At 29.7% G+C, this 70188-nt stretch overlaps 1 long non-coding RNA gene across 9 annotated transcripts; it reads left to right on the top strand.

Annotated features, from left to right (window-relative positions):
- Nucleotides 1–11494: 11494 nt before the first annotated feature.
- LOC111297293 (uncharacterized) lies at nt 11495–69186 on the top strand. 9 transcript variants are annotated; one of them, XR_016325864.1, is made up of 8 exons: nt 11495–11886; nt 12043–12088; nt 12181–12346; nt 12793–12851; nt 13305–13412; nt 54481–54538; nt 55195–55266; nt 68068–69186. It is a non-coding gene; the product is annotated as an uncharacterized LOC111297293 (long non-coding RNA). The 9 variants fall into 9 exon arrangements; XR_002691085.2 differs by lacking the exon at nt 68068–69186 and having other exon boundaries at nt 11498–11886; nt 12040–12088; nt 55195–55625; XR_016325865.1 differs by lacking the exons at nt 55195–55266; nt 68068–69186 and adding an exon at nt 62320–62795 and having other exon boundaries at nt 11499–11886.
- Nucleotides 69187–70188: the final 1002 nt, after the last annotated feature.

The following is a 70188-nucleotide window of genomic DNA, read 5'->3' as shown; positions in this document are numbered from 1 at the left end:
AGTTTACTTTTCTTACCTTTATTTTACATGCATTTTAAAATTCTTTCAGTAAAAGTTCAAGTTCTTTAAGATTTATTATCATTTCATGTAATTTTCATTGAATTTCAAAACTATTTGGCTAATTTTGCATCTAACCTAGTTGATGTTTTTCTATTGGATCTCATTCAATTCTTTCGAGTTTCAATCCAAAATTTTTTTTGTGTATTTGTGATTCATGTTTACATTCGTGATTCATGTTTACATTCGTGATTCATGTTTCTTTAAGTCTGGAAAAGATCACAATCAAATTCATTCTATAATTTTCTACAAAATTCTAGAAAGTTTTGGTTAGATTTAGTAGCATAGTTGAAGCTTAAGTGAGTGATAGCACTTAAAGATTCTTCTCTCCTAGCTAGGCAATCGGTTCACTCTTTTCTTACTTTGCCCTTCTTATTTCATGTGTTTTCTTTCTTGGATTCATTTGCCCACCCTTAATTTCATGTTTTTCAATTCTATTTGGTTGAATTTTACTTAACTTTTCTGTTTTTGTTCTTCATTGCATGCAATTTTAGATTAAGTGCATTGAGCTTGATTTTTTATTGTTTATTGCAATATTTTTGTTGATTTAGATAGTAATCTTGTAGATCTAGTTTACTTTAGCTAAGTTCTAGTTTATTTGATCTATTAAAGTCTATATCTAAATTTTTCTCTTAAATTTTAGTTTTTCTAGATTTAAAAATTTTGTTCAAGTTTGAATTATTATTATTGATTTGATGATTTTGATCCTTTAACATACACTTTAGTTGTGTTTTGATCTTTGTTTACTTACTATTCATGCAATTTAGAAGTTGTTTGGATCAAGTTTTAGGAAGTTTCTATATCTAATTTCATTTAGAAGTTAAAAGGTAGTTAATTCAGTTACTAGTTAATTGTTTTCGGTTATCACTTGCAAGGTATTGTTTAGTTGTTAATTGAGCTTGCTATTTTTGGTTTCTTGGTTTAGATTTTCATTCAGAACATGTTAGATTCAATTCAAGGTACTTTAGCTACTGTATTGATAAAATTTTCAAGAATGCTTATTTTACATTTAGTGAACTTGTTTTTCGGTTATTTGCATTACTAGCTTTTTGTTTTCTATTATTGTTGCTACTAGCTTACTCTTGTATACTTGTTTTGATTAAATCAACTTTAAATTGGGTGTGATGATAATAGGTACTTAGCTTGAACTTCTTAACTACTTTTTATGGGTTTAGATCACTGTTATTACTTGTAAAATTTGTCCGCTTGCAAGAAATGTTGCAATCAATTTCTTGGCATCATTGTTGGGAATTAGGTTTCAAGAGTTCTTAGGTTAATATCATGCTTCAACATGCTCATATATAGATTAATTCACCCTTTAGTGTATATAACCTTAGCTTAGCCTAGATTAGAGTACATGCTTCTCTCTTTATTTTACATAGCTTTAGTATAGATAGATTAATGTAGATAGTTGTGATATATATAGCTATTATGTTTTTGCTTAGGTTTTGTTTTCCTTTTCATATGGGAATCAAATCTTTATGAGGTAATCGAGCATCATGAGGACCATGCTAGATCTTTTTTTTCTAATGATTACTTAGTGCAATGACCATGTGCTGAAAACAAAGCCAAAAGAGAGTCAACCCTTAAAGCTTTATCTAAAAAAGTAAACTCTTTAGCAATACAAATAAATGCCATTAAAGCTAAGAGTGATCCTAAACCTAGTCTTGTCCATAAATTCCAAAGCCAATACGAAAATTGTAAAATGCATGGTAGAGACTACCATAGTGTTGGTGTCCATATGATCAACAATCCCAATCTCACTTAAACACCTATACTACTTAAGGTTGTGAGGGTTATCCTAAGCATATGTGGGATACTAGTTTGAGGCATTCTTTTAGTTCACCATCTAAATAGACCCCAACTTATCCTACCAAGCATTCATTTTCACAATACCCTCTACCACCCTAATATTATCCACCATTACCACAAGTCCCTTAAGTTCGATATTATGTTCCACCATAAAAATATTTTTCTTTATCATAACACAATTCATCTTTACATCATTGTCCATCAACATAATATTCACCACCATCTCCTCCATAAGGAAAGAAACCATCTTTTAAAGAAATGCTCAATGAATGGCTAAGCAAAAATCTGCAAAGACCAACAAGAGGTATTCTATAAGAATTTTGACTCATTTAGTCAAAATGAACATACCATAAATACCTACCCTCAAGATTTCATGCCTAGACTATAAAGTAAAAATCTAGTTAGGTAAATTATTATAGGAGGGAAACTTTGATATGGTTTGATGATAATGAAGAGCCCATTATGTTGAAGAAGCTATATTTTGTAAGAGTTGTAAAGGAAGATATAGTGAAGGTTGAAGATAAGCTTATGGCTAGGAAAGTTGATGATAATGGATCATTTAGGAAAGTTAAGGAACATGATATCATTTAAGAAGAAGTTAAACTTGATATTCCACTCATACCATTTTTTGAATTACATGAAGATCAATTACTCGATTAATTAGAGATGGATGAGGTAGATAAATATGTTGATAAAGTAAGTTTATTAGATAGATCACTTACGCCCTTAGAAACATTCATTCTTGAATCTATTATTGAGCTTAAGAATGTAGAGGAACTCACTAGCAAATAACTTACTTGTCTAGTACCTTATCCATTCTGTGATCTTATACTTGAAGCTATAGACACCATATTCTTAAAGCTTTCTTAAGATAGACCATACATGGAAAAAAAGTGCATGATAAAGATTTTGGTAAGGATGGATCAATTCCCTACCTTGATCTCATAAAGATTTTAGCAATGATCTTGATCAACAAGAAAGTGAGCCTCATAATACACCCATGCCATTTTTCTTAGTTCTTTAAAAATCCATTGTATGATGATTTAGAAATACATGGGGTTGAAAACCCACTTTTGATACCATTAATGAGCATAGTGAAAATGTTAAAGATGAAATAGAAAAAATTTTGAAAGAAATACCAAAAGTTGACAATGCAAAAGATCTGGATGATGATGATATAGAAGGATTCTCTACTTGCTTAAAAATTTTCCCAACCTCTAATTCTTAGCTTGATACTTTTGACTGCTTATCTTTTATGCACACTTGACTTACGCCATTCATGGAGGAATTTTTTATTTTAGAACCTAAACCTATATTTTCCAAGATGTTACCTAAATCATTGGTAGTGAAGCCAATGACCACCTCTATTAGTTCATATTGCAATATGCTTAGAATATTCATAGAAGTGGTACACAATTCTACCCTTGAGCACTAGGGTAGTTTAGAGATTATCATTATATAATTGGTGCTAAGGAAAACAATAAAGTGCATAGATGTAAGAAAAAAATATGGTGTGACTTTCTAACTCTAATGAATGTCAAGCATTTGACTTTAAATGAGTGCTTCTTGGGAGGCAACCTAAATTATCCATTTCATGTTTTGTTCGTTTGCTTATTTTTTATTTTGCTTATATTTTCTTGTACATATTGATGTTTGTTCTTTTTTTAGGTGTTTTCTTTTGTTTTGTAGGTGAATAAAAGCTTGAAAGCTAGGAGCAAAAGGTTTAAATACTTACACTTTACATTTGATCACCATGCTTCCAAGGAAAATATGGAGCTCCCTTATTCTTCTTATATGCTTTATATCTTTTTATGTACACATTGAGGACAATGTGTTTTTTAAGTTTTGGGGTATGAGAAAATTACTTAAAAATTTTGCAAAAGTTTTCAAATTTTCCTTGAGTTTTACCTTAAGATTGAGCTTGACTTATTGTAGCTTGAGTCATTAATATGCTTTTTTTTATTAGTTATTCATGAAGCCAATGATAGGTAGAGATTGAGAATGAATATAGCTTTCAGAAAAAATTGAATATTGTGTGAAATATTAAATGATACTTCAGTTTAGTGACTTATTAAGTATGAGTTTTCATTTGTAAGTTAATACTTTAATCATTGAATTACATTATTTTATCTAATGCATGATTACGTCAGCATGAGATTTTTTTTTCATTGGTCTTTAAAGTTGTGTTTTATGTTTTAGAATTTATTTTAATCATCTCTCGAGATGAAATATTAGAGGACATATGATTAGGAAAATGATATAGGCCATCTTTGGATCATTTGAACTTTTCAAGCTAACCTTGATTTAATTCTTTCATAGTCACCCTTTTGAGCCTAATGATATTTTTCCTTGTTATGACACCACATTATGAACCCAAGCTTTGATTTGATATTTCCTATCTTTTAATCTTTTACTATATATGCATTAGGATATTCGTACATCATTTTGGAGTTATGCATTATTAAAGAAGACAAGTAGAGCTTTGAAAAAAAATGTAAAAAAATTGAAAAAGAAAAAAAAACCTAACTTGTACAAGAAAAAAAAAGCTATAAAAAAGAAATAAATAAATAAATAAAGTGGTGAAATAGCAAAGAAACAAAAAAAGAAAAAGAAAAGTATGCATAAAAAAAAGTTTGAAAGTGATTTTTTAGACAAGCTTTAAACTTCTATCCTTTGAAAGGTCAACATTGAATGATCCTATGAAAGTAATGCATTGTTAGAGTACTTAAGCCCAAAGTATCTTTTATCATAATTTGACCCTAGCCTTATATTATAAGCTTATATAAGACTTAAATCATCTTTGGTCATGTGTTTCTCTATATTAGTGAAGAGAGATGTGATAGGCAAACATATAAAACTTGATCACACTTTATTGATCTTTATTTTAGAATTTTCATGTTTTACATGCAATAATTAGATTTCATGCAAGGATATGAGAAAAGTGTTACTTGCATTTGAAACCATAATTAGGAAAGAACTTAGCCTAGGTTGATTCTTGTAGATTAGCTCAAGTTCATGATTTTACTTTAGTTATATCCGTTACTTAATCTATGAGGCATTCATGATTGACGAAGAATGATGATTCTTGCTCAATCTTGTTTTGTTTGAGGACAAGCAAAAGCTTAAGTTTTGGGGTTTAATTGCACTAAAGTTTTAGTTATTTATCATACCTTTTTAAGGCATTTTATAATGAATATTTGCTTATTCCTTAAGAAATTTTGCAAAATTACTCTTAATTACATAAATGTTCAATGCGTAGGTGAAAATATGAGAAAAGAGGAAAATTGGAACTTTTGAACTAATTTTGGAGGCATTTTGGTGCAAAAAGTTTCATTAGGCCTAAACTAGTGTGCATATGTTTCCAATGCCATAAAAGATTTTTTGTACTTTTTCCTTCATGATTTCCTTAGCTTGCTTGATTTTAATTGAATTTTATTTCAAGCTTTAATCTTTATGTTTTTATTGAAAAAATATTATTTTTTATCTCACTAGTGCTTTGTTACCTTTGCAGTAATTTTTTGCATGTGCTAGTTTGGTGACTATTGTGTTAGTGCGATTTTGATGCCATATTTGAATATTGAATTTTTCATAATTTTTCATGAACAAATTGGCAACTAAATGGTCCTCATTCGACTGGAATTTAAAGAAGAGAATTAGTTACAATTAGGGCCTAAAATGGGAGTAAAGGAATCAATCCAAATCATGTGATGCATTAGTGATGATCAAGGATGATTGGCCCCAATTCTTGGATTCAAAGAGGAAGCAGTTGGCAGCTGCTTAGTTGGCAATTTTAAGGCTCTAATTGGATATTATTCTGACTCTTTAGAGCTTATAAGATGAAATGAAGGAAGCTTGAAGTCAAGTGAAGCAAAGAGAAGCAAATAAAGAAGCTAAGGGAGCTAGATAGATGACTTAAAAGACTATAGAATATGTGACAGCTTAGCTGGTATTTTTTTAAAAATTTGTTGGCTAAACCATCTCATCTTTGGCTTATAAATAAGAGAGTTGGTTGGCCATTTAGAGGGACCTTTTCATTTTATTTAGTTTTTTGCATTTAATTTTCTTTTCTTTCTAAATAGTTTCCTTTTTGTTCTTTTAAAGGGCTGTTTGGGAGAAAATTGCTATAATTTTCTAGCAAAGTTTACTTTTCTTGCTTTTTATTTTACATGCACTTTAAGATTTTTCCAATAAAAGTTCCAAGTTCTTTAAGATTTCTTGTTCCATTTCATGTAATTTTCATTAAATCTCAAAACTATTTGGCTAATTTTGCATTTGACCAATTGAGGTTTTTCTATTGGATCTCATTGAATTCTTATGAGTTTCAATCCAAATTTTTTTTCTATGTATTCTTGATTCATGTTTCTTTAAATATGAAAAAGATTACACTCAAATTAGTTCTACAACTTTCTACAAAATTTCACAAAATTTTGATTAGATCTAGCAGTAGAGTTAAAGCTTGAGTGAGTGCGACACTTGAAGATTCTTCTTTCCTAGCTAGGCTATCGGTCCAATATTTCTTACTTTTAACTTCTTAATTCATGTGTTTTCTTACTTAGATTCATTTGCTTGCCTGTAATTTCATGTTTTTCAATTCTGTTTGGTTGAATTTTGCTTAACTGCTTTGATTTTGTTCTTCATTGGATATGGTTTTAGATTAATTCATTGAGCTTGATTTTTTATTGTTTCTTACTATTTATTTATTGATTTAGATAGTAATCTTGTAGATCTAGTCTACTTTAGCTCTATTCTAGTTCATTTGATTTATAGAAGTCTAGATCTAAATTTTTCTTTCAAATTTTAGATTTTTTGGATTTGAAAATTCTATTTCGATTTGAATCCTTATTATTCATTTTGTGATTTTGATCCTTTAATTATACCTTAATTTTGTTTTGATATTTGTTTACTTATCGTTCTTGCAATTTAAAAGTTGTTTGGATCAACTTTTAAGAAGTTTCTAGATCTAATTTCATTTAAAATGTGGGAGGTAGTTAATTCGGTTATTAGTTAATTGCTTTTGGTTATCACTTGTAAGTTAGTGTTTAGTTGTTAATTGAGTTTGCTATTTTTGGTTTTTAGTTTAGATTTACATTCAAAGCATGTTAGATTCAATTTCAGGTACTTTATCTATTGTTTTGATAAAATTTTCAAGAATGCTAATTTTACATTTAGTGAACTTGCTTTTGGTTATTAGCATTACTAGTTTTTGGTTTTCTATTCTTGTTGCTACTAGCTTACTCTTGTATACTTCTATTGATTGAATCAACTTAGATTGGGTGTGGCAATAATAGGTATTTAACCAAGACCTTTTAGCTAATTCTTGTGAGATGATATCTTAACCTTCAGTCATTATTATTACTTGTATGATTTGTGCGCTTGCAAAAAATATTGCAATCAAGTTTTTAAGCTTTCTAATATCTGTATTTTAGTTTAGAATTACGTATAAAGCGTGTTAGATTTAATTCCTAGCACTCTACTGTTTTGATTTATTTATCAAGTATGTTTGCTCAATATGTTATAGATATGTTTTTTTGTTAGTTGTATGTTTTACTTTTTTTTTTTCATACTTGTTTATGCTAGCTTAAGTTTATATACTTTTTTCGAATGAATTAACTATAGAAGGAGTGTGGAGATAACAGGTATTTAGCTTGGACTTCTTAGCTAATTTTTATGGGAACGATATCTTAACTTCAGCTATTATTATTATTTGAATGATCTGTGCACTTATAGAAATCTCCAATCACCATTTTTGCATGAGGATTACATGACTATCACATGAGGATAAAAGAGCATAAGGTGCACTAGAAGACTAGGCAGCTAGTTGTTACTTGTTGTACTTATCAGTTGCTACCTCTCCAGTTGGGCATTGCCAAAAGATGTTGCCAAAAGAAGAGAGCCCCTAATCACAATTTCCTTTCCTTGTAATGCCATAAAGGTTGGGAATTGTTGTAACTATTCGATTTTCATGTTTTTTAATCATTTTACTTTAAGATTTTATTAACCTTTTCATTCTTTTACTCTCTTACCTTGTAGCTAAATTTACACTTAAATTTGCAAACTTAATTACTTTGTTTAGCAATGAAAAATCTCTTTTTTTTTTTCATTCGATTTCTAGTTTATATTTTACCTATTGTTTTTACTTCTTTCATTTGATTTTCATGGTTGGTTAGGCAAGATAATGATGCTAGAAGATTTCTATTAGGTTGAAAAATCACCTAGGAAGCACCTCTACTTGAATCAAATTTATTATTTTTAGTTTTAACTTATCTTTAGAGTTTATATGTTGTCGCATTTAAATTCTATTTTACGTTTGATTTATGCTTGCTGAATTTTTCATGCTTATTACTTTTCATGCATTTAAATACATTACAATTTAAGCTTCTAGCACTTTACGTTATTGTTCTTTAAATTTATGCAATTTTAATTTTTTTTAAATTTTATGCAACTTTAAATTCATGTAATTTATTTTCTTGTTCTTTACTTTCTACCACTTAAAATTTTTCTTGCATTTTAGTTTTCCAAGTTCTTTAAATTTACTTGCAATTTACTTTTCAAGCACTTTAATTTACATGTTCCTTAATTTATGCTATTTTAATTTCATGCCTTTAATTTCATGTTTGTATTTGCTTGTTGAAGTGCGACATGTTAAGATTGCTTGAGTTAAACATTTAAAGTTAATCTTTCAAGCTTGAGTTGGATTAATTTGTTAGGTTAATTAGTCAAACTTTAAAGTCATTTAGTTAATTAGGTTAATTACGTTGTTAAGTTTAACATCAAGCAATTTCACTTAGTTAATTTGGGTTTAGTTTAGTTGCTTAGTTTAAATGCATTTCCCAAACTTTCATTAGATATGGATATAATTAGGGTGCCCGATTTTGATAATTAGCTTAAATCAGCATCGTAATCCTAGTTAAACGATATTTAGGGTTACTTACTTTATATTATTTGTCTGACCTATATATGACCTATATACTTGCAATAGTCTCCTAACAACTACTTTCATTATATTGGATGGATTTGATCAATTTTCCAAAATTGCAATCCTTCTATTATTCAAAAAATAATTTTAAATTTTTCTTCATATGCATCTAGGTACCTTACTTCTTCAATTACCATTATAATTTCTTACGTTGTATAATGTACTTAAACTTTAATTCACTTGTCTTGTAGTTCTATATTATTTTTCATAACTTTTTTTTTAATTCTTGAATCCAAATGTACTTTTTGATTGTGTTTTAGATCATGAAAATTTCGATGAAAAAAAAAAGAAATTCTTTGATTTAAGAAAAATATGGGATAAAATTTCCATTTATTTTCTTCTACTTTCTCCAAAATAAAAGTGAGAAAAACATGGTTATGGATCACACATGCAAGATTGCTTTTGAAAATTTTAGATCATAAACCTATCTATGATCCTCCAAAATTATGAACCAGTCATGCAAAGTTGTTCAAGTGTGATCTTGGGTTGACTCTAAATTTTAAAATTTTTTAAAAATATATGATTAAATAATAAACTTTTAATATATAATCATATAGAACAAATTTTCAATGTACAAATCACAAACATCACACAAGTTTATAAGAAAAAGTTTTCAAGTTTAAATATTGTAATGCAAATTTTTATTGACTTACAAGAATTAAAATTAACAAATAAATTAATAAGATACAAATAAATGATAAAAGCTAAATTATATACTAAAACAAAAATTAATTTTATCCAAATGATAGTATTTTTGATATATTTTTTGAAGTCTCTACATGCTTATAATTTACTAAAGTCATGTTTGGTATATAAGATAATTGATATGATAGTATGATAATTATTCTATATTATGTTTAGTTTGTATATAATTAAAAAGGATGGGATTACAAAGAAGATTATTATAGGGTTACAAAGAGGATTATTATCCTTTTGCTATCAGATAATTCAATCTTCTCAAAGTAGAGAGGATTATTTTTAATCCATAATATTAAACTTATATATCTTATTTTACTCTTAAAAATTATATCAATAATTTAAATTGTATAAACTTTAAAGAAGAATAATTTTGATCAATAAATAAATTATTTTATCTTAGTCTTTATACACATCAAATATAAGATATGATAACATTATTTAATCTAATTCTATTTATAATATCATTTTATTCTATTCTATTTTAATCTTGTATATCAAACATAATTTAAATACCGATCTTATAATTTAATCTTTCGATATATAAAGGATAAGTGGGTAAATTCCTAGGACCACGAATAAGGTTGGCAATGGTCAGGTCGGGACGGGTTTTTGCTTACCCCGAACTCGACCCGACCTTTTATCCATCAAATCTAAACTTGACCCGAAATTTTTTTTATTTTTTCATATCCAACCCTGACTCGACATTTGTATAAATCATACTCGACTCGAAATTAATAAAATATTATTTTTAAAAGATAAATATTTAAATATATAAATATATAAATAAATAATTAAATAAATAATTTTTAGATAAATATCAGGTCGGGTTTGTTTAAAACCCGAACTCGACCCGACCTCGACTTTTTCTTAGCAATATCTGACCAAAAATTCGATTTTCAAAAAAAAAAAATCAACTATAAGGGGTCGAGTTAGGTCGAAATCCATCGGAGACGGATTGAATTGCCGACTCTAACCACGAACAATCATAATAATGTCGATCATAAAAATTTGGGCCATGAATCGTCCATAAAGTCTCATGACTAACCTAAAATCAATCCACACCCATGGTCCAAGATGATACTTGGATGAGTCGAAATTGTTCTCACTCATATCTCTACAAGTGAACAAGGAAGAGCCTATTGAGTCAACAATAATAGAAGCCACTATTGAAATTGGCTCCGTAAACATATTATTATGATATATTTTATTATTAAAATGGTAAATAATTATTTTTATATTAATATTTATAAAATTATGTTAAAGTTAAAAAATAAATACATAAAGTATTACTTATTAATAACATATATTATTTTAACTTGATTCAAGCATAACTAGAAATTTGAGATCAAACTCAACTAGAATTGAGTTGAGCTTATAGGTTTGGATGGGTCTTCAACTTTGAGACACCTCTATTATCTTTTTGTGACATTGTCACTTTAGTATCAGTTTTTTTTTTTAATAAAAGGATAAAGAGAAGAAATTTTGTATGAATTAAGATAAAAAAATATTAGGTTTTTCTAATAAAAGTGTTTGTGCGTCAGACAAACCTAACTGATCTTTAGAATTAGAGAACATTTTAATATATTTTAACATCACTATAAAAGACAAGCTTACAGTTATGAAATATTACTGATGAAAGTTTTTTGTTGCTAAAAATGATCAATACTGACAGATTTTTAATCAATTTTCAATGAATTTTAATACATAAGATTTTATTACCAATAAAACTAACAACGAAATTCCATAACTAAAGCAAAAACATTATTCACGGAATTAAATTTCGTCATCAATTCCATTGATAATTGTTCATGTCAAAAGAATTAGAATAATGCCAATATTATCGATGAAATTTCGTCCACGGATTTAACCATGAAAATTTTTCATAGTTAAAGCATTATTTTTTTCTTTAAAAAAAATTTTATAATTTATTTTAAGAGAAAAAACCAATAGCTTTTAAATAACTTTTAAATATATTTTTTTCTCAACCTCTATCCATCTTTTCCCTTGTTTCTCCCCGACCCTTCCCTTTTCCTCCGCAAACCCGACTATCCGGACAACTCTGGCCCCTCGCTGCCCCTACCGACCCCCAAAAAGACTCTCAGTAGCCGTCCGGACCGTATCCGACCTAGATCTAGCCCCACACCGCCCCCTCTCCATTCGTTCCAAACCACCCTCACCCTCATTTCCTAGCGCGCCGCTTGACCCCCTTGCGGCTTGACCAGATCCAACAAGACGTCCCTGCATCCCCCCACCCCACGCACGTGCCCCCACTGTTTCCCCACGAGATCCGCGCGTCCCCTGTCGTGTGCATTCACGCTCCTTCCGCGCAAGCCCCTGAATAGGTAAGGGTGAATCAACCTGGAGAACTTGATTCTGATGCACTTATGTGTAAAATTATCATCCAAACTGTAAAAGAATTTTCGTTTTCGTGAGAAAATATTTAAAAGGTGAATGGAGTCTTTAAAGTTTAAATGACAATGAATATTGTCTGGTAGTAGATGGAGATTCATCACAGCAAAAGCTTCCTCAAATGGTCGTCAACAGGTGAAAGAAATTATTTTTTCTTGTGAATGTTGTTTTAAAATTTTGTTTTTAAAGTTTGGTTTGATCTTTGTTTCGCTCTTTTGTGCATTTAGTTAATCAGCCTTCTTTAAATGCTTTTTTGGATGACAATTGACGGATGGGAGTTTTGGTTCAATCGAGAATAATTCATAACCTGAAAGGAAGCCAAAGCCAATCCCTCCTCCTCGAAAAGATCCTCCACCTAGACCTACTTACTCAACTCTTCCACAAAGTTTTCAGGTATTAGTGCATAACAAATTGTAAGTTTTCTGTCTTGTGGATCTGGCTTGGCACGGTAATGTGCATCCAGTTTTCTTGAACATGCTTTATTGGTTTATATTGCTAATCATGCTTTATTATGTAGTTCATTTGACTGAAATTTTCTTAAACATTTACATTTATGCATCTTTTGCAAAGAAAAAATTACAACGGAAAAGTCAAATCAATTTGAGATATTTATTATTGTAGGTTTCGTTTGTTTGGATAACAGTGATTACGTTGCTAGTATTTTATAGTATTTGTTTTGGATTTGGAGGAAATCTTGGTTCTGTTATTTGATGTTAAATTTTTATGTTATATGTCCTTATGACTTAGCCTAACAATGAATATGATTCTGCCACTGCTGTCTAGAATCTATATTGCATCCTTGTGCAAGTATCAATGATGTTTAGAACCTGTATTTACAGGGCAATCCATAGCCAAGTGAAAATCTTGCATAATCTTCCATTTACCGTATCTTATTGAGGTAATAGAAAATCTGAACTTCTCTTTTATTCTCCATGAATGTTACTCTAGCAAAGGTTTCTATTTGGTTCGTTGTTTTGGATTTGGATATGCTAACTTTATGTGTTATAGACTATTGTGTGATTGAACTATCTTAGAGTTGATTTTTTGATTAATAGATAGCACAAATATTGGGAATAGCATAATTTCCTACACTTGGCCGCATCATGAATAGTTTGTATAATTATTGTTATACTTGCTGCTATACCTAGGCTAAATACCTGCTAAAATTTTGGTCCTTATTATCTCACTCTACAATTGTTTCAACACACTTTCTTTTTGAACAGGTCAAAATTACTTTTCAAAGATTCTATACTTGCTTCCAGAATTATGTCTTAATAGTCAAAATATACAATTAAATTATGAACAATAACCGATGATTCAATAAAACTCAATGTTTTGATCTTTCCTATAGGATTTTAAAGCTCTTGGACCAGTAAGGCTATAATCAAGATTGGAGGCACTATTGCTAGGGAAAGGATCTCTAAGAAATGGGGATTCTCCACAATTCCATTCTACAAAGGTACCTTTCTTCCATCTTAAAAGCATGCAACTAGCATTTGCTACACCGATAAGTGTTAAACAAAATTTGCGTTATGATTTCTATATACGCATAATATGTATGCTTATTTGGTATATTTTTACGTGAATGATTTTTTTTTTTTGTTTTTGCAAACATTGTCATGATGAAGTTAGGACTTGATAATAAATAATGTATTAATTGGGTAATACAAGAAAGATAGGCTATGAGAGGACATTATTACCGCATGACTTTGATGAGTACACTTAGCTAAGGATGATCAATAAATATGTAAACTAAAGGTAAGTAAGCTTGACAAATTAGGTTTTCTTGTTTAACTAATTTTTGGTTGCTAGATTGGTCAACATAGGTTTTGGCTAGTAAAGTAATGCTTACGGATGAGAAACCTTGGAGATTTTAATGCCAAATGTTGGTATCCCAAAAGGAGTTAATGAAATTTATAATTTATTTATTTTTTGTATTTATCTTAATATCTTTCGCCAAAAATAATATAAAATAACAAAATTAATTGATGATAATTATTTAGTATTTTTTACAAAATTCTAACATTTTCGATGAAATTTTTCATCGGTAATGCTCAGTACTGATGGAATTTAGATGTTATCTTTTTGAAAACATAATAAAAGACACATTATCGATGAAAATTTTATTGATAATGCACGTTAGTGATGCTATATTTTAAGAAATAAGGAAACCCCCATCAGCAATGAAAATTTTGTTAATGAGGAATAGTGACAAAATTTTAGATTTAATTTCTTGATAATATTTTTAAGGGTAAATAGCTTCAGTGAGGTAAACTATGGTAAAATCGAAAGAATCTTTTGTCTTTAATACTCATTATTACTACGAAATATATTTTTAGCAACAGAAAACTATTAGCGGCTTTAATGTTTTCAATGGATTTTAGTGACAGTTTTCATCGCTAGAAATAATTTCCAATAGAATAGAAGGTATTATTGACGGAATATTTCGTTGGTAATACCTTGTTTTCTTGTAGTGTATGCTTAAAAATTTTTAGAAATATTAAAATATTAATTTTTTTAAATATATCCTAAAACTAAAATTAATTAAAAAATTATTTTTAGTAATTACAAATTTTTTCAGGCCAAACCAAGATCTGACATCAAAAACCTTGTCCAAGGTCTAAATTTGTGCTGGGTGGGTAGTTCTGCCCATGGACAAAACAATTTTTTTAATACAAAATCTAATACGTATGTGTTTTTGTTAGATTTTGGTATAACTAAAAATAACAATTTTATTTTTTGTGAATAATTAAAATGTATTAATAACTTTATTTTTGTTATGAAAAATAAATAATAAGGTAATACCCAAATATGCCTTTAATTTTTAATAAAAAATAAAAATAAAACTTTGATATTTTATCTTATGAAATTAAGCTTATGAGACTTTCATTTTATTATAAAAGTAAATAGCATGTTTGGTCTTTAAATTTTGGGTCTAATTTTATATTGATTTTTAAACTTTAAAAAGTTTTACTTGAGTTTTCAATTGCCTAAATGTGTATTAATATAGTTTTTTCATTCGCTGAACCATCTAAAATGATGAAAAATCCAGTGTGGCATGACACAAATCCAACTTGGCATGATATATATCCTTACAAAATTGTATTATGTGTAAGGTTAATATTCTGTCCTTGATTTTAAGTAAAATAATTCTTGGTTAAGGAAAGAATCAAACAATTGAAAAGACAAACAACAAGCAATCAAAGACAAAAGCAATTAAGCATGCATCAAGCAATACATAGGGAAAGTAATTTGGAGATAAGACATTCAAGCAATTTAGCAGTAAATTCAATTAGCCTCCACACAAAAAATCCATCAAATCCATACCTAGATACCTACTAAAAATCACCAATAAAAAAACCATCCCCACAATCTCCAATTTAGCAAAAACCCACAACACAAACAAGCAAACCTAAAATCATCCATACTCAATCCACAAGTAACTACACTTGGTTTAGAAAAGTTATATTTTCTTTTTCCTTTTTTTCTCAAATTTTGCTAATTTGACAAATACAATAATCATAATGTTGCAAATGTCATGTTCTAAAAATGATATGAATACAAATATACACTACTTAATGTACAGTTGCAAATGCTTGATAACCAAAATGATATAAACATAAATGTTCATTACAAAGATGCAAATACTCCATAAAAATGATGCAAATATAAAAAAATCCAAAAAAAAAAACTCTATGAAAATAAAGTTTTTGCAAAAAAATCATGTCAAAAGCACAATCCATTTTGGTAACTCTTAATTTCTTGCAAAATTGATATTTTAGCAAATGTCAAAGAGTAACCGTGATAGTCTTAAAATTTTAGGAAGGAAAAGAGGTTCAAATTTTAGAATAAATTTTTTATTTTCTTGGGTTTATGAAAGGTTTCCAATATTTATTGGTTCATTCAAAATACGTCTTGTTTCTTGTCACAACCTTAGCCTAATCATGCATATAATGTCTTGAGTTGTATTAAATGTTCTAATTCTTTTTTCTAAATAGCCATTTTGGGTTTTCACCCTAAAGTTTAGTTTTTCTTTTTTCATTTTTGATTAATTGTTCCACCATGCAATCCAAAACTCCAAATTCTTACAAAACCAAATGATGATGATGATTTCCTAAGGAAAATACTATTCAATACAAGTATCCACAATTGATCAAAATGGACTTGAAAAGGCACAATGTAGGCCATGGTTTAGAGTTTCGAGAAAATGGATATATAGACCCAAATGATGTATTAAGAGATAATCAAACCAAGAATAATTTCTTTTCATAAGGACATTTATATTTTCCATTTCTTAAATCATGCTTTTCCATATTTTTCCTTTTTTCATTTCTTCCTTTTTTTTTCTTCATGTATTAACTTTTGACAAATTGTGTTCAAAATTTTTGAAACTCAACTTCAAACTTACCGCTTGATATAAGGCATTATTTGGTCAAATTATCCCGTCAATCGTTGTATTTAAATGAAATTTGAGATTTACTTTGTTGCCTAATTAAAAAAAATGTAGTTCTCAAATTAAATTGATTTGATAATCTTAATCCAATCACTAATTATTACATTTTTTTTATTAAAAATGCTAATATGGTCATTGACTTGTTGACGTGGCATTGATTTTGATGACATGAAAAATTGAATGGTTGATATTAATCTATTTTTTGATTATATGGTATTTATTATGCCATGTGGCTTTTTAATCCGATAATAATTGCTCGAGAATACAAAAAAAATAGCAAAATTATGTTTATCTTCTTTTTTAACAACTATGTTATCTTTTTTCTCTTTGCAAAACAACCTAACTACTCTTTCTAAATCCTTTTAGAGGTAGCAATGCTGTCCTTAAACTCTTTAGCCAACGGCATTGTCATCAAACTTGGACCTGCTAGCAACTAATTATTTTTTCTTTTTCTTCTTTCTTTTGCTCTTTTTTTCTTACTGAAGGACTATATCGTCATTACCTACAACCTTTATAGCCGTTAAATTCCTCAAAAGCTTCGTGAAGATCAAGTATCCATTTTCACCTTTAGATGGTTCAAAAACCCCAAAAAGAAAACATAAAATCACTTTTTTTTGTTCATATTTTATTGATGAATTTTTTATGCCGATGATTATGTTGTTGAGAAGATTATGTAGTGAATCTGTGTTGTGTTGGTGTGGTAGTGGGTTTATATAAAAGTTTTTGCCAATAATTTATAGGGTTTGAACTAATGAGTAGATCATATTTATTTTTTCCATTTGTTTTTTGGTTTTCTTTCCTGAGTGTTTGATTTTGGTTACTTGATCATGGGTTTTTTCCTATGTCTTTTTCTTTTCTTTTTTTTTTTTCAAATTTGATTTTTCGGCTTGACTTTGGATTCTTAAGTTTACCTTTTTTTTTTTTTTCCACAAATGGTTTTATTTCTTTTCATTTTTTTGAAATTTTTTATATTTTATATTTTGAATTTTTTGAAACTTTCTTATTTTTTATTTGATTTTGGAAGAAGATAAGGATTTTTGTTATGAGAATATGCAAGAAGATTAGTAGATTTTTGTTTTGAATAATAGGTAAAATTTTTTCGCAATTATTATTTATTTTTTTTTCGTCCATTGATTTTTTTTTCATATAAAATATACATGATCATTTTAAACAACAAATATATATTTTCAATTTAATTTCCACATTGTAAGATTAAGGTTAGCAGATACAGATTTTAGATTTGGGATTTGTTTCATTTTTTCCATTTCTAGTTTTTTTTTTCCAGTTATTAATGTTTATTTAACAAATTAAAATTTAAATTAATGATTTTACAAAAAGAATAATTTTTTTAAAATATGATGTGGATCGAAATATATAGCCACATGGCATGTAATTTAATCTACATTATCATTAGTTACAATATTAACCAACCAAAATGTCACATAAGTAAAGTCGATAGCCATATCCTTAATTCAAAGGCTATAGTATTTTTAATAGCAAAAATTTAACAAAGTTAGTGATCGAACCAAGATTGTTAAATCAAAATAGAATAAGGATTATATTTGTATGAATTACAAAAGAGGGAGTAATTTTCAAATTTCGCTTAAGGTTAGGGATTTTTGTTATAATTTGACTACATTCTTTCTTTATCTTAACATAATCTAATATGTTCTTGAAAAGATCCTCATTTGAACTTATCCCTAGAATGGAGGGTGATCCTTGAGTATCATTTAGAAATAATTTAAAAGGCTTAAAATGTAAGATTTGACCACATTTGTCACACAAATATACATTCAAAAACTTGAATAAACGTAGCGGATATAAACAAAAAAAATTGAATCCATATATAGGATCAATTTGTTGTTACATCTCAATTGGCAAGTACATAAGATTTGCAAACATGATTCTTATTCCTACCTCTAGCATTGGATTGAATGAAATCCCAAAGCTCAACATTCTTTGTTGGTATTTTGTACAATAAGGTCCAGTTGTAGCAAACTAAAGTCGTTCAATTGTTCGACGTTTAATAGTAATCCGTATATATGACAAATTAATACCTTTTCAAGGTTGGATTTTTGTTTAGTCAAATACTGTGTTAGTTGTTTAGGATTAAAAATCCTCCACTTTGTTTGTGACTTCATAACTAGCAATTGGCAATACCAAAAATACAATTCAATGAAGAAAATGCCTTTTTCCTTAGAAAAGAAATAAATAGCTAGCAAACCCCATGAACGTCTAGTCGATAGCCTTAGTTTTTTTTCTTTTTTTGTTTCTTTGTTGTGCCAAAATCTTTCATACACACTGGGAGGGTGGCTAAACATGTGTTTTATAAAGCCAGTTTAAATGCCTTAGAATGTAAAATTAGATTTTTTACACTTAATTAACCCTTTTAATTACATCCTTAATGTGAAATTCTTAATTCCACAACACCAATTCCATTTTAATTTATCATGTCATTTTATTGTGTGACATTAGGCTCCCAACATTTTGTCAATAAATAAAAGTTAATTTAAGCAAGAATTCTCTTTATATTTATATTTCATAAGCGAGATTTAGTAATGTATCATGAGCACTTAAATATTAAGAAAGTCAACATGGTTTAAATAACTTTTTCAGTGAATAATATGTCAATGTAATTCAATCTCTTCATCAAATATCTCAAAAAGATGTATATTTTCTAATTTTTCCATATTAGTCCTGTAGCTTTTATATTAACCTTTTTGGATCCCATCTGCCTTAGCCAAGGACTTATGGTTAATATTAGCTAGGAAAGAGTGAGATATGTCTCCTCATATCATTTGGGGTGATGAATCCTCTTTGATCACTCATCCACCTCCATATACTTCATGCCATTCCCAAAACTTCATTTTAGGAGTTAAGCACCCTGACCCATATAGATGCAATTAAAGTATGATAATTCACATACAAAGTGACTTGATATCACAGGTCAAAGGATTACTTACACTATTGACACATGAGAGTATACTTCATGGACACATGATTGAGATAACAAATAGAACTCTTATAGTGGGTCATGTTCAATGAACATGTTCTCTAAGAAGCATTCACATGCTATCTTTAAATATCTTTATATTTCAACTTAGGAAATTAGTTGTTTACTTTATATTAAATGGGCTTTTCATGTATCAGTCTTTGAGCATTATTAATATATTTGTTTTCAACACTACTATGACCAATAACATCTTTAGGAAAAATATGTTGATGCATAAGTATCTAATAATTATATTAGTATATAATTTTGCATGGCCTATAAAGTTCTAAGAGCTTTATTTACATAAGTCATTAATAACACATTATTCAATTGAAGAAAACACTTTTCTTATTGGATAAGAAATAGGTAGCTAGCCAACCTTGTGAATGTCTAGTTACTTCTTCCTTTTCTCCCGTGTTTCGTTTTTATGTTGAATTTTTTCATACACAATAAGAAAGGTGATTAAACATGTGTTTTATAGAGTTAGGTTAAGTACCTTGCAATGTAAAATTACATTTTTACCTCTACACTTAATTAAACCTTTTAATTAAGTCTTTATTGTGAAATTCTCAATTCTACAACATAACGACAACAACAACAAAATAAGTTTTATATTCCATAACTATGGGGTCGATTATATGAAAGGCAAAAAAAAAAAAAGGAATCATGTTAGGTTATAGTTTTGAATTTTTTTGTGCTACTCATTTTTATAAAAAACATCATTTTCATCTACTTCCACAGCACCGATTCCATTTTAATTCATCATTTCATCTTATTCTGTGTGAGCCATTAGACTTCTAACATATTGGTAGTAAATATAATATAATTCAATCAATAATTCTTCTTATATTTATAAATCATGAGCAGAATCTTGTGATGCATAATAACGACCAAAGTCAACATGGTTTGATTAACCTTTTAGTTTACAGTATGTTAGTGAAATTCGATCCCTTCAACAAATATCTTAGAAAGATAGAAAACATGGTGTAGTGTTTGCTTTCTAATATTTCCATATTAGTACAATAGTTTCTGTATTAACCCTTTCAGATCACATTTGCCTTGGCCAAGGACTTATGGTTAATATTAGCCAGAACAAGTGAGATATGTCATCTCTTATCACTTGGGATGATGAATATTCTTTCGATCACTCATCCACATTTATATGTTTCATGACATACCAAAAAGTTCTTTAGGCACCGGGCACCTTGGCCCATGCTAATGCAAACAAAGTATGACAATTCACATATATGGTGGCCTGGTATCACAAGCCAAAAGATTATTAGCACTACTGACACATGAGAGTATACTTCATAGACACTTTAGTGAGGAGCTAAATGGAACTCTCATAACAGGTCATGTTCAATTTACTTGTTATTTAGCAAGCATTCATATGTTATCTCCAAATATCTTCATATTTCAACTTGTAAAATTAGTTGCTTACTTTATAAGTAAAAAAGTTTAGCATTTACCAATCTTTGATCATTGTTGATGCCCATGTTCTCAACGATACAATGATTAGAAACATCTTTAGGATAAGGCTTTGATGCATAAAGATCTTATAACTATATCACTTATAATTCATTTGCAAGGGCTATAATGTTCCAAGTGCTTTATCTATGTAAGTCATTAATAACATATTATTCAATTTAAACTTATGGATAAAAAAATACCTTATACATTAATATAGAAATATATTACATGAAAATGGATGAGTAATTAGTGTTTCTACAACAAATCTTGATTGGCTTGCAGCATTTACATTAACATAAAAAGGATAGCAAATGGATATTTTATTTTTGTGAAGGGAATATGAAATATGGTTATTTTTCATATTAAATTTTGATAATTCCACTGAAGAATGCTCTTTGGGGAAGATTTTTTTTATTTTTTATTTTGTCTTTGGAATCATTTGAAACTCTCACATGCATAAATTTTCAATCACTTCCCTTTTTCACCTTATTTTAATTTTTGATTTTTTGTTTTTGCAACTCACTCTCAAAATGCATCACCTCAATTTTTCTTCCCATTTGAAGGTCCATTGTAATAATTTTAATTTTCACATTACACTTCACTTATTTAATTTTTATTTAATGAAAGAGAAAAAAGATTATTGTGAAGTATGGGTTCGGGAATTTGACTGTCAAACTTAGGGAAAAATGAAAACAAAAATGGGAAAAAGTGTTTTCAATAAAAATAAAAATCGAGAAGTTCCCATCAATTTTATTTAGAGTGTGAGTGAATATCCAAAAATTTTATCATTTTAATAAAACATTTAAAATGAGTTTAAAGTTTATTAAAAGAATATTTATAATCTACGAAATCAGAGTTAGGTCTGGGAGTCGGTTATACATATGAAAAGATTAATACCCTCATAATGTTAGTTGAAAATAGTACAAATTGATTGCATGTTATTCTTAAATTTTGGTAAAAACGGTTTAATTTATAATGTTTAAAAATTAATTCCTTTCTTTTATTTTTTTGTTTCAAAAAATTGAATCTTTTTTTATTTCTTTTGAAAAAAATAATTAATTTTCCTTTTTTGATATGGAAACTATTTATTTTTGGATAAATATGAAAAAGTCCTAAGTATTGATATTTCCTCCACCTTTTTATATTTAGGAAAAGCTTCAAAACCACCTTTAACTTAAGAGTTTTCAAATTATTCATAAAAACCAAAATAATATCTTGCATAAATAATAACCATTGAGAGTCTTCCTATATTTATGTCAGATCTCAAAGGTTATTTATACTTGAGATATTATCTTATTTTAAAATATTTTTCTTAAAAAAAAAAACCTTGTTTATAAAGCACATGAATGGTATGCATGAACATAATAATAATATATAATGTATGTATGGTAATTAAACATGAAGGACAAAATATAAATGCATGACAATTCAAGAAGGCATATAACAATGAAGTAAAATAAGATGCAAATGCATGAAGGGGATCAAAATAGGTTTTAAGTTTGGGAATTTGTTCGGGCTTTTAGGGCTTAAGGTTGCTTTATGGTCTAGGTTAGGGTTTAGGTTTAAGGTTTGGATTTAAGCTATGGAGTATAGGTTTAAGGTTTAGAGTTAAAGGTTTAGGTTTAGGGTTTAGGGTTTGGGTTTAAGCTTTGGAGTTTAGGTTTAAAGTTTAGGGTTTAGGGTTAAAGGTTTAGGTTCAAGGTTTAGGGTTTACTTATGATTGAGGGTTTGGGGTTTGGTTTAGGATTTGCATAGGAATACTTGTAATAAAATAACAAAAATGTCATTCATAAAAATGTAACCTTTAATGTATGAGGTATGGATGGTTGTAGAAAATCAAGACTTAGGCACATTACAAACATATTAGAAACTAAACATACAAGCAACAATATAGTAAAAATGGATCAAACACCAAGGGTTTCAAAGCCAAGGAGGTTCAGCCAAACCATTTTTCATGCCTCATTATTTTGGCCAAACAAAAAGGGAAATGTTTCCACCATTTTTGTTTTAAATCAAACAAATGTAAACAAAGTAAAATCTAATAAAAATTCACTAACTCAACATTTTTATTCATTGAAAATTTCATCAAAGACGTAAAGAATATAGGAAAATGATCAAGAACAGAAGCAATCAAATATGAAATGATCAACATTTGGCCATAAATACAAGCTTGGGAGTTTTGGCCAAGCAATAGAGAATGCTCAGTCGAATGTTCCCCATAGCATTTTCACACTCATGCAATCCTTCATTTAGCTAAAACATGTATCAAACACTTAGCAAAGTCACTTATGATGGTATTTTCTTGCTATAGAATTTTCATCAAACATATAGTAAACTATCTATAGAAAAAACCATAGAAACATAAGTTCTAGCCAAACACATCATGTAAATTACTAAAATAATCAACCATCATGTAAATAACACATAGTATAACATTCAAATCATCCAAAATGCATTATTCAACGGAAGGAAAACATACAAAAACAACCAAATGAGGTTTGCTCATGGAGGAATGGAGGATTAGCCAAACATCCTTTAAGCTTTAATAATGGTGGATTGGTACTTTTGCTTGATCATTTTTGTTTCAAACCAAAACTTTTGATTAGTTGGTTGAAATTTTTGATCAAGCTTGGAGTTATAGAGGCAAACAATTATGGAAAGAGTTGTTTTATCTTTTAAAAAAAAGAAAAAATGAAAGGAAAATAATGTGAAAAGCCCTGGAAAATGATATGAAATGTAATGATGAATATAGTAGAAATTATAATTTTCAAGAGCTTTTTCCAAAATTTCCTCATTTTTCTTATCCTTTTCAAGCTGCTTCCTTCGTTGCCTCCTCATATTCCCAGCCCTAAATGATGAATATAAAGAACATGCAAATGTATGCTAGCCTTTGATTAATTTGCATCCAAGGGCCACTAACATCCTCAAAGTTTACTTTTCAAGCAATCATCTTTCATCCTTAGATTATGACCTTTATGAGATCAATGGTTCACGATGAATCTAACATAAAATAAGGCTTTTGGTTAAGTTGGAACCATGTGAAAAAACCATTTTGTCTTTTTAAAAGTTGACATTTTTGTGCAATTTTCCTGGGTGATTTCAATGTATAAAAAATCATAAAATAATATAAAATCATGATCTAAAAGTTTTTATGAAAAATCAACCTCGAGAATATTAGATTAGAAAATACAGCTAAAAGGTATTTTTGTAATTTTACACATTCTTAGGTGCAATCGAGGTTTTTAATGCATAAAAAATCACTAAAATAATTTCACAACATGATTTGGAGCATTTCATAAAAAATAGACATCGAAAAGGTCAAATTATAAAAATACTCTTAAAATGTATTTTAGTAATTTCATACATTTTGAAGTGCGATCAAAGTTTTTAATGCACTAAAATTCATAAAATAATATAAAACTATGATTCGAAACTTTTTGAGAAAAACCAACCTCGAGAATGTTAGTTTAGAAAAATACCTCAAAAGGGTATTTTAGTAAATTCACATATATCGAGATAAGATCAATGCTTTTAATGTACCAAAAATCATCAAATAAATTCAAAACATTATCCTAAAGTTTTAATGAAGAATAAGTTTGAGAATGTCAAATTATAAAAATACCATTAAAGGAAATTTCGCTAATTTAACCTATCTTGAAGTGCAATTGGGGTTTTTAGTGCATTAAAATAATAAATTTCAATTCCTAGCTTTGTTTGTTAATCCTATTTAGTTGTGAAATTTAAGGGTTAACCGTAATTTAATTTTATTTAATCGATTTTGACTAAATTTGATTAAGTTTGACCCTAAGACATTTGGGTCAAATTGATTTTAAATTTTATTTCGAAAACCTGTCAAAGTTAAAGAAATGTTTGATTCAAATTGGGTCGAGTTTTAAATACTTTACAATTGGCTAGATTCTGTTTGGATAAAATTTAAGTGTCTACAACTGCTTTTCTTTACATTTTTTTTTTGAATGTAAATAGTGTAAAAACTAAGATATCAATTTTGTTCGAGCCTAGGGTTTGAAATGTTTTTGTTTTTTATTTTTATTTTGGCCATTAGAAGTTTTAAAAACTTTAAAATCTTTGAACTTTAAAAACTATTCTAAACAAAGGTTTTGAAACTTTAAAAATGATTTTAACTTTGGGCAAACTTTTTTAAACAGAAGCTTCAAAACTTTAAAAATGATCTTAACTTTGGAAAAACCCCTCTAAATAGCGGGTTCATAACTTTAAAAACCTTAAATTTGAAAACCTCTTCTAAATAGAGGCTATGAAATTTTAAAAACGTTAATTTTGGAAAGCTCTTATAAAAAGAGGCTAAGAAATTTTAAAAATCTCAAATTTGAAAAGTTTTTCTAAAAAGAGGTTAGGAAACTTTAAAAATCTAATTTTTGAAAAGCTTTTTTAGAAAGAACCTGAGAGCTCTTTTAAAGAAAGGCTAGGTTAGGGAATTTTAAAATTTCAAAATTGAAAAGCTCTTTTAAAAATTGGTAGGGAAACTTTGAAAACAATCAATTTTGAAGAGCTCTTTTAAAAATAGGTAAGGAAACTTTAAAATTGATCAATTTTGAGAATCTTCTTTAAAAAGAGGTAGAGAAACTTTAAAAATCTCATTTTTGAAAACTTGGGTTACATCTGAGGCCTTTAAAAGTATCTTTTTTTTTTTTTTAAATTTTCCCTTCCCTTCCCTTCTTTTCTTTTTTTTATATTTTTTAAATTGTTCATTTTCCAAATGACATATTTGCTTTTCCAAAAACATGTTTCGTTTTGCATGCGATATATGTAATAGATGCAACGAATGCAGTGCATGAAATTCAAATAATTTTGTTCGCATCATGCACTAATGGTAACAAGGTTTTTATGATCTTGGTGGTCTTCAAATTCTTGGTTATGGGTAAGTCATCAGCAATCAAACTATACTCATCTGATTAAAATCTCTTTTTAATTCAAACATTCATTTTTCTTTTTCTTTTTATCACATTTTTTTGCCTTAATCTCTTCAATAGTTGTCTGTTGATTTTTGCTAAAGATATCTTCCTCCTTTTCCTTTATTATTATTGTTTATCATTCATCATTTGTCTTTATTCATCATTCATCATTATTCATTTTTTTCCTTTCACTTAATTTTCTATTATCCTTTCATTCATTCATCTTTGATCACTCATTGTTTCCGTTTTCCATTCATTTTTCATCTTGTAATCCATCATTTTTCATTTTTATTCATTCATTTCATTTCCCATCATTCATTTATTCATTTTTTGTTTTTATTTTCTTTTGGCATTTTGTTTGTTTATCTTTGCTATCCTAAGGCCTTTTTGGAGCATGATTCCAATTTTATTATGAGGATTGTCAATCATTACCAATAATATTATGTCAAATGCAACACCTTTTTCAAACAAAAAATGAATAAAAAGGATTTGGACAAAGAGAACAAAAATGTTCATTGCAATTTTGGATAAATTTGGTTTACAAATTGCTTTGAAGAAGAATAAGAAATATACAATTTAGTGAAAGGAAAATCGGAATAACTGGGATGGTATCAAGATCTATTTTCAAATTAATAAAATATTGAACATTGGGATCGATATCTAAACTGCTCTTAAAAGTTTTCAACTTAGGTTTTTCCCCTTATAACTAAGATTGCCTTTTTGGGTTTTTAACTTGGACTTTTTTTTTTCTTTGTTTTGTTTAGTTTTATTTTTATTTTTATTTTTTTTCTTATGTAAAGTATTTCTTAAAAGCATTCGTATTCATAAGGTTCAGTAGTTCATCTCCATTTATTTCCATCAGGATTAGTGTTCCGATAAAGAATGTCTTTTTCACCACATATGAACCTTACCAATTAGGTGTCAGTTTTCTTTTACTATCATACTGATTAGCGATATTCTTCTTAAAACTAACTCCCTTTTATAAAAATCTTAGGCTTTATCTTCTTATCATGGGCCGTTATTATTCTTTAGAATATATTTGGTCATGATTGAGTCCCGTGAGTCTTTTTTTTTTCAATTAGATTTAACTGTTCATAACGGCTACAGACCCATTTAGCTTTTTCTAATTGTATTTCCATTAAGAGCTTTAAAGAAGGAATTTCCACATCGACTAGTAAAATAACTTTCGTTCCATATACCAGTGAAAAAGAAGTGGCCTTTGTAAAAGTGCGAATTAATGTTCCATATGCGAGCAAAGCAAATGGCAACTTCTCATGTCAGTCTTTATAAGTAATAGTCATTTTTATCAATATTCTCTTGTTATTTTTATTAGCAGCCTTTACTGTCCCATTTATCTTCGGATGGTATGGTGTTAAATTATGATTGTTTATCTTAAATTATGTGCTCACCTCTCTCATCTTCTTATTATTCAAGTTTTAGCATTATCAGAGATGATCATTTCGAGCAACCTATATCGATAGATTATTTCTTTCTTTATGAATCTACATACCACTGATTGAGTCAAGCTAATATAGAAGGCCACTTCCATCCATTTCATGAAATAATTGATTTCCATAAAAATGAATCGGTGTCCATTTAAGCTTTTGGGGGTAATGGGGCCAATCACATCCATTTTTCATATAGAAAAAGACCATGGATGAGCTAGATTATGCAGTGACATAAGAGGAGCATGGATCTTATCTGCGTAAATTTAGCATTTATGACATCTCCTTGTATAGTTGATACAATCACTCTTCAATGTCAACCAATATTATCTTGCCCTTACCACTTGTTTGGCCATTAGGTGGCTATTTGTGTTTGTCCCACATATTTTCTTATGCACTTCTTTAAGTTTTTTTTTTTTTTTTGCCTCTACAGCATTTACACATCTCAATAACACTTGGCCCTAGCTTTTTTTTTTTCAAAACTACCCCATCAAGAACAAATCCCATTGCCAACCTTTTTAGAATCTTTTTATCGTTCTCTAATGTATGCTCTGGGGACTTTTGATGCTTGATATATTGTACGATATCATGATACCAGGGCTAGCCATCAATTTGTTCTTTGACACTCCCATAATGTGTTATAAGTTCAAAGGTCTGTATCTTGATAGGTTAAATTTTGGCACTTGAATTTAGCTTGAACATCATTGACAATGTAGCCAGAGCATTAGCTATTTGATTTTCTTACCAATGAATATGTTAAAATGAATATTTTCAGATTGTTTTATCAACGCAGTAATATATCTTTGGTATAAAACCAATTTTGGGTCCTTTGTTTCCTATTCAACCTTAAACTGATAAATTACCAATGTTGAGTCCCCAAAAACTTTCGAAGCCTTGATTTTTCTATCCAAAGCCATTTGACCAATAATGCATGCCTTATACTTGGTTATGTTGGTGGTGTAGTAAAGCTTAACCTTGTATTGTTAATTAATGTATATAATTATGATCTTACCTTGAGATTTAATGAGAAGAATAAAATTTATAAGTAGTGGATATGGTGTCCTTGGAGATGATGATGATGTTTAAGTAGTAACAAGAGTTAAGGAAAAAGGTAAATCTAGGGAGTTGAACTTGATTTCTAAACTTTCTTACCCATTGTCGTAAGTCCACTTCGCAAAACCCTTAAACCTTAGCCATTGCAAGCCCAAACACAAAAACTTTTAGACCAAAACTAAAGGTGCCCACCATTGATTCAAGTCTAGCTTATGTCATTCCTGCAAGGAGAGTGAGTGCACCTCATGGATCTAGCTCAACCTATGTAATATAGCAAAGGAAGATGCAAAAGGTAAACTCCCTCTTGAAAGGATGAGATAATTTTTATATTTTAGTGGATGGTCAAGTTTGACCAAAACTGGCATTGTTTGGGAGGCAACCTAAGTTTTACTTTTAATGGTTTATGCATTTGTTTTCTTTGTTTTTATTTTACGTTTAGGATAGGTATGTTTTGGTTTGTAAGTTTTTTTTTTTTTTTAGGGATGAAAGTGATGCAAGGAGATGCATCATTCAAGATTCGGGTAGGAGGCCAAATTTAGGGTGTATGTCTTTTTCCTAGTGCTTAAATATTTTGTTTTGCAATATTGCTTGATGCAATTGAGGGGGAAAAAGAATGCTCTTGAACTAAACTTGTTTTCAAAATTTTTGCCCTAATTGCTTTGTTTTCAAACCAAATTGGCATGCTATAGTCTTTGTTATGCAAACCTAGTTAATGTTACATGAATTGTTTAAGAATGACTTATGAATGATATGAAGGGAAGTATAAATGATGTGAAGCATGAGAGAAGTTCTTGAGTATGCTTTTTGGTTAAGTATGATTATTGTTTGTATGTTTAATTCTCGATCTATGAGATGCATTGATTTTGTGAAAAGTTTGTGGATATTAAATTGCATAGAGATTTAAAGCAATAATGTTACTTTAGAATTTACTTGTTTAACCCTCGAGCCAAAATTCTAGATCATATTTTACTCAAGAGATGATTTAGCCATTCTTTAGACACTTTGAGCATTTTAAAAACTACCTTTTATGATGCATCTTAGTATTGTGATATTTGAGCCTTTTATATTATCCTTTTCTTTGTTTATTTAGACATAATAAAAGCCTAAGTTTTTTTTTTTTGAAATTATCCCTTTTTATTGTTTTACCTAACTTAATGTGCTTATACATGTTTTAGACTACTTAATGTATTTGGGAGGAAGTGAAGTGCAAGAAAATTAAAAAGAAAAAGAAAAGTTCAGTAAAAGCAAAGATAAAAGCCAAAATGGCTAAAGTCGAAAAATGTCTTTTATATATATATATATATATATATAAGATGCCTCAATGTCTTAAAAGTTCAAAACTTTCAATTTTTCGATCTTTAGTCCAAAAATTCAAGAAAGTAAGAAAAAAGGTTTATAAGTATGAAATTTTCTTTTTCCCACCTTGACCAAAGCCTTAGACTAGAAACCTTAAAGACCTTTTGATCTTGAGTCAAGTATGTAAATCTAACATTAATGGAGAGGGAAGAGGAAAATAAACATATGAAGCATATTCTATCTTGGAATTGGTATGTGATGATATATTTAACAGTATTTTTGCTTAAATTACATGTTTGGATTAGAGATGGAGTAATTGTATATGCATGAAGATTGTATGAGATTGAAAGCTTACCTTTTGAATGAGTTTCTTGTGAATCTATGTTTATAATTATCTTTAAATTATGCTGTGGTGCAAGATTGAAAATTTGTTGCAATTGTTAACTTTGTGCGCATGGATATTGATTTTTAATATTGTTGATTTGAGAGTTTTTTAATTGAGGATAAGTAAAGCTTTAAAGTGTGATAATACTTAAATATATAGAGATTTACAAGTTTAATTTGGTTGAAAATTTTTAAATTTTGATTGAATTTGGTGTTTTTAATGTTTGTTTTATTGATCTATAGGTTTTTCTACTTGGAGTAGAATTTCTACGCATTTTCATGCAAGAAACCATGCAAGATTTAGACAAGATTCATTTTTGTAATATTCGGTCAAGCATGTAAGAATGTAACCCAATTTTACTTAGGTAGGATTTTCAAATTTGACTTAAAGTAGAAATTCTAATGGTATTTAGATCCCACATGGATTCGGTTTTCCCATATTCAAGAGAACTTCTCCATGTGTATGTGTTATTTGAAGAGTTTTATACAAGGAAGGACTCTAGAGGACATTCGGCCAAAAGAGTTTTTGTTCAACAATGATTCTTTGATCAACCATTCAAAGAGTATGCAAAATTAATTTCAAGAGTTTGGATAGAAAAAAAAAATGGTCTTGGAATTCAAGAATAGTTGAAATTTATCAAGATTTCATGATCAAGACATGTGCCATTCAAGATCAATGTGCAAGATGAGTTCCAAGGAGGCATGATCTTGATGATTATATTTACTTAAGATAATACCTTATTTTAAAATATTCTTACTTTGAAATCATATTTTTGAAAACATATGCATAAAATGCATGTACAAAATAACATGATAAATGCATGATAATATAACATGAATGACAAAGTATGCATGCATGAAAGTATAAAAATGTATTGGATGACAATGTAAAATGAAATGCAAATGCATGATTTGTTCTAAGGTTTGAGGGTTAGTTTTGGGGTTTGGTTTAGGGTTTAAGTTTTAGTAAGGGTGAAGGTTTCAAGTTTGGGGTTTAGGGTTATGATTTCATGGGAATTTGGGGTTTCAAGGTTTGGGGTTTTATGAAAATAGACATGTGACCAAAACATTACAAAAATGCCATTAATGAATGCATATGCCAAAAGTATGACATGAGAAAAATAATTACAAAATAAGGTATTTACAAAACTAAATCACAAACAATACATGCATAAAAAAAATGGATGAAACATAATAATCTTTTGAAATTGGTTTAAATGTTCCACCATTTGTTCATCATTTAAGCCGCATAGAACAACTTTAAAACTTAATAAAATCAATCATCAAAACAACATTTTTAATTGAAAATTTAGTTAAAAAAATGTTATTTTAACACATTAAAAACTTGCCACTCATTATAAAAACACAATCCAATACACGAATCAAAGCAACCATCATCCATAAAAAGAAGGAGGTTCAACCAACCAAGGTCCACCATGGCTGAACCTTTTATATCATTTCATGATAACATTTTCACCTCATTCAAGCCAAACATACGTCATTTACCTTCCAAATCATTACATAAGAACATTTTCACCGTAAGAAGAAATTTACCAAATATAAAACAAGCTAAAATAATAAAGAACATATGAACAATTAGAGTATAAACCAAACACTGTTCCATATCATCAACCAAGCAAAATTTATACAAAACATAAGTAGACTAGTCATTTAATCTTCATAAGTAATATTTAAATGGAAATAAAACCTTAATAAGTGTTAATAGGAGATTCAGCAATGGTGGAGAAGGTTTGGTCGAACCTCAAACTTGGTTTTAATGGTACATTGTTTTGTTTTTTGTTTATTTTCTAACTTCACTCCAACTATTTGATTAGTTGGATGAAGTTTGATTCAAACTTTGAACAAGAAAATGAACTAGAATCCTTCAAGAAAACAACAAACAAATGAATGAAACAAAATGAAAATGCCATGAAATATGTGATGAGGATGCAAGAAATGCAAAATTGGATGTTGAGAAATTATTCTTTCAAGTAAGCAAAGCATTAAGAATTTTTTTTTGCTTTTTTCTTCACTCTTGTTTTCTTTTTCTCCTTTGTTTCCTCATGAGCTCTCTTTTAGTTTTTCAATGCAAAAAGTCTTCCCAGGTCATGAAGAAGATGGAAAAATATCCCATGCAATTGAATATTAGCTTTATGATCAAAAGTTTATTGAAGGCCTAAAATTTTCTCCTTGTTTTGGTTTCAAAGAGGCAACTTTGGCCATTGGATCAAGATTTTCAATGTGATTCAGCGCCTAAATCGCTCACTACAAAGATTGGACTTTTCTAGCTATTAAACCAAGTGAAAAGATCATTTTACCCATAATACAAAGTTTTCAATATTTAGATCATTTTCTTAGAAATCAATGCTTTTGTGTTTATTTTTGTGATTTTAAAGCACTAAAAATATGAAATAATATGAAATTAAGATTTGAAATTTTTTTTGAAAATCTAACCTCAAGAGGGTCAAATTACAAAATTATCTTTACGGGGTATTTTGATAATTTCATCTCCCGAAGTATTGCTGTAGTTTTGAATGCATAAAAAATTATCAAATATTATAAAAAAATTGATATAAAAAGTTTCGCGAAAAACTGATTTTGGGAAAGTGATATGAAATTATCCTTAGAAGGCATTTTGGTAATTTCACATCTCATGAGGTACAATCAATTTTTCAAAATTCTAAAAATAATCAAATAATATGAAACCATGATATGAAGTGTTTTGTGAAATTTTGACCTTGGAGGGGTTAAATTACAAAAATGCCCTTAAAAATGTTTTTGTAATTTCACATATTTCAAGGTGTAATTTGAGTTTTCAATGCATCCAAAATCATAAGAAAATATTCAATTATGATCAGAAAGTTTTCATAAAAATCTAACTTTGAAAAAGTCAAATTATGAAAGTATTTCTAAAGGCATTTTAATAATTTTGCACTTTTTGAAGTGTAATTAAACTTTTTGGTGCTTTGAAAATACAAATTTCAATTTTAAAGGTTAACCTGAGTTTTATTTGTTTTTGATCAAGTTTGACTAATTTTGACTTTGTTTGATCAAATTTGATCAGAGTTGACTTTAAGGCAATTGGGTCAAATTGATCCCAATTTTTTTATTTTTAAAAACTTGTCAAATTAAAAAAATGTTGGATTTGAATTGGGTTAAAAATTAAAGTGCTTCACAAATGGTACTTAGACAAAATTTGGTATCTATAGTTATAATTTTTTGCATATTTTTGAGAATTAGAAATAATACAAAGATCAAATACACCAATTTTGTCAACACCAAAGGCTAAAAGGTTTTGCTTGCCTGTGTTAGTTTGTTTTCAAGTTGGAGGATTGTTTTTTTTTTTAAAGAAAAGCTCTGCTAAACATAGGTAACTTTAAAAATATTTTTGAAAAGGGCTCTTATAAATATAAGCAGATGACTTTAAAAAGGGTTCTTATAAATATAGGTAGGTAACTTTACAAATTTTTTTGAAAAAAACTCCTATAAACATAGGTAAATAACTTTAAAAATCTCTTTGAAAGGGGCTAATTTGGTCTTAAATAAGTGAAAAGTTTTATTTGGAAAGGTTGGGTTGTATAGGAAGCTCTAAAATGGATTTTTGGATTTTTTTTTTACAAAAAAATGTTCATATTTCAAATGTAATTGTTTCTTCAAGATCAAATTCATTTTGCATGCAATGTATGTAATGAATGCAAGGAAAGCAATATGGTTCCACAAGTTTTGTTAATATCATGTGCTTGTACTTATAGAAGCATGATCATAAATATTCTTTCAAATTTACAATTTTGGCTAGTTCATCAGCAATCAAACCCCATTTATCTAATTGAAGTATTTCTTTAATTCAAGCATCTTTTTTTTTCTTTCAAACCTTTTTGCCTTGGTATTTGGTAGTTGACTTGTGAAATTCTACCAAAAGAATTTTTCTTCTTTTCCCTCTCCTCATCATTTGTCTTTTCTGTTTTTCCACTGTCATTATCCATTTGTTCAGTCATCATTTATTTTTCCATTCAAGTTGATATCGAATTTTTAGTATCATTCCCAATCTTTCCTTTTTTTTTTTATTTATTATTTTTTATCTTTTCATTTTCACTCACTTTTTATTCTTTATTCTTTTCCTTTTTCTTTCTCTTTCTGTCTAATTTTTATAGCCCTGTTTGTTTATCTTAGTTATCCTAAAACCTTTTTTGTGCATGATTCAAAGTATGATTATGAGAATTATCATTTAATATCAACAATATCATGTTAAATGCAACACCTATTTTCAATTGATGAACAACAAAAGGTTTGAATTAAGAGGACAAAAGGTATTCTTTAAGGTTTTGAAAACTTGATTCAAAAGCTATGTGGCAAGAAGGGAATGAAGGTATAATTAAGCTTAGGAGAAAGTAGACAAATAAAATGGTAATAAGAAACTATTTTCAAAATTACCAAATACTGAACATTAGGATGAATTCAGATCATTCATTTCTAATCTTTTTCTAAGAGTCCTATCTCATTACTGGCTTTGAGTAATGTTGACTAATCAGATGACAAACTTGTTTCCTGACCTATCAATCAATGATTTATCTTTCATTTTTTCTATCCCAAATCATGGTGCTGTCCCATTTTTTTTTTATATCAATGCTCGAAGCCTAATTCCCCTAATGTCCTCCTTATACTAGTCGTTTTTTTGAGCTTTCAACTTAGACATTTCTCCTTATGATCCAGATCACTCTTTTTTGGGTTTTTAACTTGGATCCTCTTTTCTTTCTTATTTTTTTTTTCTTTTTAAGCATAGTATTTCTTGACAACATCTAAGTTTATGGGATTTGACAATTCACTTTCATTCATTTCTACCAAAGTTAGGGCTCTATCAGAAAAAACCTTTTTGACCACATATAGACCTTCATAATTAGGTATCCATTTTTCTTTAGTGTTGTGTTGATTGGGTAATATCCTCTTAAGAATTAATTCCTTTTCATGAAAGCATCTGAGTTTTATTTTCTTATTATGTGCCCTTATCGTTCTTTTTTGGTACATCTAGCCATGACTGAGTGTTGTTAGCCTATTTTCCTCAATCAAATTCAATTATTCATAATAATTGAGGACCCATGCAGCTTTCTCCAATTGTAACTCTATCAAAACCCTTAAAGAAGGAATTTATACTTTGATAGGAAGATCGTCTCCATTCCATATACCAAAGAAAAAAAAATTTTCTTAGTAGAAGTGCAGATTAATGTTCTATAAGCAAGCAAAGTAAATGGTAATTTCTTATGCCAATCTTTATAAGTCTTAATCATTTTCTCCAATATCTTCTTGATATTCTTATTAATAGCCTCCGTTACCTTATTCATCTTAAGATGATAAGGTGTTGAGTTATGATAGTTGATTTTGAATTAAGTGCATGCTTTTTTCATCATTTTGTTATCCAATTGCTGGCATTATCAGTGAGGATGCTTTCAAGCAACTTATAACGATAAATTTTTTCCTTTTTCACAAATCTTCACATTATTGATCGGGTTACATTGGCATATGATGTTGCTTTTACCCATTTTGTAAAATAATCAATAGGAACACAGATGAATTGATGATCATTTGAAGCTTTTAGGGTAATGGATTCAATCATATCCATTATCCCCATTGAAAAAGGCCATTGAGGTGCTAAAACATGTAACGACGTAATAGGAACATGGATTTCATTTACATAGATTTGATCTTTATGGCATCTTTTTACATAATCGATACAGTCATTTTTTAAGGTCAATCAATAGTAGCTTGCCTTCATTACTTGTCTAGCCATTATGTGACCATTGGCATGTATCCCACATATCCCCTCATGACTACTTTAAGTATTTTCCTTGTTTTTGTAGCACACACACATCTTAATAAGACCTGGTCCTAACTTTTCTTATAGATGATTGTCCTGTCTAGTACAAATCCCATTGCCAATATTCTTAGAATTCTTTTATCATTCTCTGATGCATGTTCATGATGCTTTTGGTCTTGAGATATTGCATAATGTCAAGTTACTAGGGCTGATCATCAGTTTCTTCTTCTACACTCGCACAATGTGTCGGGGATTCAAGAGTCCATATCCTAATAGGTTGAATCTCAGTATTTGCATTTAGTTTGAACATTGCTGACAACGTGGCTAGGGCATAAGCTATCTAATTTTCTTCTTGAGGCATGTGTTGGAACTGGATCTCTTTAAATTGGTTTATCAGTCCAATAATGTATTTTTGGTATAAAATTAGCTTCAGGTTTTTTGTTTCCCATTCACCTTATAACTGATAAATTACCAGTGTTGAATCTCTTAAAACTTTCAAAAGTTTGGTTTTTCTTTTGAAGACCATATGCAATCCCAATATGCATGCTTCATATTATGCTATACTGTTGGTGTAGTAAAAAGATAATCTTGTAGTGTTGGAGAAATATTTTCCATTAAGAGATATCAGTATAGCTTTAATGTCATGCTCTAAAGCATTTGATGCCCCATCAAAAAATATTTTTCATGTAATATCTTCAGGTTTTGAAGGGAATTAGATATCTTTTTCATATTTAAAGCAGTGAAAGTTTTAAAAAAAAATTAATTCTCTAAAGTCAAGATCAATTAATAAGATTATGCAAACAATATATATATATATATTCAAGCATGCATAGTGTCGACTAAAGGTGTTACCTTGAATGTTGGAAATCACTTGGTTCAATTTGGTGATTTTTGAAATAGATTATAAGCTAAAAAATTGTCCAAGTGTTCAGCCTCTAATTGTGATCCAAGAGAACTCTTGTGAAAGAATATTCTCTAAGGTTTGTTGAACTCAAAGCCACATTATAACTAGTAAGTATTCTCAAGACCTTTCATATTTTCTTGAGTGAAGCTTCTTTTTCTTATTACTGGATGCAAGAGGGGGCGGCTTGAAGTTCTTTCTACAAATGATGCACTCGGTCATGTTAGGTTTAATACATTGAATGCAAATTTTCACAGTTAACCATATGCTAGCCAAATGTACCAAAAAAGTGATTTTTTCTCTTGTTTTTCTTTCTTATATTTTTTGGTCATACCAAAATCAAATTGAGTTCAACTTAATTTGTCCTAATTTTAATCTTTTACAATTACCCTATTATGTGTTCTTTACAATGTTGGCAATAAATACAAGTATTGTAAGCCTTGGTATTCAGTTGTGGATGAAACAAACTTTTTATCTTCATCACCAATTCTCCAATTAGTCAATCTTATGTTTATAGATCATAATCAATATTAGTTTCATTGTCATGACCCCCAATTGCTAAAGAAAAGTCAATATGGCTTGACAACCTATCCATGGATGGTCTTAGTGTATAATTAATATTCTTTTCATCATATAGTATCTTGGTTTGCACATTGAGTATAGTTTAGTGTTTACTCAATGTTGTTCAACTATGTTAAGTCGTGTCTTTGACATGAATTCACAAATAAGTTTAAAACAATTCTAAAATCTTATTTTACTTTGGCCAAAGATTTCTTAAGTTAATTCAATCAAAACTAGTTGAGATATTCTTTTGATCACATAAGGTGATGAATCCTATCTTGATTACCTCGTGAATCTTCATATGCCTAATGTTATACCCAATAATACTCCACTAGAGCATTCTTAGTTAGAACCATAAGTTAAAGTATAATATTCGTCATACAAGATCATAAGTAATCTTAAGTCAAAGAATCACTTATACAACCATCACATGAGAATGCAGCTACAGACACTATGTGAACTGTCATATAGCATTTTCATATCGAGTTATGTTCAATGAACTTGTTCTTATAACAAGCACTCACATGTTAGCTTAAGTTTATCTAAACTTTAACCTATGAGATTGGTTGCTTGCTTCATAATGAAGAGCATAACCATGTGCTAGTCTCAACAGCTTTTGTCAATGTCTTATTATTGATAAAGCATCAACTAGGAACAATTTTGAAACATATAGCTTTTATGTAATGTTGATCTCATAATTACAATTTTATTGTAATTTTCTTGCAAAGCTTTATTTATATTCTAACAAATTTATCATATAAGCATCAATATTGAAATATATGTATTCAAACTCAATGATAAAGATAGCTTTTATAAGATATCAAATATCAAAGTACTACAAATATGACAATATCTTAACCAAAATATGATTTAACTTAAAGGACAAATACCAATAGGTTTTTCCTTTTCTATTTATAGTATAGCCATCATATCCTCATCTAGCAGTTCAAATTGTATTGGCTTGTAATCATCAACAGCCCTATCAGCTAGAAAATTGGCTATGATACTTCTTTTGATAGCCTTTTTATCTATATATACAATATCATATTCAAAGAATATGACTTTTCACCTTGCTATTTTTTTTTTATAAAGATAGTTTTTCAAATATGTACTTGAGGGGATCTAATTTTGACATTAAGTAGATTGTATGATACAGCATGTATTGCTTGAGCTGGTAAGTAGTTGATGCCAAAGAACAACACATCTTCTCAAGTTAGGAATACTTAACTTTATAATCAGTAAATTTTCTGCTTAGGTAATGAATGGCTTGTTCTTTCTTGCCTGTTTCATCTATTTGCCCTAATACACATCCCATAAAGGCTTCATTCATGGTTAAGTACAATATTAAAGGTTTTCTTGCCATAAAGGCACTAGCAATGATGAATTCATCAAATATTCTTTAATTTTGTTGAAGGCATCCTATCATTTTTCATTCCATTCTCTGGGATCATATTTTTTCAACAGCTTGAAGATGGGTTCGTATTTTACTGTGAGCTAAGATATGAATTGTGCAATGTAATTTAATCTCCCCAAGAAAGTCCTTACTTTTTTTTTTTGTCTCCTAAAGGGAGTTAGCTTTGTAATTATTTGAATTTTTTCAAGATCTACCTTAGTTCCTCTCTCGCTAACCACAAATCGCAATAACTTTCTAATTTCACCCCAAAGTGCACTTGGTCGTATTCAATTTGAGTTGATATTTGCAGAGTCTTTCGAAGAGTTTTGTAAGGTTCTCTACATGATCTTCACCTTTTCAAGACTTCACAATTATATCATCAACATAAACTTTTATTTCTTGGTGCATTATATTATGAAACTGGGTGACCATAGCTTTCTGATAGGTTGCATCGACATTCTTTAATTCAAATGGCATAACCTAATGATAGAATGTTTTCCCACATTGTCACAAATATAGTTTTCTTCATATCTTTTTTTACCATCTTGATTTGATTATATCCAGAAAACCCGTCCATGAAGGAAAATAGTAAATGCTTTGTCATGTTGCCAACTAGAATATCAATATGAGGCAATGAAAAATTATTTTTAGGGCTGGCCTTATTTAGATCCCTATAGTCCACACACATTCACTTTTCCATCATTTTTTAGTATTGGAACTACATTAGCAACCCATTCTGGATATCTAGCCACAACTAGAAAGCTAGCGTCAACCTGTTTCTTAACTTTTTTTGATTTTTAATGCCATTTTCGGTTTCATACATCTTTGCTTCTGTTGTACTAGTTTACAATCTGGGATTAGTGTCAATTTATGCTTTACAATATCCGTGTCAAACCCTGGCATATCCAGGTATGATCATGTAAACACGTTCATATATTCTCTGAGCAATTCCTCCAATCTTCATATTTCTTCTTGTGGAAGAGATGTACTTATCCTTATCTCCTTTTCATTCTCATCATTCTCCAAATTAATCAAATATACAAGCTCCTGATGAGATTTTATTATTTTCTCTTCTTGCTTAACCAATCTTATCAATTTAGGAGGTAAGATGCAATCTTCTAAATCTTCATCATCAGGCCCATTAACTTGAACAAAATTCCCAAAACTAAACTCGAAATAATCGTAATGATCATCTATGATGTTTAGTATTTGGAAACCTAAAAACTAGTAAGATTGCAAGAATATAGATAGAAATTTTGGTAAAGAATGAAAAACATATTGGCAAAAATAAAAAAATGTTAAAAAGAAGTGGGTGGAAATGGAAAAGATTATGTGATGAAGAATGTGTTACATTTAACATTTTACTAATGATGCTGAAAAAATAAGTGCATACAAACTATCTGCATGCCTTTGGGCAAAGGTAATTGGATTTGGTTCAAGGATAAATATTGCAAACAAATTGGTCTTAATTATTCAACTACTAGAAGAAAATATAAAAATCTTTTCCTCTGTTGTCATCATTTCATCCATTTCATTTAACTTTAAATTTATTCGAAAAGGCCACCTCAACTTCTTTTGTTGTCATTCTTGCCTCTTGACACTCATGGGTAGACATACTCTCTTAAACGAAAAGTGTTAGAAAGGTGTAGAAACTCTATTCTTCCCCTATTCATCTCCTGTCTTTTAAGGTAGGCCATTTTTTTTCCTTTTTCTTTTATATTGCTCTATTTTTATTAATAGTTGGCTTGTATCCCAATCCAAACCTTTTTTGCTCTCCACAATCTCTGACATTTTTTTTCATTCCTTATAGTGTCGACCCCAAACCTAGACCAGGCTGTCGTTCTTTTCCTATCATCTATTTAACCATCATTTTAGTAGTTTTTGATAAATGAAGCGTAGGTTTAACTGAGCCTTTTCCTATATATGTGGTGTTAACAACCTCAAAGGCATAAAAAGAGCACTCAAGTGCTTCTTCTACCACTTCCACGTAAAGGGTTGTTAAGGTTTTGGTGACCAACAAGTCATCTTCTCTAGCGACAGACTTTTCTTTCATCAATCATAAACTTTACTTTCTAATGCAAAGATGATGGCACAGCCTTAGTGGTATGAATTTGTGGTCTCCTTTACAAACTACTATAGGATGGTGAAATATCCATGACTTGGAATTCAACATTAAATATGCATAGTTGTAGTGGAATTTCTATATCTCTAATCATTTCATTCCTTGACCCATTAAAGCCTCTAACTATCATGTGACTATTTTTCATGAATGAAGGATCAGCTGGTAACTTAAAGAGCGTGATCATTGGCATTACATTAATGGATGACCTATTATCAATCAATACTTTTACCATGGGGTGGCTCTTACGCTTTATTGTAATATGTAAAGCCTTCACGCTTTTTTACCCTTTCGATGGAATCTCATCATCATTAAAGGCAATGTAGTTCGAAGCCACTATACTTCCTACTAGATGGTTTACTTTTTTCATAAAAATGTCATAATCTACATATGCCTGATTTAGTACCCTTAATAATGCATTCTTGTGGGGCTTATAGTTTAACAACAGAGATAACAATAAAATTTTGGTTAGCATCTTGTTGAGTTGATCCACCACACTATATTCATTGTTCCTAATGATTTTCAAAAGTTCATAAGCTTTTTTCTATCACCGACCTCTTGTATTGTACTATCAAGGGCATTACAATAGGGATTTGTTCTTCATTTCTATTTCTTTGCACTTTCCTTCCTTTTTCTCTTCTCACTTGATTTGGCACCTTAAGAGTATAAATTCAACCACTTCGGGTAATTTCTCAAACACTAGATATATTAGTAGCATCCCTAAGATAAAGTCATATTTTTAAGAGATTGTCTTATCATCCTTGTAAGGAAAAACACTGGGTGTATATACAATGACAGGTACTTAAGAATAGGGAGTAGACTTGCTTGCTATCGATTCTAGCTCATCATAGAAAATGATTCAAGGTTTGGGGATAAACAACCCATCAAATCCTTGACTTGCTATCATGCTAACTTCATTTTTTTATCACTATAGAATTTAACGATTCTAGTATCCATCAATCCTTAAACTATTTGTTTGAACTCTTCATAATCCTACATTAAATGACTTTTTGTCATTCCATGATATTTGCAAATCTAATCAAATCCCAAACGGTTGTCATCAATCTTAGAAACCATTGTTTAGATCATATCCACTTTGACCTAACAGTCATATACCAATTCCAAAGGAGTTTTCACCTCCTATCCACCTCTTGACTCTTTTACCCTTCTCTATCACATTGGTTGTACCCTTAGCATGGTTGGGCAATAGGTTTCCTCCAATTTTGGGCCTTGTACGAGTATTGAAATTTAATCATCCATCCTTTACCAAAGCTTGCACTCTATACTTCAAAGTAGTGCAATATTTTAAAGAATGGCCCACAACACCAAAATGAGATTCATATCGGGCGTTAGGGTTGTACTATTAAAGGTACGATGATTTAAGATGTTTGATGGAGATTAGGGCTATTCGATGGCACTTCAAGAGTTATGGGTAAAGATCAATATAAGACATAGAAATTATGTTGATGGGAGTTCTTTCTTAATTGGTGTAAGGATTTTTCTATTCGAGGGTGGGATTCTTGGTGGGGAAAAAGGTCACATAATTGGGGTAAGAGTGAATTAGGTGCTTAAGGTCGGAAGTTAGGTTGGTATATTAGTGGTGGTGGTGGTGGTATATATAGGTATGGTGTTTGAGATACTTGGTTGGCAAATGGGTAGTAAGGTGTGTATGTGGGATATAGATGGTAAGGAATAAATGGTGGGCTAAAAACTATCATTTCATGGGTTTCAAATTCTTTTTTTTCTTATTTTTGGGGTTTGTTTAGTGCTTAAGGCTTATTGACCATCAATTCTGCCATTTTTTATAGCATTCTTGATTATTTCACCCGATATTACCCACTAACTTGTCATAGTAAGGGCCCTTCAAACTACTAAAAAATAGAATAGTGGTTTTTTTTTGTCAATGGTAGTTGGACCTGTACAGCTATATCTTTTCACTTATATGCATATTCCTTAAAAGTTTTGGTTATCTTTTTCTTCATATTCTGTAATGACAACTTATCTGGTATTATATCTTCAACATGCTTGTATTTTGCTATGAAGGTCTTAGCTAGATCCTTTCAAGAATGTATCTTGCTACAATTTAGTTAGACATACCACCTTGCAGCAGATTCGATAAAACTGTCTTAAAAATATGTATCAATATCTTGTCATTGTGTGTATAGCCAATCATCTTCCAGTATAACATTGTGATATGTGTAGAGGGATCGTTCCATCATATTTCTAGAAATCTAAAACTTTGAACTTTGATTGAATTATCAGATCAAACACTAAGCTTAATTCTTGGGCATTCATATTTCCATACATATCATATCTTTCTATGGCTTTCAATCTTTCTTTCAACAGATCACATTTGTTCTTCAGTTTCATACTTTCCACTGGATCATATACCCTTTTTAGCTTTTTTTGCTCTTTCAGATGATTGAGTTTGGCATGGTAATGGGATCAAATAGAGTGGATCCAGGATTGATATTCACTTGAACTGGTGATGGCCTAATGGAGGTACCAGCATATTGTTGATGAGTGACTAGTGGTGCTTGAGTAACATACGAATAAAGATATGTAAACCTAGCATACATTGGTTCTTCCATTATGGTTTCTTCCCTCATTTCATGCATTTCAACAATGCCATTTCCTTTAACCAGATAAGCCAACATCTGTTTCAACTCTTCTATTTATTTATCCATTTTCTATTAAATTCTACAAATTGTCTCTCTAATCTCTTTTTAGGCCCTTTTCATTTTGTCTATTTGACTGACATGTTCATTTTTCACGGCTCTTGTACAAGCTTGAGTGTTGTAAGTGCACAAAACCAACTGATCTTGTTTCTTGAGACGTGTTATCCTTGAACCTGTTATTGATTCCTAAAAGTCAGAAACACATAATATGAATTATATTATTGGCCTTAAGAGATAGTTCTTATATTTAAATAAGACCTTTAATAATAACTCTTTGCTTCGAATTTTTGAGGAAAGTATACTTACAATCACCATGCCTTATCCTTTGCTAGGATGAAAAACAATGAATTCAGACAAATGATGTATGTTACGCTAGTTAGTTTCATTATTATTGTTGAAAAGATGTAAGAAGATGCTTAAATTTCTTCCTATATTTAGGCAAGGTTATTTAAAGGCATTCTCTCCTTTTCAAAAAAATTTGAGGAAAGCATATTTACAATTATCATTCATTTTTGATTGGCACCTTTAAGCATACTTTTAAATATGAGCAGGGATACTCATTTCAAGCTACTTTAAATCAATAGAAGTTTTCATTCATTCTAACAATTTTAAGTTTTATACATCATGAACTGTCTTATAACTAGGGCCATAAAAATGCTAAACTTGCTTGTACTATCCTTTTGCTTCCTTCAAAAAAATCTAACAGAAGCTAATTATGACTCCTAGTAGGGATGGCTTTTGCCTTAAAGCTTTCGCCTTTTCCATCATCACCTCACCCTACCTGACTGCCTTTCGAATTTGAGTACTAAGGAGGTCAATATACAATTGTTCCCCTGATTTTTAGTTTTCCAATGCTTGCGGGCTTCGATTTCTTAGTTGCAAACTCATTTCCATTCAAGTTTCCTTTCTTGCTATTCTCAATGTAGGTGAGCAATGTAATCCTTATTTTCCTATAACTGCATCTTATCGCCTTGATTTCTATTCCAAGTCTATCTTTTTCCCATTAAGTATCTAGGCACCTCTTTTTTTCACATCTCAACTCTTCTTTCATTTTTTCATTCTCTTCTTGGTTCTTACTTAATTCCCTTTTGTTTGCTGCGAGGACTTTGTGTGAATCTTTCTTTTCTCGAACTATCACAGTGATTTTGTCCTTATTATCCCAAGCCTTATGCCTCCAAAAACAAACTTCTTCCCGAAGCTATTCTATATTATCCTAGCACTTACTTTCTTTTACCTTCCTTTAATTAAGCCCTTAGCTTTTGGTTTTCCAAGTGTAACTTTTTGAAGTCATTCTGAGCCAAATCTCTTTCTTTTGTTATCTTTTCTAACATATCCTTTTGCATTCCTACCTTATACTTTAGCTAACCTATTTCCTCTTATAGTCTTTAATTTTCTTTCTTCAACTTTTCCTTTTTGGCCTAGAACTCCCTTTTAACAATCTCTAATTTTGACAATGGTGGCTTAGCCTATGGGTTTACTAGCTGTACTATCTCTTGATCTGTTGGCAGCACCAAATCATTGATTAGCTTAGCTTTCCAAACTTGGTATCTTAGAGTCACATCATTTGTATTTTCTCCCAATTCTAACCTAAATGTATGCCTCCAAGCTTTGCATGACTTTAGCCATGCAGCCCTCTGTGCCCTAGTCAAACTCTACCTAATTCAATCCTTGAATCATTGGAATAAATTGCTGGGACCTATATTGTCATCTAATTATCAATGACGCATAATTGATGGCTATTTAAATATCAGGCAATGGAACCCAAGATTGATCTCTACAACTGTATAGAATAGAAACTTGAGGCATCCATGGTGCTTTCCAAGTCACCCCATTTCTTTCTAAGCATCGAAAGAAAATCATTCACTGTTTCTTTGAAAAATTCCTAGGCTATTATTTTGCTTTGAACTTGATTATTGGTGCTAAGGATTTCATATAAATCAACAACGGAGCTCAATCAATACTTCAAAAACAGCTTTGAATCCAAACATACAATAGCTAAATACAACATATCATTCTTTCTTCTCATTTCCTTTGGCAATAGTTCAAGGATCTAATGGTTTCCTCCAAAATTGTCAATTAAGGGTTAATCTTTTGTTCATACTGCACAAAGAAATCCACCACAAAGGCCTCTATATATCCTAGGGCTCTTGAAAAAAATCACCAAACCATAAATAGCCAAAGCAAACATATCCATAATTGGATTTTGATCCGAACTCTGAAGCATGACATCTTGTAATAAAGTCCATGATACCTTTTCACCAGACCCTTTTTTCTTCTCAATCATTTGAACTTAATCCCTTATTATCTTTAACAACTTTTTCTTATACCCAGCCAACTTCTATGCTTTCCAATATACTCTATCAGGCTTGAGGAGCTCTAAGCTTAACATGGTAGAGTTTTCTTCTATGGTAAGTGTCATGTCTTCTTTATTGAACGTGAAGCACCAGTATGCTGGATTCCAAAACCTTATAACGGCTTTAAGCATTTGATCACTAGGTTTTAATAGTACCAAAAGAGCAATATCTCCATACTTTATTGTGAAGGTTGACTTTCTTTTCGGACTCTAATGATTCCAAATACTTTCTAAATCTATCATGTCATTTCTTTTTAAATCCAAATATACCAACTTTGGCAATTTCAAGACATACCCATCTATCAAACAATCCCTCTTTATCTGTTGCATGTTTTCTAACTAATCCTTCGCTTCCTAAAATGTCTTGCTTGTTGAAGACCCTACTTGAAACTCTTGAGATACCATGAGAGCCTTTATCGACAAATTATCTAAAACATATATCCCTGGTGTTTTATTTTAAAGAATGGTTCATGTAGCAAACAAACAAAGAAAACATGAAAAACATTAAAAACATTAGTACGAAAAAACTAAAAGAATGCAATGCAAAAAAGATAAATTAACAAGCAATTTCTTTTATTACTTTTGTAGTGATTTGGAATGATTTTTTTATTTTTTTATTGTTGTTTTTTTTCTTTCTCTTTTCGTTTTTTTTTTCTTTTGCTTTGTTTTTCTTTGTTGTCATTTTTAATGATTTCCTATGTCTTTTATTAAGAGCAATAAATCTAGAATTATCAAATTAACAGCAACACGAAAACGAGAAAGGTAATAAGTGTTCCTTCAGTGACTTAATCGAGGTAATTTCTATAAAGAGGATATGGCATGGTTCTACCTAAAGCTGGCTTCCTAAAGTTCATTATATGTAGGGTTAAGGAACTGATGTATCAAAGGTTCTCAAATTGTTCCACACATCATCATCCATCATAAACTATTGTGATACCCCAATCTTCACCCATTACAGGTACAAATAAAAATGGTTCAATTTGAGTGAGAGTGTTTCATTAGTCATTACGAAGGTTCACATCTCATGAGAGCATACTTAACTTAATGCCTTCTAATTAGGCTTAAATTTCGAGTATAGAGTTTATGCATGCAAAATGTGAGTGTGTGCAAAGGAACATATAAACCTTTCACATTTTCTTAAAAATACCTCTATCCTAGATGCCTCATAAATATAAAAACAAAATAAAGAAAATATATAATAAATGACATAATTAAAATATGCATGGATTCACAGGATTAAAATATCCATGAAATGTAAAACAAACACATACTCTTTTTTTTTTTTGCATTTTTTTGCCTTTTTTAAAAAAAAATTTTCTTGATTTTTTTTCTTTTTTTTTGGGAAAATAGAAAATTTAAAATTAATGAATTAAGATTAAACACTAATTAAGATAATTAAACCCAATTTAAGGATAATATGCAATCAATATTTAGCTTGACTCTTTAAAAATATATCTCCAATGGAGTCGACAAGCTGTTGTCATGTCTCAAGACCTAGGGTGGGTGATGCAAAAGCTGTACAAATGGGGAAATTTGAAAAACAAGGGTTAAAAGATTTTTGATGAAAATCAAAATAAAGAGTTGTCATCAATTTTTTTTAGTGTATGATTGGTCACAAAAAAAATTTGTCTTTATAATGAATTATTTAAAACGAGTTTAAAGTTTTATAAAAAGAATAAATTTATGATCTACGAAATTAAAATTTAAGTCTAAAAATTAGTTATGGATGACAAAAAGTTAGCATTCCCACAACACTTGTCGAATATGATACCAATTGATTGCATATTATTATTAAAATTTGGTTAAAACTGTCTTATTTTCCTTAGTGTTTAATGTTTAAAAGTAATTCTTTTTCATTTTTTCTTTTTTTAATAAAACAAATCAAATTTTGAAAAAAAAAAAAATTGAAATTTTTTGGATAAAAATGAAAACAATTTAAATATCAAAACGTTTCTTTTACTCTTCTACAATTAGGTATAGTTTTAAAAATATTTCTACTTTAAAGATTTTCAAATTATCTTACAAAACTAAGATAACATCTCTTATAAATAATAATCATCGAGAGTTTTCCTATAATTAGTCCACATATCGATAATGATACTTACTTGAAATATTGTCTTATTTTAAAACATTTTTACTTTGAAACCATATTTTTGAAATCATATGTATGAAATGCATGAACATAATAACATGAGTACATAACACTATAATATGAATGACAAAGTATGAATGCATGACAAAATAAAAATACATGTGATGACAAGGTAAAATGGAATTCAAATGCATAATTAGTTTTTGGGTTTGAGGGATAGTTTTTTATTTGTTTTGGGGTCTAGGTTAGGGTTTAGGGTTTAGTTTGGGATTAGGGTTTGGTTTGGGATTTGGGTTTTAAGGTTTAAGGTCTAGGGTTTAGAGTTTATGATTTAAGGTTTAAAGTTTAGGGTTTCATGAGAATTTAGGTTTTCATAGAAATGGGCATGTAATAAAAGCAAATTAAAAAAATGACATTAATGAATGCATGTGCCAAAAGCATGTCATGGGGGAAATAATTACAAAACAAGGTATTTACAAAACTAAATCACAATCAAGACATACATGTAAAAACAAGAAAAAAAATGGATCAAACATAACAAACTTTTAAAATTTGTTTGAATGTTTCATCATTTGTTAATCATTTAAACCCAACCAAATACCTTCAAAACTTAACAAAATCAATCATCAAAACAATTTTTTTTTTCATTGAAAATTTTGTTCAAACACATTAAAAACTTGCTAAGCATCATAAAAACACAATCTAATACACGAATCAATGCAACCATTATCCATAAAACAAAAAGAGAAGTTTAGCCAACCAAGATCCACCATGGTTGAACCTTTCGTATCATTTCATAATAACATTTTCACCTTATTCAAGCCAAACATGCTTCATTTACCTTCCAAATCATCACATAAGAACATATTCACCATAAGAGGAAATTTACCAAACATGAAACAAGCTAAAATAACAACGAACATATGAACAACTAGAGCTTGAGCCTAACATCATTATATATCATCAACCAAGCAAAATTTAAACTAGTCATTTAACCTTTGTAAGCAACATTTAAATGCAAATAAGACCTTAACAAGTGCCAATAGGTGGTTCGGCCATGGTCTATGAGGTTTGGCCAAACCTCCAACTTGGTTTTGCCAAACCTCCAACTTAGTTTTTAATGGTGGATTGTTTTGTTTTTTGTTTGTTTTCTAGCTTCACTCCAACTATTTGATTAGTTGGGTGAAATTTGATTCAAACTTTGAACAAGAAAATGAACTAGAATCCTTCAAGAATAACAACAAAGAAATGAATGAAACAAAATGAAAATACAATGAAAAATGTGATGAGGATGCATGAAATGCAAAGATGGATGTTGAAAAATTATACTTTCAAGCAAGCAAAGCACTAAAATTTTTTTCTTCTTTTTCCTTCACCTTTTTTTTTCTTTCTCTCATCTGTTTTCTCACGAACTTTCCTCTAGTTTTTCAATGCAAAAAAATCTCTCCTGCTCCAGAAGAAGTTGGAAAAAATATCCCATGCAATTGAATCTTGGCCTTAGGATCAAAAGTTCATCCAAGGGCCAAAATTTTCTATTATTTTGGTTTCAATGAGTCAACTTTAACTATTGGATCCAGATTCCTAATATGATCTAATGGCCTAGATTGCTTACTGCAAAGATTGGATTTTTACAGTCATTAAACCAATTGAAAAGATCATTTTGGCCATAATACAAAGTTTTCAATCTTTAGGTCATTTCCCTAGAAATAATGCTCTCATGTTTACTTTTACCATTTTAAAAGCACTAAAAATCATAAAATAATGTGTAGGGCTGTGCAGAAATCGAGTTTAACCGAAAAAAATTGATCAAAAAATCGATATATAGGTTAAATCGATCTTGGTTTTTTCAGTTATATATATTAAATCGATTAGGATTTCGATTAAATCGATTTAGGAGGTCGGTTTTTTGTTTCAAGATTATGAACCAAATTGACTGAAAAAATTGATTAAATTTTATTAAAATAATTTATATTTTTATTAATATAATTTTAATATTCTTTTAGTTCTTTTGTCTTTTACATTTGCTAAAAGATTCTCATCACTTGTTCACCTTCACCCACCTAATCCCATATGCCAAACCCAGACTGCTAAACACCTATTTAGGCTGTAATTAGTTAAGATATTTGTTGTTGCTTGTTAAATGTTGTTTGAGAATTAGACTTTATGGATTGTAATTTGCTATATATTGTATGTGTTGTGTAATTCATATAGTTCATAAACATAAGCTTCATAAAATCTAAACATAAACTTCATAAACACAAGCTTCAGACACTATAAATTTAGTCTCAAGCACTAAATCAATAAGTAATACACAATACACAGTAAGTCTACATATCAAATAACATCAGTGAGCAACACATAGCTTTATAAAGTTTAAGTCAATGAGCAATACATAAGCTCTAAGTCATTGACACACAAGCTCTATATCAATGAACAATACATTAATCCTAAATAATTACTATAATTTTTTTGGAATATTGAAGGCGTCATAAAAATATATGAAGGAATTATTGAAGAAGTTTTTGACTAAAAATACCTTCAATAACACCATTAAAATATATTTTTTTTAGTTATTCAAAGTATTTTTGGCAAAAAAATACCTTGAGTAAACATGTTATAAAAATTTATGAGTGAATTATTGAAGGTATTTTTGGTTAGAAACCCCTTCAATAACCTCATTCAATATTTTTTTTTGAGATTATTCAAGGTATTTTTGACGAAAAACTCATTAAGTAGTCACGTCATAAAAATTTATAAGGGGATTATTGAAGTGGTTTTTGGCTAGAAACGCCTTCAACAACCCCATTAAAATTTTTTTTCAAGATTATTCAAGGCATTTTTGGTCAAAAACGTATTGAGTAATTACCTCATAAAAATTTATGAAGGGAATATTGAATGTGTTTTTAGCTAAAAATACCTTTAATAACCCCATTAAATTTTTTTTTCAGAATTATTCAAGGTGTTTTTTGCCAAAAATACCTTGAGTAATCACCTTATAAGAATTTATGAAGGAATTATTGAAAACATTTTGGCCAGAAACGCCTTCAATAATCCTATTAAAAAAAATTTTCATGACTATTCAAGGCATTAAAAAATGCCTTGAGTAATCACCTTATAAAAATTATAAGAGGATTATTGAAGGCGTTTTTGGCTAGAAATCAAAATCGATTATATCGAAAAAAATCAACCAAAACTGACAAGATTAAATTGATTCGATTTTCTCAATTTTTTTTTGATTATTTGGTTGGTTCAGTTTTATTTATAGATTAATTTGGGTAAATTGATTTTTGAATTTTTTGAACCAAATTAACTGAACCGACTGTTTAGTCCTAATAGTATGAAATTAAGATTTGAAAATTTTCTTAAAAATTCGACCTCGAAAAAGTTAAATTATGAAATTACCCATAAAGTGTATTTTGATAATTTTTCACCTCTTGAGGTATTGTTATAGTTTTGAATGCATTAAAAATCATTAAATATTTTTAAAAAATGATATGAAAAGTTTCATAAAAACTCGACCTCAGAAGGTCAAATTATGAAATTACTTCTAAGAGATATTTTGATAATTTCACATCTCTAAGGATACAATCAAGGTTTTCAAAATTTTAAAACTCATAAAATACTATCAAATCATGAGCCAGAGTGTTATGCGGAATTCCAACCTTAAGAAGGTCAAAGTATAAAAATACCTCTAAGGGTATTTTTGAATTTTACACCTCTCAAGTTATGATCTAGGTTTTTAATATATAAAAAATCATTAGAAAATCTACAATTGTGATATGAAAGTTTTCTCGAAAATTCGACTTCAAAGTACAATTAAACTTTTTTGTGCTTTAAAAATCACAAATTTCAATTTGGAACATGATTGATTCTAATTGGGTTGTGGGCTTTGAAGGTTAACCAAAGTTCTATTCGTTTTGACCAATTTTGACTTTGCTCAACTTAGTTTGATTAGATTTAACCAAAGTTAACTTTGGGACATTTTGATCAAATTGGTCCCAATTTTTATTTTAAAAACTTGTCAAAATTAAAAAAATGTTGGATTTGAACCGGGTCGAAAATTAAAGCATTTCATAAATGGTCGAATTTTGTCCAGACAAAATTTGGTGTCTACAACCTTCACTTGTCTAATTTCTTAAATTATGTGATACTTTTAAGTATAATGGTGTTTTCAGATGATGCAATTAGACTAAAACTTTTTTCTTTTTCTCTCAAGAACAAGGTAAAGAGTTGGTTAACTTCATTGCCATTTGGATCAATCACAACCTGAGAAGATTTGGTGCAAAAGTTTCTCGTAAAATTTTTTTTCACCTGCCAAGACTACCAAGTTGAGAAATGAAATAACAATCTTTATGCAAGTGGATGGTGAGAATATTGGGAAAAATTCGATGAGCTATTAAGTGTCCACATCATGGTTTTTCCCAATAGCTACAAATTCATATATTTTACAATGGTCTCACTTCATCCATGAGAACTATCTTGAATTTGGCTACTAAAAGAGCCATTATGAGTAAGATCATTAAGGAAACACATGAACTGATAGAAGAGATGGCAACCAACAATTATCAATAGGGTATGAAAAGATAAGTTCATAGAAAAACTCCTAGTGTGTATGAACTTGATGCCTTTACTTCCATTAACTCCTTATTATCAAACCTGACTAAAAAGATTAAAGCCTTTGGAACTCTATCCCAAACCACCCATGTTAATGCCAAACAAAACCTTTTTGTGTCTTGTGAAATCTATGATAAATCCCATAATAGTAAAAGATGCGAATTTAGAATAGAAATTGTCTAGTATGGCTAATAGTCCAAGCTTACTTATAACCCAATAATACCTATAACCCAAGCTGGTGAAACCACCATAACTTTTCTTGAAACCAACCTAACCACCAAGCCACTAACCAAAATAACAATTTTCGCCCAAACCCATAACCATATAACCCACATCAGGAAATGAAAAATAGAATTGAAGAGATGTTAACCCAACTGATGCAGCTAATAATGTAGCTATCTAAAGCCAGGCTATATCAATAAAAAACCTTAAGAACCAAATAGGTCAACTTGATCAAGCCATAGCTAATCAACCCTTAGGAACCTTACTTAATAACACTAAGTCAAACCCTAAGAAGCAAGGTAAGAAAGCATGTAACGTCGTATACTCCTATGGTGAAGATGGTATGTACGATTTTGATGATGATAATATTATGGATGAGCTTATGGCGGTTAACTTGCCTAGCTCTTTTAAGTAACCTGAGGTAGATGTTATTGGAAAAGATAATGTTATAAATGGTGAAGAGCTATTGAGATTTGGTAGGGAAGTTCTAGACAATTATGATCAAATGGCTTTAGAAGGCCCTTAGAGTATTGAACAATATATTGAGATGGAAGACAATATTGAAATTGAAGAAGATTTTGAGGAGTATATTCCAGAGAAGGATCTTGAAGAGTTTATTAAAGGTTCAATTAAAAAAAAAGAGATGTTGCAAGTGGGAAGAGTACTTCTTGAGAGTATTCAACTTGAGGCTAAGGAAATTCAAGTGCAAGAAGAAGAAAATCATAAAGTTAAAAGGTTGAGAATGATTCCAAGAATGTCCATTCGATGACAAACCTTTGAAGTAGCACCACCAATACCTAGGCCTTTACTAAAAGTGTTACTCAAAGAGTTGAAGAATTCCACGTTTATGGGAGATTGTAGTCTTGCACTTAAACAACTTCTTTTAAAAAAGCAAAAAGATCGTGGAAGTTTCACTATCTCTAGTAAAATTGATCATTTAAAATTTGATGAAACTTTTTTTGATCATAAATCTAGTATAAATTTAAAGGCCATGAATGTTTTCATGTAGCTAGGATATGGTGTATTGAAATCATTAACTTTCACTATTAAGTTTGCTAATAGATCTGCTAAGAAACCACAAGGAATGTTGGAGAATGTTTTGATAAAAGTAAAAAAAAAAATGCTTTTCCTATGGATTTTGTAGTATTAGATATAGAGGATAATGAAGCCCCATGGTTGTTAGTTAGACCTTTTCTATTGACATCTAAACCTTTAATTGATGTATATAATTATGATCTTACCCTGAGATTTAAGGACAAGAGAATACAATTTATAACTGGTGGATATAGTGTCTTTAGAGATGAGAAGGATGTTCATGCAATAACAAGAGTTAAGGAAAAGGATAAACCTAGGGAGTTGAACTTGATTTCTAAACCTCCTAACCCATTGTCGCAAGTCCATTTAGCAAAAACCTTAAATCATAGCCTTTGCAAGCCCAAACTTGAAACTTTAGAGAGTTATGAAGGTGCCTACCATTGATTCAAGTCTAGCTTATGTCATTCTTGCAAGGAGAATGAGTACACCTCCTAGATCTAGCTTAGTTTATGTAATACCATAAAGAAGAATGCAACAAGGTATAACTCCTTAAAGGGATGAGGCAATTTTTAGATTTTAGGAATGGTCAAGTTTGACCAAAATTAGCATTGTTTGACAAGCAACCCAAGTTTTACTTTAATGGTTTATGCATTTGTTTTCTTTGTTCTTAGTTTATTTTAGGATAGGTAAATTTTGATTCTTTTGTGTTTGTGAGTTTTGTTTTAGGGATGAAAGTGATGCAAGGAGATGCCTCATTCAAGATTTAGTCTTGAAGCCAAATTTGGTGAGTATTTCTTTTTCCTAGTGCTTAAATATTTTGTTTTGTAATTTTGCTTGATGTAAATGTGAAGGAAAAAGAATGCTTTTGAACTAAACTTGTTTTCAAATTGTTACGCTAGTTGCTTTGTTTTCAAGCGAAATTGGCATGCTATAGTCTTTATTATGCAAACCTAGTTAATGTTATATGAATTGTTCAAGAATGACTTATGTATGATATGAGAAAAAGTATAAATGTAGTGAAGCATAAAATAAGTACTTAAGAAAACTTTTTGGTTCAATATGATTATTGTGTGTATGTTTTTAGTCTTCATTGATGAGATGCAATAAATTTATGAAAATTTTGTGGATGTTAAATTGCATAGAGATTTAAAGTAAGAATGTTACTTTAGAATTTACCTAATCAATCCTTAAGCCAAAATTTTAGATTATATTTGACTCAAGAGATGATTTTAACATTCTTTGGACAGTTTAGGGCTTTTCAAGCCTACCTTTTATAAAGCATCTTTAGTACCTTGATATTTGAGCCTCTTATATTATTTTTTTCTTTGTTTATTTAGACATAATAAAAAGCCAAAGCTTTTTTCTTTGAAATTGTCCCTTCTTATTATTTTACCTAACTCAATGTGCTTATACATGTTTTGGACAACTTATTGTATTTAGGAGGAATGAAGGCACAAGGAAATCAAAAAGAAAGAGAAAAGTTTGGCAAAAGCAAAAACAAAAGCCAAAATGGTAAAGCCAAATAATGGCTTATATATATATATATATATATATATATATAAGATGCCTCAAATTCTTGAAAGTTTAAAGCTCTCAAATTTTTTATCTTTAGTCCAAGAATTCAAGAAAGTAAGCAAAAGGGTTTATGACCCAAGCCTTACATTACAAGTCTTAAAGACCTTTTGATCTTGAGTCAAATCTAATTTTAGTTGAGAGAAAAAAGGAAAGTAAACATATGAAGTATATTCTATCTTGGAATTGATTGGTGATGATATATTTTGCAATTTTTTTGCTTAAATTACATGTATGGATTAGAGATGGAATAATTGTATATGCATGAAGATTGTATGAGACTGAAAGCTTACTTTTTGAATGAGTTTCTTGTGGATCTATGTTTGTAATTATCTTGATATTATGCTATAAGGCAAGATCAAAAATTTGTGCAATTGCTAGTTTTGTGTACTTGGATATTGATTTTTAGTATTGTTGATTTAAGAGTGTTTTGCTTTAAGACAAGCACATATTAAAGTGTGGGGTGTGATAACACTTAAATATATAGAGATTTACAAGTTTAATTTGGTTGAAAATTTTTAAATTTTGATTGAATTTGGTGTTTTTATTTTTTATTTTCTTGATCTATAGGTTTTTCTACTTAAAGTTGAACTTTTATTCATTTTCATGCAAGAAATCATGCAAGATTTAAACAAGCTTCATTCTTATAATATTCAGCCAAGCATGTAAGAATGTAACTGAATTCTACTTGAGGTAGGATTTCCAAATTTGACTAGAAATAAAAATCCTAATGGTACTTGGACTTTCAAATGGATTCAATTTTCCCATATTGAATAGGACTTCTTCCTAAACATATGTTATTTGAAGAGTTTTATACAAGCCAAAGGAGTTTTTGTTCATCAATGATTATTTGATCAACCATTTAAAAAGTTTTATTTCAAGGAATATGCAAGATTAATTTCAAGAGTTTGGATTAAAAACAAATACATGGTCTTGGAATTCAAGCATAGCCAAAACTTATCAAGATTTCATGATCAAAATGTGTGCCATTCAAGATCAACGTCCAAGATGAGTTTCAAAGAGGCATGATCGGCTAAGACTTTCCAAGATTGAAGAATCCTATGTTTGGCGAATGCTAATAGATCAAGATAGCTCTCATCTTTTGGTGTTTCGATAGAATTGAACTTGTAAGCTTTATGCTTACCCCATGGTCAAAACTCACATCTGTAAATAGGGAGGCTAGTTTTTGTATTTCACATCCCATTCCAGTCCATTCTTTTTCTATCTTTTCTTTAGTTTTTTAATTTTCTTTTTAGTTTCTTTGTATTAGGCTAAAGTGACAGATTAGCCATTACAAGAACACATATTTTCTCAAATTCTTTTCAATACAAATTTTCTTTTGTTTTCAAGACTAAGTTCTTTCAAAGTAATCTTTAGTTTTTCAAGTTCTTTTCTTTCTTAACAAACATTCGACCATCATTCTTTTCCCATACAAGCATTCGATTTTATGCAATCTTTGTTTTCATGCTTGTGTTCTATTCGATAATTTCAATTCTTTCTTTTATTTAAGTTGCAATCTTTGATTCTTAGATTTAGTTAGATTCAGCCTAATCCAAGATTTCCAAAGTGACAGTTAGATAGTGAGATCTTGGCCTAAATTGTTCTTTATATGTTCTTGTTTGTTTTTATTTGCAAATCATATCAAGTTTTCATTAGTTTAGATATAAGGAGTGTAGTTGTCGACTTTGGTAATTGAAATCTACCCAACAAATCAATTCTATAATCCTTGTGGGATGATACTCTACTTTCATCTCTATTATTACTGGATTACAATCTATGCACTTGTAAGCATTATAAAAAATAGCAACCACATGCTATCCTTATATTTTTGTAAAGATGATCAAATTTGTAAAGTTTAAAAATTAATTCCTTTCTTTTACTTTTTAATTTTCAAAAATTGAATCTTTTTTATATTTCTTTTTAAAACAAATTAATTAATTTTTTTTAAACAAAAACAATTTATTTTTGGATTAATATGAGAAAGTCTTAAGTATCAAAATATTTCCTCCACCCTCCTATATTTAGGAAGAGCTTCAAAAACACTCCTAACTTAAGGGTTTTCAAATTGTCCTACAAAAATCGAAATAATACTTCATATAAATGATAACCATTGAAAGTCTCTCGATTTTAGGCTAGATCTCAAAAATTATTTTTATTTGAGATATTATCTTATTTTAAAACATTTTTCTAAAAATGAAAACCTTATTTATAAAGAATATGAATGGTATGCATGAACATAACAATAATATAAATGTATGTGTGATAATTAAACATGAATAACAAAATATAAATACATGACAATTTAAGAATGCATATAACAATAAAGTAAAATGTGATGTAAATGCATGAAGGGGATCAAATAGTGGTTTTAGGGTTTGGGAATTGGTTTGGGTTTTTAGGGCTTAAGGTTGGTTTATGGTTTGGGATAGGTTTAAAGATTAGGTTTGGGTTTATGTTAGGGTTTAGGGTTTGGGGTTTTAGCTTTGGGGTTTAGGTTTATGGTTTAGTTTAAGGGTTTGGGGTTTTGAGTTTAAGGTTTAGGATTTAGGGTTTAAGTTTACGGTTTTTGATTTAGGGTTTAGGGTTTGGTTTTTGGTTTAGGGTTTGTACGGAGAATGCATGTAATAAAATAATAGAAGCCATTGATAAAAAATGCAACCTTCAATGCATGAGTATGGATGGATGCAGAAAATCAAGACTTAGGCATTTTTACAAATATATTACAAACTAAATATGCATGCAACAATATAATAAAAATGGATCAAACACCAAGGGTTCCAAGGCTAAAGAGGTTTGGCCAAACCATTTTTCATGCCTCATTATTATGGCCAAACAAAAAGGGAAATGTCTCCACCATTTTTGTTTTAAATCAAACACATGCAAACAAAGTAAAATCTAACAAAATGTTCACTAACTCAATACTTTTATTCATTGAAAACTTCGTCAAACGCATAGAGAATATAAGGAAATGATCAAGAACACAAGCAATCAAACATGAAATGATCAACATTTGGTTATAAACACAAGCTTGGGAGTTTCAGCCAAGCAATGGGGGATGCTTGGTTGAATGCTCCCCATGGCATTTCCAAACTCATGTAATCCTTCATGTAGCTAAAACATGCATCAAACATTCAACAAACTCACTTATGATGGCATTTTATTACTAAAAAATTTTCATCAAACATATAGTTAACTACCTAAAAAGAAAACCATAGAAACACAAATTCTAGCTAAACACCTCATGTAAACTACTAAAATAATCAATCATCATGCAAATAACATATAGTATAATATTTAAATTATCCAAATATATTTTTCAAGGGAAGGAAAAACATAAAGGAACAACCAAATGAGGTTCAACAATGGAGGAATGGAGGCATGGAGGCATGGCCTACCCTCTCTTAAGCTTTAATAATAGTGGATTGTTACTTTTGTTTGATCCTTTTGGTTTTAAACCAAAACTATTGATTAGTTGGTTGAATTTTTTTCAAGCTTGGCGTTAGAGGCAAACAACTATGGAGAAACTTGTTCTCACTTAAAAAAAAAAAGAAAAAATCAAAGGAAAATAATGTGAAAAGTTATGGAAATTGATATGAAATGTAATGAAGAATAAGTAGAAATTATACCCTTCACGAGCTTTCCCAATTTTTTCTTTTTTTTTCTCCATTTTCTCCTCCTTTTTATGCCACTTCCTTGGTTGCCTCATCCTATTTCCAACCCTAAAAGATGAATATAAAGCGCATGCAAAGGCATGCTAACCTTTGATCAACTTTTTATCCAAGGGCCACTAAAATCCTCCAAGTTTATTTTTCAAGCAATTATCTTTCACCTTTATATCAAGGCCTTTAAGTGATCAATGGTTCATGATGAATCCAGCACAAAATGAGGTTTTGGTGCAGTTGCAACCATTAAAAAGATCATTTTACCCTTTTTAAAAATTTGACCTTTTGTGTAATTTTTTAGGAAAACCATAATCCCTTTTTCATTGTTGTGATTTAAACGCACCAAATATCATAACATAATATGAAATTTTAATATGAAACTTTTTATGAAAAATCGACCTTGGGAGGGTCAGATTCAAAAATACTCCTAAAATGTATTTTGATAATTTCATACCTTTTTTATGTAAGATTAAGGTTTTTAATGCATAAAAAATTATGAAATAATTTCACAACACAATCTACAGCGTTTCATGAAAAAACGACCTCGAAAAGGTTGAATTACAAAAATACCCCTAAATGGCATTTCAATAACTTCACACCTTTTAATGTGAGATCAAGGTTTTTAATGCACTGAAAATCATTAAATAATATAAAACCATGATTTTGAGCTTTTTGTGAAAAACCAACCTTGGAAAGGTTGAATTACGAAAATACCACGAAATGACATTTTAATAATTTTACACCTATCAAGGTAAGATCTAGGTTTTTAATATAGCAAAATCATCAAACAATTTCAAAACATGACGCAAAAGTTTTCATAAAAAACCAACTTTGAGAGAGTCAAATTACAAAAATATCTTTGAAGGGTATTTCAATAATTTTACCCTTTCAAAGTGCAATCGAGGTTTTTAGTGCTTTAAAATCACAAATTTCAATCCCTAGCCTTGTTAATCCTATTTAGTTGTGAAATTTAAAGGTTCACCCAACTTCGATATGATTTAATCGATTTTGACTAAATTTGATCAAGTTTGATTTTATTTGACTAAATTTGACCTTAGAGCATTTAGATCAAATTAGTTCTAAATTTGATTTTGAAAACTTGTCAAAGTTAAAAAAATGTTGGATTCAAATTGGATCGGGTTTTAAAGACTTTACAACTGGTTAGATTTTATCCCAATAAATTAGGTATCTACAAAGATGCTACACAAGTTAGGATGTTGAATAAGGATATCAAAAACATCGGATAATTTGGCTCTTTTCTAATTTTACCCCTTGATATGGGTGAATGATAACTTTGGGAAATGGAATTGAAAAGTATCTTTGTGAAGGAATTTAAGTGGCGATATGTTTGAAGCTGTAGTATAATTTTGACACATATCAAATTATCAAAATTCAAAATCTTTAAGACAATACCTGATACTATTTTTCAAATAATTTCCATAAAAGGTTTTGCAAATTAAAAAAGTTATTTTTTATTGCCTAGATGGAAATCATTAACTTTGAATCTTACCATGGTTGGGTAGAAGTAAGGTTTATGAAATTTAAACTTCTTTGCCTTTAGGGGAAGCTGTCGTTGCCAAGTGAATTGCACATAGATATACTTATTTTTATTATTGATTTTTAAATAAATTGTTTTTTGAAACTCATTCAAGGAATTAGAATTTTATATACAAATTGGATGACTATTGTTAATATTTATAATAGAAAATTACATATGAATAAATGTAAAGTATAAAATTTTAAATGCAAATAATTGAAATGTAATTTTACTATAAAATAGTATTTGTTGTATTGTGCATTGCACATGAATATACTTATTTTTATTATTTGTTTTGAAATAAATTCATTGATGAAAGTCATTCAAGGAATTATAATTTTTATATATAAATTGGATGAATATTATTTTTAGTTATAATAAAAAAATATATAAATATAAATGTTTTTAAAGTATAAAATTTGAAATGTAAATAATGTAATATTGTAATATTATATTAATTTATAAATGACTTTATACTTTAGAATTTTAAAAAAATTTAATAAAAGCCATTCAATAGAATAATAATTCTTATTTACAAATTAAATAAATTATGTTAATATTTATAATAAAAATATTTAAAATGACAATCATTCAATGCAATTACAATTCTTGTTTAAAAATTAAATAATTTATTAATATTTATAATAAAAAATTTAAAATAACAATTTTAAAATATAATGAACAAATATATCTATTTTCATTAATGAAAAAGTTTTTCAACCTCCATAAATATATTAAATGATGCATTTCAATTTGTGCAACAATTCTTTATGCACTATATATATAAATATATATAGTTAATTAAAACACTTTAACATTTGTAAAATTAAGTAAAGGCAATCATAAGTTTTACACTTTTTGATAATTATTTGTAGGAATAATATTTTAAGAATCAACCATTAGCTTAAATGTTGGGATATAGATTCAGATCTCAAAAGATTTGGTATGAGATAAGTTTGAGATTTTTTTCAATATTAGTTAAATATTGTTTGATGGAGAAAAAAACTTGCAAAAAAAAATTACAAGAAAAGAAATTCTTGATAGGCAAGTTAGTATACTTATAAATAATGAGAGTCTTAACAAGGTTAAGTGTGAGAGAAGGATGTAAAAAGTTATATGATTTTATAAGGTATACACCCTATAAGACTAGAAGAGATTGAGAAGTTCATATGGGTGTGTATATTTGAATGTTTGGTGTGAGAATACTTCATAAGACTAAAAGGGATTGAAAGGGTCTTTAGGTATTATGATTGTTATGTTTGTAAGTGAATTAGAGGAGAATGAGATGATCCATATGGGTATGGGTGAATGTTTGGATCAGGATCATCAACGATCAGTTTGGGATCAAGATTGTATGTTTTTAACTATTTATAACTAGTGAATCTTTTGTCTTATCCGTGAATGAAGGATAGCCGAATGCTAAATGATGTTATTTTGTTGTCTCCTGTATTGATGATTTACTTTTTGATACTACTTTCATTGGCTTGGATGTCTAATTGATTGGGGGCTTTTTGTGCCTAACAACTAGACTAGAGCTATATTTGAAGCAAATGTGGATAGGATACCTAACAATTGATATCAGAGTGAAAGTTTGAGATGTGAAAAAAGAGAAACTTGGAAGAGCTCTATTGAAGGAAGGAGTTTGAATTCATGTTTTGAAAGATCAGTTTGGGATTGAGACTGTATTTTTGTGATAGCACCTAAATATATAGTGATTTTGTATATCAAAATGAATGCAAAAATTTAGATTTTGGTTGATTTTTTGTGCCTTAATACTAATTTTGTGATTTTTAGGGTTTAAAGCCTATGGATGAGGAAAACATGCAATCCATGCATAAAGGTGCATATTCAGCCATACAAGATCAAGGATTAGCTGAACCTCATTAGTTCAAGGCCATTCAACCATGTAGCCAAAGAGGAATTTTACATGTACATTAACTCTCAAGTTCCAAATATCCCTTGAACTTGCTTTCTTATGTGAAAGGCTATATGTAGCACAAGATCACCTCAAGAAAGGTAAGCTGGCTCAATTATGCTTAATGCAATCTAAGGTAAAAGGAGCCATAAGCCAAAAGGATTGATGTATGTGGATCTGTTGGTTGTGAGCAAGAAAGTGAATGCTTTGATGGACACAGAAACTTCATATTTGTTCATATTTGGTGATGGAGCCTAGAAATTTGGCTTCAAGGTGCATAAAGGGATTGGTACCATAAAGATAGTCAACTCTAAGGAGGTCCTAACCATTGGAGTGGCATATAGGGTTAAGTTATAACTTAAAGATTATAAGGGCAAAGAGACCATTGAGATAATAGCCTTAGATGATTATGATTCTGTGGTTGGTTTAGAATTTCTTATTCGGATTAATGCCCTATTATGTCTTTTGCCAATGGCATTTGCATTCTGGATGCATGATGCCAATGTCTTATACTAATAAGATACAAATCCAAGCCTAGGACCAATGTGTTATCGGCCATTCAATTTTCCAAGGTGGTGAGCAAGAATGAAGACACCTTCTTGGTTGCCCTAAAGTATGATAAGCCTAAAAGCCAGAATTCGACACCCCCTTAGAAGTGCTAGAGGTGCTGGAGGCTTTTAGCAATATGATGCCCATGTAGTTGCCTAAGAGGTTACCACCCAAGAGAGGTGGACCATAAAATCAAGGTGGTGTTGAGGTTAAACCATCAGCCAAAGCCTCTTATTGAATGTCACCCCTAGAGTTGAAGGAGTTAAGAAAGTAGCTTAGAGAGCTAATCGATGTTAGTTATATCAGGCCATCCAAGGCCTTATATGGTGCTCCAGTTCTGTTATAATACAAGCAAGATAGGTCCTTATGGTTATGTATCGACTATCGAGCATTGAACAAGCTGATCATTAAGAATAAGTATCCTATCCCCTTCATTATCGACTTGTTCAACCAACTTAGAGGCACAAAGTGGTTTACCAACCTGGATTTGCAGTTAGGGTATTACTAGGTCAGGATCGTAGAGAGAAATGAGCCCAAAACCACCTATGTCACCCATTATGGCTTTTACAAGTTTTTGGTCATGCCATTCAGACTCACTAATGCACTGGTAACATTTTACAATCTCATGAACAAGGTATTGTAATCGTTCCTTGATCATTTCATTATTGTTTATCTTGATAATATTATGGTCTATTGTCAAACATTGGACGAGTATATGGACCACTTAAGGCAAGTGTTCTAAGTTTTATGGGTAAACACATTGTTCATAAAAAAAGAGAAGTGCTTATTTGCCCAACAAAAAGTATCATTCCTAGGCCACATAGTGAGAGATGGCAAGATCCATATGGATGCCAATAAGGTTTGTGTAATTCTAGATTGGGAACTGCTAGCCAAGGTTACCAAACTGAGATCATTTCTTAGGTTAGTTAACTACTACCGATGCTTCATCAAAAACCACCCATCCATTGCCACACCATTGTTTGACATGCTTAAGAAAGGGAGAATATAGGACTAGAGCCCTGAATGCCAGTAGGCCTTTGATCAGTTGAAGCGGACAGTGATCGAAAAGTCAGTTTTAGCTTTACCAGACCATGCCAAATTGTATGAGGTGCATATGGATACGTAGACTTTGTGATTGGGGGCATGTTAATGCAAGAGAACCATCCAATTGCATTTGAAAGCTGAAAGCTTAATGAGATTAAGCGTAGATACATGGTCCAGAAGAAAGAGATGATAGCAATGGTGCATTGCTTGCGCATTTGGTAGCACTACCTATTGGGGTGAAGGTTTGTGGTCAGAACTGATAATGTTGCAACCAACTACTTCCAAACACAAAAGAAGCTATCCCCTAAACAGGCCCATTAGTAAGACTTTCTTGTAGAATTTAATTATAGGTTGGAGTACAAGCCTGGGCATGCAAACACAATGGCTGACACCCTTAACGAAAAAGGAAGCCTTGTTGCCATCAACCAACTAGAGGGGTCTTTAGTGCAATGCATCCAAAAAAGGCTATCCCATGATTCTATAGCAAAGACTTTCATCAACCATACCAAGCAAGGTAAGACTAGACAGTTTGGGCTACAAGATGATTTATTGTACACCAGGGGCAATTAGTTCTTTGTGTTGCAACATAGAAAACTCCATAAGGAGGTGATACAAGAGTGCCATGATTTGAAGTGGGCTGGTCACTCGAGCGTGCACCACACCTTAGCCTTGCTAAATGATTGATACTACTAGCTATACATAAAAGATAATGTTGAGGACCTGTCTTGTGTGCCAGCAAGACAAAGTGGAGCTTAAGCCACCAACCAGTCTCTTGGAGCTTTTTACCCATACTAGAGCGATCATGAAAGAGCGTCACTCTGGATTTCATAGTTAGTCTACCCAAGGTGAATGGTTTTGGGAGCATTATAGTAATGGTGGAAAACTTTTGTAAGTACAGGACTTTCATTTTAGCAACTAAGGAATGCCCAACCGAGAAGGTAGCCTATTTGTTCTTGAAGAACATAGTGAAGTACTAGGTTATACCATAGACCATTGTTAGTGATCAAGATGGGAGATTCACAAAGTGGTTCTAGACTAAGTTGTTTAAGTTATTAGGGTCAGATTTGAACTTTTCCACCAGCATGCACCCCCAGATTGATGAGCAAACTGAACGAGTAAATTGACTATTAGAGGTCGACCTCAGGCACTAAATGAATGCCACATAGTGGGACTAGCTTAAGCTGCACATTCGACCAAAGCAAGATCTAAGAGAATTGCTTGAATTCCACTTGCATTACGACTTGTTCATATAGCCAAGAGAGGAATGTGCATCCATGAAAGACTTCTACACCATTTGGCCAAAAGAGGTTGAACTCCATCATAACTCTTTTGCTTAGCCTTCAAGAAATTCTAAAGCACAAGGACTCTCATCTTCCATATCTATTTGGCTAAGACAATATCCAAAAGGATTTCATGTAATTTTAAGCCAACAAGGACACTATATGCATTCAGTTAAAGGTGTTTATGATGGACAAGGACTCTTTTTCTTGCTTTTTGAAGAGTCACGCATGAAGAAGGATTCTAACCATTTGAATTATAAGAGATTGAATGAAATTCAAATATATTATCTTGTAATCCTAAGTTAGTTGAATCTACCAAAAAACCCTGAATCAAGATTGCAAAATGATGATCAAATGGCCAAAATTGTTTCCTAAGACACCCATTTGGCTACATCTTTTCAAGAAGCAAGAGTCTTATTTGGTTAAAGCACTTTAAAGATCAAAATAGCCCTATTTTCTTAGTAGTTGATTTAAAATTAAATCCTTGTAAACTTATCCCCTATGATCAAGCCCTTTCTATAAATAGGGAGGCCATTTTCACTTGTTTCATCACCCAATTCTTCTTTTCTCATCTCATTTTTCTTTTCTTTAGTTTTCTATAGTTTAGTCATTAGCTTAGGTGGTAGATTTTGCTAATAACAAAAGTTTGTTTCTTTAGATTCTTTCCTTTAATTTAAGAAGTATTTTTCAAAATCTTTTTTTATTACTTTTGATTTCAAATCTAGTTCTTTACTTTCTTATTTTCGACAAGCATTCTTTTATTTTGCAAGTTTGATTCAAGCATTCGTACTCTAATACAATAAAAGTTTTGGCCATCATCATTCTTCCACATTTAAGTTCTTTAGTTTCATGTTCAGCAATCTCTGTTTTTCTTGCTTTTAAGATTTATGTTCTTGCTCTTTTTAGATTTTTTTTTGCCTTTATCTCTAGTTTACTAAATGACATTTGGATAATTGAGATCTAAGCCTACATAACTTTTTTATTTTCTTATTTTGCAGTCAACCATGAAATTTTATTTGTTTAGTTATTAAGATTTTAAGACTTCAACTTTGGTACTTAAAAACTACCCAACAATTACAATCTATAATCCCTTGGAAGATGATACTGGAATACTTCTATTTTATTACTTGATCTATGTAGTTGCAGACTATACAAAAAGTAGCAATTAGTTTGTAATTCTCTAAAGCAGTAATCAATTTGTAATTCTCTACAACTAGTATATCTTTTCTCATATCCATGAAGGTAGGCATTAAGTGTTGAATCATTTTAAATTATTGTCTTATATGTAGACTATTTATGGTATGATTGTGCTTTCGTTGGATTGGATGTTTAATTGATTAGGGGCCTTTTTATGCCTAACAACTAGCATCAAAGCCATGTTTGAAGCAGTTGTGGGTGGCATACCTAATAACTGGTATCAAAGTGAAGGTTCAAGATGTGAAAGACACAAGCCTATAAAAGCTTTATTCAAGGGAGGAGTTCAAGTTAATGTCTTGAGAAATCTATTTGTGTGAAAGATGAAGACACATAAGAGAACTATTATGAGACTTCAATTGCATATGGACTTAAGCATGGCTGGCTAAAGAAGGATCATTCGATGAAATTTGAATCAAGATAGAAATTGTTGGAATATTGGCATAAATCCTAAAAGATTTAGTAAGAGATAAGTTTGAGATTTTTTTTTTTTTTACATTGGCTAGATATTGCTTAATGTAAAAGAAAACTTGTAAGAAAAGAATTTTATGAGAAAAATGATTCTTGATAGGCAAGTTAGTATGCTTATAAATAATTAAAGTCTTAATAAGATTAGGTATGAGAGAAAGATGTAAGAAAATTGTAAGATTTTACAAGGTAGCCCCATAGGACTAGAACAAATTGAGAGAGTCTATATGGGTAAGTATGTTTTTATATATATGGTGTGAGAATACTCCATAAGACTAGAGAATATTGAAAGGATCTATGAGTATTATAATTGATATATTTGTAAATAGACTAGGGGAGACTAAAAAGGTCAACATGGGTACGTATGAAGGTTTGGATTGAAATCATTACAGATCAGTTTAGGATTAGGATTATATGTTTATAATTCTTTACAACTAGTAAATCTTTTTTTTCATGGTGGAGATAAGCAAGCTGAGTTTCGAACCACATTAAACTATTATTTTTTTGTGTGAATGATTTATAATTTTATTTTATTTCCATTGGCTTACATGTCTAATTGACTGGGAACTTTTTTTCCTTAACATCATGTATGAGGTAATAGTTCAAGGTCTCCCATCACAATGGATAGTGTTGGATCTATAGTTTTGAATTGGTTCTAGAATGGTCTTGAAACTTTATGAATGGTCTATGGTCTAAATTTTTTACAATCAATACTATTAATGTAGTCCATGATTCTAAGTACTTAACCATCCATTCTCGATCAAAGGATCAGATTGTATGATTGGCATTTGATTGATTACAAGCATGTTAATTATACTTGTAGAAATATATAAAATATAAATAATATCATTTTCATTTGAAATTATTATAATTTGGTTTTTATCAAAATTTTATCATTTTTTACTAATTTTCTTGTTAATTTTTTTCTTCTTATTGTAGGTCAGTAAAAATGTGTAGTACAATGCTTAAGCTTGAAGAGATGATAATTTTATGAAATAGAGTTATTTTTAGTACTTAATTGCTTGAATTTTTCTTTGTTTTGACAAATTAATTTAATTTTTCTCAATATTTTGTTTAAATTGTCTTTTGTAGGATAATTCAAGAAAAAAATGGAAAATGGTGAACTCTTGGCAATGTTGGTGAAATTTGAAGAGAAACTTGTAAGATTTTTTTGAGAAGCATTGGCTACCTCTTTGATGCAAGTTGTGAAGCTTAAATTGAATTTTTGTTAGTGGAAATTGAGATGAATGGAAGACAAATTAGTGTAAAATTTTAAAAGGCAGATTCGCCAATGCCTAGGCAATATTTGAATTAAGATAGTTTTGATTTTAATGCCATTTAATTTCATACAAGCCATGCAATTCATGAAGAGGCATAATTTCGGACAGTAGTTTTAAATAGATTTTAATTTTTAGAATTATTGGTGCAAATCAATTTGATTTTTATAGGTTCACATGCAGGAGATCATATTTTAATGACATGGAAGCAGCTAAATTTTTATTGGACAAAATTGTTTTGTTGGCAAGGAATTAAAATTCTGTTTTAAAGAGCCAAATAGAATTGGAATCCTTCTCTAGTTTGGAGTTGACATGAAAAACAAAAGAGAGACCAAGGCTGGCTACAATTAATATGATTGCATGAAGTTGCATGAAAGTGTTTAAAATCAATTTTTCTCTTGATTGAAAGAGTCACGGTTGAGGCAGATTCGCATGAAGAGTTTTAAAGCTAGAAGTAGTTTGGGTTAGAAGAATGTCAAAATAGAATTACTTTCTCTTCAAGAAATCAAAACCAAAATTAGAAGTTTGACTCAATAAGATTACAAATCTAGAATTTAGTTCAAGATCAAAGACTTTTCATAAAGAAATTTTTGGAAAGAATATCTCTCTAGGCCTAAACTTCCTCTCCAAGAAAGCCAAGTTAAGAGGGAATTTTTTTTTTTTATCTATTTAAAGAGCTGTAACTGAAAAATGGAAGGTTTGGGCTTAGTGTGATAGGTCAGGCCTTAGTCTTAAGATTTTTTTTTTCATTGTTTTTTGGGTTTTCTTTAAGTTACAAGTTGCAAATTTTCTTTATCTTAATTTAAACAGCTTTCAGTTTAAGTCTCTACAATTTAATTTTCAGTTAAGTTCAGTTAAATTTGAATTCAATTTCAAGTTTCTTTAATTCTATTTTAAGTTTCTTTAATTATGTTCAAGCTACTATTTTTCTATTTAAGTTTATTGCTTAAATTTTTGATTTCCATATTTTAATTCATTTATGTTCTTGCATTTTGTTTTGAGATCTAATTTGGTTTTGCATGTTTTAATTCTTCAAAATTTCTATTCATGGTATTCTGTTTTTATTTAAATTTGCAAGATTTTAGTTGCTGCATTATTTTAGTTTTTATAATCCTGTTTAATTTCAATTTCTACATAGTTTAGTTTTAATTTAAGTTTTTTTTTTTTATTTTTAGTTTTGAGTGCTTAGCATTTTTAGAGATCGTTTGGTTTAGGAAAAAGTTATATTACTTTTGAAATCTTACTTTTGTAATTCGATTTCCTAATTTGGTTCACAGTATGATTCTTAGGGATATTATAAGATTTCCAATAGTGTCCAAATAGTATCAAATCAAAAATTCACCTCTCTTTGAGATTTTTTAAGATTCATGGAAGAAAGTAAATTTTGTCTCACTTTCGACCTCAATATAAATTTTTTAATTTATTTTACCCTTGAAAATTAACATAATTACATGATAAATCGAGACTATTTTGACACGAAAAGCTGCATTACAACCACACAATTGGACAAAACTGCATTCCTAACCACATGATTGAACACTTGGTAATGATTGAATACGTAGTAAATTACATATAATATAAACAATGTTTTTAAAAGAACAAACTTAATAGATTACTACAAATTTAGGATTTTGAATTTTTTTTTTTTTTCAAAAGTACTATACCTTTTTACATATGAAACGTAGTTGATTAATTTAAATAATAACAAAAAATTAGATATTTTCAATATTAAGGATATTTTTTAGTTTGAAAATGTAACAATAGATATAATATTATAATAGAATATTAATGATACTTTTAACTACGTTTTTTATGTAAAAAATGTAGTATTTGATAAATAGAAAATTTTCTATTTATCAATAACTACATTTCTTATTATGGCATGTAACAATTGATAAACCATAATTTTTTATTTTTATAAGCATTACGCTTTATA

Source organism: Durio zibethinus, chromosome 12 (genome assembly GCF_047325235.1).
Source record: "Durio zibethinus cultivar Kanyao isolate XHJ-2024 chromosome 12, ASM4732523v1, whole genome shotgun sequence".
Classification (NCBI taxonomy): domain Eukaryota; kingdom Viridiplantae; phylum Streptophyta; class Magnoliopsida; order Malvales; family Malvaceae; genus Durio; species Durio zibethinus.
Note: the sequence above shows the minus strand (reverse complement) of the source record. Positions and strands in the feature narration are given on the sequence as shown.